The sequence below is a fragment of the Berghia stephanieae genome, chromosome 2, assembly GCF_034508935.2.
Source record: "Berghia stephanieae isolate SIO BIC M18660-M18661 chromosome 2, UCSD_Bste_1.3, whole genome shotgun sequence".
Taxonomy (NCBI): Eukaryota; Metazoa; Mollusca; class Gastropoda; order Nudibranchia; family Aeolidiidae; genus Berghia; species Berghia stephanieae.
Genome location: NC_088361.1, coordinates 7,567,141 through 7,626,571, shown reverse-complemented (window position 1 = coordinate 7,626,571; position 59,431 = coordinate 7,567,141). Strand labels below are relative to the sequence as shown.

Genomic DNA, 59,431 nt, shown 5'->3' with positions numbered 1-59,431 from the left:
TAAAAGAATATTAGACTGATAGATCTAACAGAATGCTTGACATGTCATACTATTATCAATTTCTGCTTAGGTCACCGATAGTTAAAATAAATTTTCCGGCACTTTTGGAAAAGACGATTTACAGGCCTGAATACCAAGTCCCTTGAATTTCGGTTCAACCGGCTGTTACTGTATATTCCATTCACATTGTCATCATTCTCTCTCATGATGTTTTAAAAATGTATTGGTTTGTAATAAAATATATATTGTGAACGGTACGTGTTACTCTGTATTTGTATAGATATTATTCTGTATTCCATACTCTACTAATTCCCCTGTTGGATCAGTACTAATACAGAAGATAACAGCCAAATTTTTAGTATAATTAACTCACTCAATCCCGGAGATTTTTGCTACTTTTCGAAATTGGAAAAACTGTATTAAAAAATGAGCAAGCACATTTATAGTTGTATTCAACTATCATTAACATATAACAACTAAAAAACATTAGCTTTGATACTACGCCTGTAATTTATCTCAGAAAAATGTAATAAATAGGCATGGTAAAATAAACCGGTTAAACTACGGATATATCTCTGTTTGGGTTGAGTGAGTTAAGAATGTTGAGATATAGAACCACTGTCGTGGTGGATGTTTTTCTTATTTGTGCCACCATCTTTTCATTGCATGTCTTTTTTTAAAAGGTATGCAATGGGACGAATTCCCCCTTAGGGTGGAGCACTTTTTGTCCGAGGCCTGTGGGTTCTCGGTGGGATTCCTATCTCCTATAGTAGGCAGGGAAACACAAACAGTGTCTTCTATTCCCCTATATCTGTTTTCCAACATGCTTTCTGTCTTTGTCTTGGAATACGATTACTTGGTTTTGTTCTGGTCGTGGCCGAATACCCTGGCTTAGAGGGAAACGGTCAAATGTCTAGTTAGAGTTTTTGGAGATGATATTATTTTGTCTTGTAAATCATCTCTCTGTTATGCACAATATTATTTTTTGGTTTTACATACAAATGTACATTATTATGATTTGTGAACATTTGAGTATGTTCCTCTTAGTGTGTACCTGTGCTTGTGTCAGAATGAGACATTTAGGTGATCTCAAAGTACACTGATAGTGTGCACTTGGAATCTGCACCAGTTCCTTATATAATTTGAACCAATTCCCCTTTGTCTTAATTTCTCTTGGGTGTTTTAATTGTAATTCTGGAACTTTTTACTATCTCATTTTCTTCCTTTTTACTGGCGCTGTTATGATCTCGATGTATTGAAAACGCCGTAAAACTATTAAAAACAAACATTGGCCTGTGGGTTCTTCATAAGTCCACATGATTGTTATCCCCTCTTGGTGGCCAAGTATTCTCCTTTTGGAGGTTACGGTTCGATCCCCGATATTGACATTTCCCTTTTTATTGATCATGGAATTTAGCCCCTATTGCTGCTCATGTCGTAGTACAAACTGTAATATCAGCCTTTTTCGAGATAAACTACACATTTTTTATTCAAAATAAAAATTACGCCCTTTCGCAACGATACCATCAAATACTGTCGTCTAGGCGGGCCATGAAGGAATATAGATAATCCATCAAACAAGATGTCTGATGTCAACAGGAGTCACCCATCTTATCCAATTTTTGCTCTGGGATGAATAAAGAAAATTTTTTCCCCCCAAATCATATTTCTTTTCCATGTGGCTGTTTCACAATGCCCTTGAATGAGAGACTTATGGTTTTGTCGTCTTGTGGTATCATATATGCCTTGTTACCAGTAGGACCGGTTTCAAGCTTCAAGTTTGAGTCCTTGGAAAAAGGCTCTTTACTTATATTTCCTCAACATACTCAGATATAAAATGGGTATCTGGACGACAATAACATTGGCTCTGCACACACACACACACACACACACACACACACACACACACACACAAATAATTCACCTAGCGTCGTGCCCTATCTTACAAAGAAATTCCACAAACATTTGAATATTTTACAACTTAACATTTGTGGAATCAGGAATAAAAAGACAAAGCTGAAGAAATTATTAAATGAAAAGGAAGTTCATATTGCTTTACTTCAGGAAACCCTGTATAAAAATAGCGATCCTTATATTGCTGGTTATACCTACTATACCTGCAAATGTGACGACTGTCGTGGTATTATTACTTATAAGAAATGACATCACGGGAGAAGTTACTTCTAAACCATCACAGAACTCAACCGATGTACAGAAAGTCACCTTATGGCACCTAAATAAGAAATTTACCATTTACAATATTTACAACCCTCCACGGTGTAATATAAACCTAACAGATCTAAACAGTTCCCAATACAACAACACAATAATTGCTGGTGACTTCAATGGCCACTCTCCACTATGGGGATACACAAATTTAAACAACACAGGAAAAGAACTAGAAAAGCTTTGCAATACAACCAACCTCACCATTTTACAAAATGCAGACTCAGTCCCGACCCTTCTTCACAGAGCTCATATGTCCCTCAGTCTTCCCGATCTAACCATCATCTCCTCTGACCTTCTGAATTCTTGTCATAGTAAAGTCCTTGATGAAATAGGCAGTGACCATAAACCAATTTTAACACAAATAACAGTTCAAACGCAGAAGAAAATATTTGAGCAGAAATCCAAATGGAATTTCAAGAAAGCAAACTGGGATGTTTTCACAGCAACATTAGATGACCAGCTTCCAAAAATTACAGATACATCAGGTGTAGAACATTTAAACGAAGCCCTCACCAAAGCCATTCTTGCAGCAGCAAAAGCAGGAATTCCAAGAGATAGTCGACAAAATTACAAAGCCTTCTGGAGCAAAGAAATTGAAAAAGCAGTAAATGCAAGAAAGGAAACAGGGAAAACTTAGAGGAAAACAAAACCATTAAAAACAAGATTGAGTACAATAAAGCATCTGCAATTGTCAAAAGAACTATTAACAACGCTAAAAGAAAGAAATGGGCAGACACATGCGCTAATATTGACCTCAATCAAAATGGGAAAAAAGCATGGGCCTTACTTAATAATCTTAACAATGAAACCCCGAAAACCAACCCAAAGCCCATGAAAACTACAGAAGGAACAATCGTAGATGACCAAAAAAAGCCATAATCTTCAACAAACATTTTGCTTCAGTAAACAAGGCTTCAAAAAGAAGTGAAAAGGACAAAAAATTGATTAAAACCTTAAACATCAAGAAAAGGCCCCAAAAGCTATCTCATATCTGTTCAAAGAGGGCTTTACCATGTCAGAACTTCACAGAGCTATGAAATAATTCAAGTTAAGGAAATCCCCTGGACCAGATAAGATACACAATGAAATGCTCTTGCATCTTAGCGTGAGAGGTAAACAGATGCTTCTCAAACTTATAAATCTAACATGGGAGACAGGAATAGTACCAAGGGGATGGAAAAATGCTATTATAATTCCAATCTTAAAGAAAGATAAACCACCCGACGAAACGAAAAGTTACTGACCAATATCTCTCACCTCATGTTTTGGAAAGATCGCTGAGAGAATGGTAAATAACCGATTATACTGGTGGCTGGAGACATGTGGCCTACTAAATAAATATCAGACAGGCTTTAGGATAGGGCAAAGAACAGAAGATCAATTGTTTAGATTAAGTCAAAAAATAATTGATGGCTTTCAAGATGGAAAACATACAGTCGCGGTTTTTGTTGATCTCCAACAAGCCTATGACAAAGTATGGAGGAAAGGGTTGTTATCAAAAATGATGGTCTACGGAATTGATGGAAATCTCTACTTCTGGATTAAACAATTCTCAGTAACAGAACAATCCAAACAAAAAATAATAACGGACTGTCAAACAGAGAAGTATTAGAGGAAGGTCTCCCACAAGGATCCTGCCTCAGCTGTACTCTCTTTCTTATTTTTATAAATGATCTACCAGAAGTATTACCGACAGAAAAGGCCCTAGATGCTGACGAATTAGTTGTGTGGTGTACTACGAAGCACTTACCAATAGCCTCCAATAGAATAAATGAAGATTTAGAAAGCTTAAACACCTTCTGTGATAAATGGAAGTTAAAAGTAAAATGCAATAAAAAAGTCTACTCTATAGTTACTAAGAGCCATCCTGTTTCCAAGAAAGAAATAACATTCTCCATCCAAGACCATCGACTCGCGAAAGAAGAAAACCCCACATATTTGGGCATACAGTTAGACAGACCACTATCTCTGAAAAAAACACACTCAAAATGTAAAAATCAAAGCCACAAAGAGACTCCAGTTACTAAAACGACTAGCCAGTACTAATTGGGGAGCAAACAAAAACTCGCTTCGACAACTCTATTTAGGCTATGTGCGTTCCGTCATGGACTACAATTTAGCCCTCCAAAATGTAGGTAGTAAAAACACACATAAAACCTTGGACAGAGTACTAAACCAAGCCCTTCGCTTCATCTCCGGTGCCCTGAGATCGACACCCTCAGCAGCATGTGAAATACATACTAATGTGGAACCACTTGGACTTCGCAGAGAATCAACATTGCTTGAAATGGTTGAAAGATACAAACGAAAAGAGGAAAACCATCCAAAAAGAATTCTGGTAGAGAAATGGAAACCAAGAACAAGATTAAAACAAAAATCCCTGTTACACATTGCTAACAACTTGAATGAAAGACACAGACTCCCAGAAAACAGAGAAAAATCTATTTTAATCAGTCAAAAACCTCCATACGCCGAACTAAAACTTCCAAAAATAAAGACTAACCTCATAGAAGAAACAACAAGAAATAAAAACAAATCAGATATACAAACATTAGCAATGAAGACAATACAAGAATACCCAGACAACTGGATACATGTTTACACAGATGGATCTGCCCACAAAGGAACTAAAAATGTTGGGTATGAGTTTGTACGTAATAGAATACCCAGATAAAACGTGATAAAATCCACAATTCTTGCGGAAGCTCCTGCTCAAACTACGAGGCAGAGACGGTTGCAATAGAAGCCTCACTGCGACACCTCTCTTCTGTTTTCCAGCTAAACCCTTAAAAACTTCAAAACACTGTCATCTTCACAGACTCCAAATCGGTTCTCCAAGCTCTAGATTTAGATAAACTCTCCACAACCTTCAATAGTTTAAGATCTCAACTAGATGAATTCCTTACAACACACAGAGTAGATTATCTCTCCAGTGGATACCGGGACATTCAAATATACCAGGAAATGAAAATGCAGACAGACTGGCCAGACTCGGAACAACAATTTTACAACCATCAATTCCAGTATCCTTAGACACAGCGAAACAAATAATCAAAACAAATAAGAGAGAAGAATGGATGAACAGTTGGGCAATGAGCACCATGGGTAGATGTATGTTTTCCCATATGACCACTTCTGTAAAGACTGATTGCCTAAATAAGCTCAGAAGACACCAGCAAAGCATCATCTTTCAACTAAGAACACACACATACCGATCAACAACCATTTAAGCAAAATTACAAAAGACACATCCCCTTCCTGCCCCCTATGTCAACACCCCAATGAAACAGTAACTCATCACTTGCTTGAATGTCAACCTCTTGAAGACCTGAGATGCACATTCCTCTCACCAAATCCAAGCATCAGTAACACACTTTATAGTCACCTGGAACAACTACAAAAGACGTCTAACTTCTACGTCATGGCACAAGACCGAAGGGCAAGAGCTCAGGTTGTCGCTGGTTCGGTTAAGTAAGCAAGTAAGTGTCCTATCTTACATGTCTAGCGTAGTTGTTGGCCCCTTGTAATGTGCTTTGAGCACATAATAAGTGAATATTGCCTTCTTTTTGTGTGTGTGTGTGGGGGGGGGGGGGGGTTCATTGGTCTCGCCTTGCCTTCTAGAGTCTTTTTTTAGGAGGAAAACAGTAAGGTATATTTATGATTTTATGAGAGATAAAATTGATTCCCCATTGCTTTAAAGTAGTGCCGCGCTGAGGACCGGTCCTTGTGTTTGTGTGTGTGTGTGTGTGTGTGTGTGTGTGTGTGTGTGTGTGTGTGTGTGTGTCGAACCTAGCAAGTAGCAAGTCCGATTTTTTGTTTTCTTTTGTCCATCTCTTGTCACCACTCCTTTCTATCGCATTGTTGTCATTTAAAATAATACAATAATATTAAAATTTCGTTTGGTGTTTTAACTAATCAAATAATATGAGTTTCATTAGTTTCTTCCTTCCAAAAAACCCAGTTATAACGTCTGTATTTTAAAAAAGTCCAATAGAATATTTGGGGACCCCGATAGCTCAGTTGATAGAGCACTCTCTTTGTACGCAAAGGGCCAGAGATCGATCCCGGGTGCAGTCGAGTTTTTTCTGAGTCCCTGTCAACTCAGCAGTGAATGGGTAGCTGGGTTTGTTAGATCTGGCGAAAAGTCACCATGGACACCACTTATTACTTATTAACTTATTACCTCATCCACCCCCTCTTATTATAACTTCACGTCTCTCACTTACTCTTCAATGCTCGCTGCCCTCTAATGTGTGTGTGTGTGTGTGTGTGTGTGGAGGGGGGGGGGGGGTAGGAGTTGCGTGTGTGTATCAACGCCACGAACAACTCGATCAACGCCTTGGGCGATGCCATTATCTCCGTTAATGGAGATAAATTTCAAATTTTATTAAATTATCGAAGTAACAATGAAGTAAGGTGAGCAAATAAAGAAGGCATCACCCCTCTTCTCTAATTAGGTTACAATTTGAAATGAGTGTGACTACTCCGTGTGTTTTACTCCTGTAGACCACGGTTTTCATCGTGTAGGGGTCTTTAACGGTTCAAGAATGAACGATCCCACGGTCTCAAAGGTCAAAAAGGTTCGAACTTCCGACAGTCTCTCAGGAATGTTCAATGTCGAAAAGGACCGGTCCTTGCGGTTTTCATTTCCCAGGGACCGTAGGACCGTGGTCCTTAAGCTTGCCAAGGACCGCCCCGCACTACTTTAAAGTGATATTCGTTTTATAACCATATACATTTGACTGCCCTTTTGGTGGAGATCGCATGGCATTGTGGGATTTTTAAGTGGTTTCAGACTGGGTACAAGGATAGATTGCTGTTGGATTTACTTTTAATCATTGTTGAAAACGCCTCCTTTTACTTTGATCTGAGTTCCAATTCCAAGGTAATGGATGGTTCTGAATGCGTAGACTATTATCATCCTAGCTGGGTCGGATTTTTTTTACCTCCGGTGTTTGATTGAGAGTTTCCTATTGCTGTGTCTCCTACTTCACGTATTTGTTTTCCTTTTCTAGGTTGCTTTCTTCCTTGTCTTGGAATGAGATTAGGTACTTGGTTTTTCCCTGGCTCAGGCTGGAGTCATTGGCTAAAAGGGTAAACAGTCAAATGCATTGTATTAGTTTTGAGAGGTATTCAATTCCCTGTAAATCATCTCAACGTTGTGCACTGTATTCGTTTTTGTTTTGATTATATTTTATAAACATTTGTTTGTATTTCTCTTCGTTGGCTACTGTGCCTGTGTCTGGATGAGACTGTTAGGTGATCCCAACAGAGTACCTACACTGATGGTATCCTCTTGGAATCTACATCGGTTCCCTATTTGAACCAGTCCTCTTTGTCTTACTTCTTCTAGGGTGCTTTTAATCGTAAATCTAGAATGTTTTGACAATCCCATTTTCATCCTTTTTACTGGCGCTCAAATTTCCTAGACGTGAAGCAAGCGCCGTAAAACCTTTTAAAAAATTAAAAACTTTTGTCATATTTAGGATGCTGAAATAACAACTTAAAATTCACATGCCCCTTTAAGAAAAGAAAAGAAACAACCTGCTTATTGTGTCTACACTGGGTGGGTTTGTTTTGTTTGTTTTTACCTCCCATAGTGGACAGAAAAGTCAATTGCTGTGTCTTCTATTCCCCTTTAACTTTTCTTCTTTTTAAACTTTCTAATTCGATGAAGTAATTGAAATACATTTGAAAAAAAAAAAAACAAAAAACAGAGGGCATCGGTCCAACCCAGGGCCGGTGAAGTCTTAATCGGTCCATAGCTTGCTTTCCCTTCTTTCCCCTATATCACTTGTCCCTTCCTAGCTTGTATTCGTCTAAGCCCAAATGGGGTCTCTTGCCGACAGGGAATTTGTCAGATGGATTTATCTTTTTACGAGAGATGTCATCTCACCATTACTGATTACAATCGGGGTGTATCCCTATTACGGTGTCAGTTTGAAACTGTTAGGTATTTTCAAACTAGCTCCAAATGTGATTCTGCTAGTGGATTTACTGCTGATTTATGTTGAATAATATAATAATAATAATATTAGACTCTTATAGAGCGCACGGTATCCCTAACCTTGAGGCTCTTGGCGCTTTACATCAACACAAAACAATATTAGAAAGTACACGACATCAAAAAAGAAAAGTTTTCAAGGATTTCTTGAACACAGACAATGATTTGGATTCCCGGATGCTCTGTGGAATGATGTTCCATACAGACGGACCAAAATGCGAACAGGACCCTATTCCCGCTTTAGTGCAAATGCGTGGGATACGGGTGTTGTCATTGGAGGAACGTAAAGATCGGGTTGTCGAATATTTCTTTAGGAGTTCTGTGAGGTAGGGAGGGGCAGTGTTTTCCAGACAATGATAAACTAGGACACATGCTTTGAATTAGAGAGAAACCTGAGTATGGCAACCCTCTACGTTTTACATACAAACACACACACACACACACACACACACACAAACACATAGAGAGAGAGAGTGTGTGTGTGTCAGAGAGAGAGAGAGAGAAAGAGAGAGAGAGAGAGAGAGAGAGAGAGAGAGAGAGAGAGAGAGAGAGATTGACTGTTTTTTTCTGTGAACATTTCCTCCGACAAACATTGAACTTTTAATGATGAACACGATAATATGCTAGTTAGTTAAATATCAACATAGATATTTAAAAAGGGAAATACCGTTTGGGAGTAGGAAGCTTTTGGTATGACTTGGTGTAAGTGAGTATGATATTGCTCCATGAAAAACAATGAATTTGAAAAGAAATAATTAACTTCCACTGCATTGTGGATCAAACCTCAGACCAACGTTTTACCAGTAGGACCTCAACCTTTTCCTCTTCGGGGCAAACTGAGACGATGTAAGAGGATTCTCTGGGACGGGAACTTCCAAGGATTCCAGGAAGAGAGACTGGACGTGAACCAACCAGAATAGTCGATGGAAAACAGTCTTGCAGTCTAACTGAGTGCGTTTGATGTTTAACTCTAGGGACGACGGGAGGGCATCTTCGTTGATAGTAGTCTGTAATACCAATGATATGTAATACTAATATTGAACGGCTTTTGTCGAGCTGATGGATTGACATGGTGTAGTGTAAACATCAGATGCTGTTGCTGCTGTTATTAGCACGTTAACGATTACGTTCCCAACCTACAGCGGTCGACGTGGAAAAAACGAATTATGTTTTCCTCAAGGAATTTACCCAATGGAAACCGTACGGTGCTCTTATTGGCTAACCAACCAGCGGCCTCGATGAGAAAAATATCCGCCATTGAGACATTGGCTGGGAATCGCGTTACTATAGTAAACAAGCGCTGATCGGCCGTTCATGAAATCTAAGAAAATAACTTCCTGATCGCTCGTTTAGCTCAAAATTATTCAAAACGATGTCTCTAAAATGATATAAATGTGACTTCTTAAGGTTTTCTTCACGGTCAAAACCACACAACATTCTATTAATGATACGTCCTAGGCAAAAAGGAATATTGACAGGTCGACCGAGAGTTGAACTCGTCAGACGACAAACATCAATGCGAAGTGCAGAGAGAGTCAAGCTCTTGTTTGTCTTGTCCTGTTCTATAGAGAAAATGATAAATAGTATAGCCTCGTTGTGAGTGGTTGCGTGTTATAGTCATGTTTTTAAATTGTTTCTGTTGTTTATGTGTGTAGTGATGATGTGGTGGTGGTTGTAGTTGTAGTAGTAATGGTAATGATATGGTGGAGGTGGTGGTTGTAGTAGTATGGTCGTGATGATGATGTGGTGGTGGTGGTTGTAGTAGTATTGGTAATGATGCGGCTATGTGGTCTAGTAGTATGACACTCGCTTTCGGATCGGAAGGTCCTGGGTTCGAGCCTCGCGCTCGGCGCATAGTTGAGTCCTTGGAAAAGGCTCTTTACTCACATTCTCTCACCGTGTAAAATGAGTACCTGGCCGTTAACAGAGTTGTCTTTGTCCGAAAAATTGTAAATGTTAAATGTTGACCAGGGACCCTGTGTAAAGCGCTTTGAGCACATTTAGTAGATATTTCAATGATGATGATATGGTGGTGGTGGTTGCAGTAGTAGTGGTAGTGATGATAATGTGGTGGTGGTTGTAGTTGTAGTAGTAGTGATAGTGGTGATGATGTGGTGGTGGTTGTAGTAGTAGTGGTAGTGATGATGATGTGGTGGTGGTGGTTGTAGTAGTAGTTGTAATGGTGATGATATGGTGGTGGTGGTGGCTGCAGTGGTAGTGGTAGTGATGACGATGTGGTTGTGGTGGTTGTAGTAGTGGTAATAGTAATGATATGGTGGTGGTGGTGGTGGTGGTGGTTGTAGTAGTAGTGGTCGTGATGACGATGTGGTTGTGGTGGTTGTAGTAGTAGTGCTGATGATGTGCTGGTGGTGGTGCAGTAGTGGTAGTGATAATGATGTGGTGCTGGTGGTTGTGGTAGTAGTGGTAGTGATATTGTGGTGGTGGTTGTAGTAGTTGAGGTAGTGATGATGATTTGGTGGTGGTTGTAGTAGTAGTGGTGGTGGTGGTTGTAGTAGTAGTGGTAATGATGATGATATGGTGGTGGTGGTTGCGGTAGTAGTGGTAGTGATGACGATGTGGTTGTGGTGATTGTAGTAGTAGTGGTGGTGATGATGATGTGCTGGTGGTGGTGTAGTAGTAGTGGTAGTGATAATGATGTGGTGCTGGTGTTTGTAGTAGTAGTGTTAGTGATGATATTGTGGTGGTGGTTATAGTAGTAGTGACAGTGATGATGCGGTGGTTGAAAAACACATTATAGGTTATTATAATACATGATTACACACATTCTCTAACTTCATTTTTTGACAGCTTCATTGTGCCATAAATATACGCAACAGTTCTGAACAATTCTATTGTGGATTTTGATATTGTTTGTTGTTTTTCTTGTGTCGTTAAGTTGACATAGAGACCGAATGAATGGTAGTGCTTACATTCCCAGCCCAAGATATAATGGCGCTGAATGCTTTCATTGGTGCACACTTTTTAGGCTTCGTACGTATTCTCATTCGTTTAATTCTATGGTTTTCCTTACACTCACGTCGTTCTTCGGTCGTATGTTTGCAACCGACCTAACGCTGAATGATGGCTAAATAAGATCAAAGAGAGAGGGAATGGGGATACCTCTCTCAAACTCATGAGGATGGTGCCTCCGATTCGAGCCGAAATAAGTCCCTGCAACCCGTTACGTAGCTTCCCTGACTTCGGTCTGAGCTGCATTTTATACGAGATAGAAGTCGGTTTGGACGAATTCAATCACTCGAAGGGGCGGGGACATCGACTCCTCGAAACCGGGGAAGAAGTTGCCAGGCTTTTCCACCGGCAAGAGACGACATTGGGTGGCAGCCAGTCGGCTTCGGTCGAGAACCTGTTTAACAGCACGCACACTACATCAGTGGGGACTGGCCACCTGTCCAACATGTACCCGTTGTGGTCAATAGCCCGAAACCGCAGCGCATCTAGTTGAACGGTGGTTCGTGACGAAGCTTTCGGGTGGGTTTGAGGTACAAAATTTGCATCCTGCATAGATCGTCATAACATAGTAGTGTGAGCACCATTAGATGCTGCTGCTGAATGATGATGGCAGTGACGTTATTATTATTATTATTATTATTATTATTATTATTATTATTATTATTATTATTATTATTATTATTATTATTATTATTATTATTATTATTATTTATTATTATTATTATTATTATTATTGCTTTATCTATTTGTTGATAGAAATTTTCCACTTCTTCATCATCGTGACTGGTGGTTGGGGCGTATATTTGTAAAATATCAAAATCAAAAGGTTTTGCTTGTAGTTTGATTGCCATTACTCTGTCTGATATGGGCCAGAATCCTTTGACTGCTCGCGCCGTTTTATTATCTAGTATAATTCCAACTCCCCTTTGGTGTTCTCCTCCTCCTGAGTATATAATTTTACAGTCATCATAATTAAGTTCTCCTGCTCCTTTCCATCTAACTTCTGATAATCCTAAAACATTGATATTCAATCTCTTCATTTCCATAACTACATTTGCTAATTTTCCTTTCTGATACAGACTTCTTACATTCCATGTTGCTGTTCGTAATGTTTGGTGGTGCACAGTAGCTGGATGACGGTCGAGAGTCACCTGTTCACCTGCATGACTATCTCTACCGGACGAGGCTGTAATCGAGTTGCTCGAAAAACATCCATTGACGTCGTTGACTAGATTCGCTTGGACGGACATCATGACGATCTTGGGATGATACGTCAGTGGTTTCCCGTTGCCTTCTGACGGATTTTTATCTGGTTTACTCCATAGCCTTTTGACCTCCCGGTCATAACCCACAAGGCAGTGGGAGCATTTGGCAGGTTTTAAGGCGCCTCCCATTCACCTTGGTAGTCCCTTCATAGAGTATATGAGGCATTTTGTATGTGTAGCTGTGCTGCCAGACTACCCAACCTCACTCTCCACGACTATCGCCAGTTGGTCCGCGGCTTTACAGCTAACCTATAGATCAGGATCTGTAGGCCGTTCCACGATCCGCCACCTGTGGACGCGCTGGGTTGGGGATGGTCGCCCCAGCTGTACTCAGACATAAAACTCATCATGGGCGATTTTAATGCCAAGGTGGGCCGAGAAAGAATAGAAGATATTGTGGGCCCACATGGTCTGGGAGACAAAAATGACAGAGGTGATCGTCTTATTCAATGGTGCCGTCAACATGATCTGACAATCACAAATACTTGGTCAACAAACCACAATAGAAGGAAGTGGACATGGAAAAGTCCTGGAGATGGAGTGAGAAACCAAATAGATTACATACTCATCAGCAAACGTTTCCGAAACTCGGTTTTGTATGCCAAATCTATGCCGGGGGCTGACTGTAACAGCGATCATATACCTGTGCTATGCCCCATACGAGTTAAATTGAAAATCTGCAAAAGAGCAAAGGCTAAACCTAAATACCAACTAGACATTCTCCGGGAAGAACAGAAGATACAAGAAAAATTTGAACTATCAGTAAGAAACAAGTTTGAAGTGCTTGGAGAACTAACAGATATAGAAGAGAAATATGAGCAGTTTAAAGACAGTGTTGCTGCATCATTAGAAGAAAATGTTCCAACCACACTTAAGTTGCAGAAGAAGAAATGGATTACTCCAGAGATATTAGAACTAATGAATGAGAGAAGAAAGGCCAAAAATCAGGAAGAAAAATACAAGACTCTGAACAGGCAGATAAAAAGAAAATGCAACGAAGCTAAAGAAGACTGGATAAATGAACAATGTCACTATATAATGTCCTGCAAAGAAAAAAATGGCAAATTCTTCCATCAGAAAATCAAAGAAGTGACAAACAAAACTAAATCAGGTGCTAAAAGTGGATGCATCAAAGACAAGCGTGGAAACACCATCATGGACAAAGACTGCATTCTAAACAGATGGTCAGAATATATTGAAGAACTTTTTTTTGATAATCGAGGAGAAATGCCTATGATAAAAGAACTGGAAGGGCCCTCTATAATGAAAGATGAAGTTAGGAACGTCATGAAAAGCATGAAAAATGGAAAAGCTGCAGGACCTGATGCCATAACAATTGAAGCCTTGACTGGCCTGGGTGAATGGGGGATTGAATTCATCACAAACCTTCTAAATCAAGTGTATGACACAGGAAAAATGCCAACTGATATGAAACGATCCATTTTTATAGCACTACCAAAAAAGCCAGGGGCAGTTGATTGTGAACAACACAGAACTATTAGCCTAATGAGCCACCTCACAAAAATTCTTTTGAAGATAATTTTACTAAGAATAAGAAATAAAATACGACCTGAAATTGGGGAGATGCAATTTGGTTTTGTTGAGGACAAGGGTACCAGAAATGGAATATTCACATTATCAATGCTGATGGAAAGATGTATTGAAGTAAATAAAGATCTGTATATGTGTTTCATCGACTATTCAAAAGCCTTTGATAAAGTACAACACGAAAAACTATTCAAAATTCTATCATCCTTGGACATTGATGGTAAAGATTTAAGAATATTACGGAATTTGTACTGGGAACAAGAAGCAGCAATGCGTGTTGACAACGAGCTAAGCAGTTTTACACCTATTAGAAGAGGAGTTAGGCAGGGGTGTGTTTTGTCTCCAGATTTATTCAACCTCTATAGTGAAATGATATTAAGAGATATCGAACATAAGAAGGGAGTGTGTATTGGAGGAAAGAATGTAACAAATCTGAGGTATGCAGATGATACGGTTCTACTGGCAGAATCTGAACATGAACTACAAGAATTACTGGATGTTGTAGTCAGGAGTAGTGAAAATATGGGACTGGAACTGAATATATCTAAAACAGAATGTATGACGGTATCTAAAAATAATAACCCACCAGCCTGTGTAATAACAAGCAGAGGACAAACAATACAACAAGTTGAATGTTTCAAATATTTAGGCTTCAATGTAACATCCAATGGAAAATCAGATTGTGAAATAAAGAAAAGAATAGGTATGGCGAAGAATGCATTCAACCAGCTGCATACAATTATGAAAAACAGGAATATTAGTATGAAAACAAAAATCAAAGTCCTGGATTGCTATGTACTGTCTGTGCTGCTATATGGTTGTGAGAGCTGGACCATAAACAAGACCATGGTTAAAAGACTGGAGGCAGTGGAAATGTGGTTTTACAGAAGAATGATGAGGGTGTCATGGGTGGAAAGGAAAAGAAATGAAGAAATTTTAGAAATGGCAAACAGAAAAAGATCACTGATAACAAAAATCATCAAACGCCAAATGGAATTTTTAGGACACATTATCCGCCACCCTGGTTTGGAAGTACTCGCCTTGACTGGAAAGATGAATGGAAAAAGAATAAGAGGAAGACAAAGAATAACGTATTTGAAAGGGATAAGAACTTGGACAGATGAAGCTGAGAAAGGTGGCGCTGCTTTAATAGAATTGGCAAGAGATAGATCAGCTTGGCGGAAGATGACCTCCGACGTCTGCTTCAGATATGGAACTACATGAGATGAGATTATTATTATTATTATTATTATTATTATTATTATTATTATTATTATTATTATTATTATTATTATTATTATTATTATTTCTTCAGTCGAAGCCGGTAATTGGAACGCCGCTTTATCGGAGCAGTCGCCTATTTGGTGCGATGTATATGCGACATCATTTTTTTTTCTTTCTTAAATACAATTTCTATTGACTTATTGGAATGCATGCCGATTAATTGGATCGGTTTCAGATCCTTATATCTTTTTTCTTTCAAGTAATCATGTGGAAACATCTTGCGTCCTCAAAAGAACAATAAATATGGTCCATTGGTTGATAATGGCATAGTCTATCGCCACCCATTCCCTTTTTCTATCGTAATATGTGATATTTTACGTTTTCGGCATTAATGAGGAACCTGGGATAATTAATAAAAATAAAAAATAAATAAAATTCCATTTATTATCCCATAGGGGGAACTTTGTCTCTAGGGTCCATTCCAAGGGAAGACTGGATTAACCCAGACGTCAGGCGCAATGCAGTTCCGTATAAAAAGCATAAGACACTGTAACCCATTCTCTTTCATCTGCTGCTTTGACTACACATTTGTAATGTTAAATTTTGTGAAAAGGGAAGACAAAACTTTAGACAAACAAATGTGAAAGGATGTAAAATTATAGCCACTGTAATAGATCTAGACGTTATAATATTGTATTACTTCTGTTGTTGTTTATAAATATTGTCATAAGCATGTCATCGTTAATTATTGCCACCAGTTTTTAGATATCGAATATTTTATGACTTTTCAAAATGGGCAATGTGTGAAGTCTCCAGGAAGAATAAAAAAAATAAATAGATAGCTAGCAAAGCAGAAAAACAAGCTTTCCTTTTCGATTTGAGAAAAGCAATGACATTATGAAATCGAAATCTCACGGGAAACTTCGATATCTCTTGTGGTTGGAGGAAAGAAAACAAAAATGGCGGCTGAGCAGGTGATTGAAATATAAACATTGGAAACATTTTTGTTTTTTCGAATTTTTAAAGCTGTGAAGCTAAGAAATGTTATACGTATGCGTATGATATCTGCCTTTTTTATTGTATTGCCGTAACTTTGATTTCGTCTTCCATTTATCCAGAGCTGTCTTATTATTAGAGAAACTTAGAAAATTTCATTGTCATCACGGTCAGTCATGGCTGCTGCGATCCCGAGTCCGAGTCCCAAGTGCGTCGCATACTCATTTTGTTTGGATTCGGATGATGCTGTTACGATAGTGAAAAAGCAATCCAAGTTTAGATGAGGAATGGGATGTTGGTAACAATTGGGTTCTAAATTTTGCAATGTAGTACTGTAACTGTAAAATGTTCCGTTGATGTCGAGGAGTGACAACCGGCACCGGTGACCAGCTTGCCTTACTTGGCTTACTTGCTTTGGCTTTGGCTTGGTGGCAATGTCCAGAATTCGATAGGTGGTCGGTACATTTCCAAATTGGGTGTCGTTATTGCCAGAAATATCTGTCAATAAAGAAAACGATTATTGACAGACACCCTGACAATAACCAAAGCCAAAAAAGTAAAAGCCTGGCCTTTTCGTCAATGACTGGCAGACACATTTATCACGTTGGCAGAAAGATTTAATGCAAAATACCAAACTAAGGGTGAAAAATACCAAATAATCTGAAAAAATGCCAGTGGTAATTTGTATCCCAAATCAGTTGATATTAATATCAAGTGATATTTAACTCAAGATGAAAGTAGAGGTAAATAAAATAGTGCCAAAACTCAAATGCCAAATCCAGCTTTTTTAAAAAAGCAAATGGATCAATGAAATGTAAGTTTTTGACACTTTGAACTGAAAATTGAAAACATCAAACTGACAATTCCGCCTTTTTAATCAGCAAATTTTCGGTTCATTCATAGTACACCCCTACCTGTTAACTTTATTGATCTCCTTTTGTTTCTATATGTGTTCATTCTGAACACAATTTTGGGGCTATTGATAAGGAAGCCGCTATTTTCACCGTACAGTGATAATAGCCTGACCGTGTGTAGGAGACTATTATCACCGTACGGAAATATCTTGGTGGACGGTTTTCACCGTACGGTGATGATAGTGTGGGAGACTTGTTTCACCGAACGGTAATATCTTGGTGGACGATTTTCACCGTACGGTGATAATAGTGTGGGAGACTTATCACCGTACAGTAATATCTTGGTGGACGATTTTCATCGTACGGTGATAATAGTGTGGGAGACTTTTTTCACCGTCCCGTAGCAATATTTTGGGTGGACGATTTTCAGCTACGGTGATAATAGTGTGGGAGACATTCACCGTACCGTAATATTTGGTGACGATTTTTACCTACGGTGATAATAGTGTAGGAGACTTTCACCGTACAGTAATATCTTGGTGGAACGATTTTTCAATATATGAATAATAGTGACACATATCTAGTAATAATCTTTATTGTCGATTTTGAAGCAATTTGCATAGTGAGGAAACAAGTATCAGTTTGAAATTCGTAGTAAGAACAAACCAATTTACAAATACAGACACAGCCATACACGAACATACACGCTTGCACATTGTTTCTACACGTGTATACAAAAGAAATGAGCGTACATACAAACACATATACATACATACATACATACATACATACATACATGCAGACATACATACAAACCAGCATATCATCGTATATGCATGCCTACATTCATACATACATACATACATACATACATACATACATACATACATACATACATACATACGATTTTTACCGTACGGTGATAATAGTGTAGGAGACATTTTTCACCGTACTGTAATATCTTGGTGGACGATTTTCACCATATGATGAAATAGCCTGACACACTATCTTCAGGCCTGTAAATCTTCCGTCTATTGTCGGATTTCTGACAGTACAATTTTGCTCTATAAGTGCTAAAAAAAAAAAAAAAGATAATAGTAAAAATTAAATTCGTAACGTCAAAGAACAGAACCAATAAAAAAGAAAATAAAAGACTTTTATTTCGTATCTCGAAAAAATTTGATTTTATTACGTTTCAAATGCCAACTTAAAAAAACAAAACAAAAAAAAATTTTTATTTGTCGCATCAAAGACAAAACAAAAGCTATAATATTATCATGCCACCTACACGCTCCACTAGCCGTGGATGTATTCACTGCCTGGCTACTGTGCCACAGCCAGCGAGAGAGAGAGGTCGCGAAGTTCGCGCGAGTCGTCTTCACACACACACACACCTAGTCAGTAAATATTGCACACACAGAAGTGTGTCGAACCGGGCCGGAAGGTTTCTCTCTATTTTGCTACCGACACACATGCATATCTCCGGTTCTCATATCGTTTTCTCTATATTTTATTGGTTCTGTCCCGATGTGAGACGGAAAAAAAATAATGCGAAATAATTATTTTTCTTCGAAATATATATTCTTCTTCGAAAGCTCTCGCACCACCTCCTCTTCTTCTTCTTCTTCTTCTTCTTCTTCTTCTTCTTCTTCTTCTTCTTCTTCTTCTTCTTCTTCTTCTTCTTCTTCTTCTTCTTCTTCTTCTTCTTATTCTTCTTCTTTTCGTTATCGTCTCTTCTTCTCTTCTTCTTCTTCTTCTTCTTCTTCTTCTTTCTTCTTCTTCTTCTTCTTCTTCTTCTTTCTCTTCTTCTTCTCTCTTCTTCTTCTCTTTTTTTCTTCTTCTTCTTCTTCTATAAGAATTAATCCAAATAAACGAAAGAATCAGGTAAACATTTAACACAAATAGGAGCGAAGATACACATCCTTCAAAAGGGTAGGAATTGTTCTCTTCATTTCATTTTACAACTAACTCAGACCTGGGCCTCAATAATTCGAATTTTTTTTCTTTTGGTACCATAAAATAAAGACCTCGTTATAAATAAGTAGGGGAAAGTGACAAGATTTGATTAGTCAATTGACGTGTCATGTCTGTGTTGTGTCTATATTTTTGTCCTGTTGTGTCTATTTTGCGTGTTCAAAAAGTTCCGAAAATTTTTTCACCAACCATTTACAGGCCTGTATCTTCACTGTACGGTGATAATGGTGTGGAAGGCTATATTCAGTGTATGGTGATGATAGTGCGGGAGACTATATTCATTATAATGGTGATATTCATTGTACGGTGATAATAGTGTGGGAGACGATTTTCATCGTTGACACATTATTTTCACCGTACAGTAATAATGGTGTGGAAGGCTATATTCACTCTAGGGTGATAATAGGTGGGGGGGGGGGGGGGTGTGACCATTTTCACCGTACGGTAATATCTTGCTGATAATAATATGGGAGACTTATTTTCACCGTACGATAATATCTTGGTGGACGATTTTCTCTGGACGGTGAAAATACCCTGACACACTATTTTCACTGTACGGTGATAATGGTATCTTGGTAGCTAACAAACTTCGCGGCGTTTGTCTGTGTTGAACCCATGACCTCAAGAAATCGAGTAGCGGCTCAAGATAGACATAGAAATTGAAATCACTATTTCTCGTTGTGAATAGCTCATACTCATACAGTCGAGCCACGCCCTCCCCGGCCAGGTGTTGTTGCTGTACTAGAAAGGTCGCAGGATCGAGACCCTATCTCGTCGCCACGAAATTGGAAAGCTTCATCGGTAACTGTAACCAATTCTGAATCCGCCATCTCGCCTGTATTATTATAGCTTTGGGAGGCCTTCCGAAAGCTCATCGTGCCAAATATTTGCTTCTAAGAAAAAATACAACCTAGTACTTTTATAACTACCCCTAATAGGAAAAACAAACAACCTCTAACTATCCCTAATAGAAAAAAAACAAAAAAACCCTAGGACTGTTTTGACTGCCTTTCAATACCTCACAAATCAAAATGGCGGCCGAGAATCAAAACAATGGTCAAATTAGGAAATTTTTAACTTTCACAAATCTATCAAGGTTTTTTCTATGTGATGACGAATTGAATAAATAAACGTCTGACAAAAGGTCCAAAGTGAAAATACAAATTGAAAGAAATGCTATAACGAGGAGCTTTCGTGGACGTAATTTTAAAAATTTGTTATATCTGAATCCCTCTCACTTTCGTATGCTGTTTCTGTGTAGGGTATCAACTGCAAATATTTTATTAATTATTTAATATTCTTTTATTCATACCAGGACTTGCTCCAGCTGGAGAACCTCTGCAAACAGCTGTATGAAACTGCTGATGGAAACATACGTGCTGAGGCTGAAAAAGCTTTGGTTTCATTTGGAAACTCCCCAGACTGTCTTAACAAATGTCAGATGCTCTTGGAACGAGGCAGTGTATGTACTATATTTGTCTCCCGTTATCAATAAGTTAGATAAGTGGTTTTGTGTTTTGGAAGTGATGTCTGAAGGAAATAAAAGTAAACATTTTATTTTTGGAAAGGTTGAATTTAGAAAGGAAAAATATTTTATAGAAGATATAATCAGAGTTAAATAAAGGTCATATTTTATGTTCGGTCTTTTAAAGAATATATATTTAGGATTTAAATAAAAAATATTTTTGTATTTCAGTCTGCTTATGCCCAGCTTTTAGCTGCCACAACACTGACGAAAATGATAAACCGACCAAATGTTGTCCTGCTGTTGGAGCAAAGAGTAGATATCAGTAAGTTATAATATGTAAAGAAATGCCTTCTATATAACAAAGGGAGATAGTTGTCCTACCCACCAAGGTCTCGGGTAGAATCAAACCCATATAATTAAATGATTTATGAGTGTAGGATGGGTGTTGGAATAGGGACTCCCTTGTTTTCGCTGTGGGTGGTGTATACTATGAAGGCAATGAAAGAACGGAGGGTTATCATGTTCCATCAGTGTTAAAACACCCTCATCAATCTTATGCATCAACCGAGATACCGTTAGATACCCTGTCCTATGTTTCGGCTTGGGCCGATGTTCAACTGGCAGTCTGCGATTTGAGGTCGAAGAAGGAAGACCTGTACAGCCTGTGTGTTGGCTGGAATTCTGTTTGGCTATGTTGAAGCCACAGTGAAAAGGGCCCAAAGTGGCCAGTATTTTATGTCGCACCCGAATATGGGCTCTCAGGCGATATGTGTTGGGCCTGTGTGTTGGCCAGCAATGTGTTTTAGGCTGTGTTGTAGCCGAAGTGGGCCTAATATGGCCAGCATTTTGTATATCGTACCCGGTTATGGGCTCTAAGCGATATTGTGTTTTTGTAATTTGTGCTCGGTGAGATTATATAAAATTTATAATATTGTTTTGATGTGCTGAGTAATCATCAAGTGATTAAGTGATTAATATCGTAAAATTATTTCACTTATCTTAAAGTTTAAAATAATATAAAGTTTTAATGTTTTATTGAATAATTAATTCAATGAGTTAAATTGTGTTAAAATTGAGAACGTGACCTCAGTTAAATGAATTATTTTTAAGTAAATACTAATTGATCACTTACGCTATCATTGTGTCTATGTTAATTTCATTTTTACTAATATATCTATATATATCTTCTAATATAGTGAAGAGCTGACGGGGCTAGGACATAGCGCCCGGTAAATGCGTTTGCATCTTTGAACTTTGTAATTTTGACGGGGCTAGGACATAGCGCCCGGTAAATGTGTTTTGAACCCTTTTGAACAATATAATTTTTGAGAAATATGAACAAAATACAATGTAACGTTTGTAAAGATGAGGAAGTAACACTTGATCTATGTGTTTTATTAGGAACAATTTTGGATTTGAACAGGCTGGAACACCACACCCTGTGTGAACAATTTTGTTGATTAATTTTATTCTCCTTTCGGAATATGAACAGTTTATTTTGACCCTATATGTAATTAATAATTTCATTATTAGTGGGAATTAATGGAACGGTTGGAACCTGGGTGAAGTATAGTTTATTTTGGTTAAAACTTACATGAATTTTATATTGCATTACTACTTTTTACTTGTATGTACTTTTGATTTTTCCTGTCAATATATGCAATGTTATTCTCTTTTGCTCAATAACTATGAGCTGTTCCCCTTTCTTTTACTTTAAATAAATAATAATGGCTCTCTTGTCAGATACGGTGTTCTGTTGGTGATTGTAACGTCCACGTCTACCTCTCCACACTTTAAGGTCATAAGCGGCCTTCGCATCCATTGCGAGTTGCGAACGCACCTTGTGACATAATACATAGAATTCTACATTTGGTTAAGAATCTTGTGGTTTATAGATAAAATAAAGAAGTGAGCCATTCATATATTTTTTTTTATTGGCACGTGAATTTAATGGCCAGTGTTTGCCCAAAGTGTGCTACTTGACACCATATTTCCTAAATTATCAAGAGGATACCTCCCTTCCCCCTCCCCACACTCATATGATTTTCTCCATCCCTCCGATGTTTATTAATTTTTTTTTAATATAAAGAGATATTTTCAATTTGTATTTATATTCTTATTTGATAATTGATGTAGGTTGTATTTTTCTTTTTTTTTTTTTTTTTTTCGTTGTCCTGTGAATAACATATTAAAATTCTTTTTTTAAATTCTCACTCAACTCTATCCCTAGGAAATTATGTGTTAAATTACCTTGCGACGAGGCCAAAATTAACCCACTATGTTTCACAGTCACTTGTACAGGTAAGATTTTAAAAAAAGATTATTTTAACTGAACTGATTTAAGGTAACTTATGTTTTCTCATCAGTATCATTATGATTTCTTTATCTCTCTCTCTCTCTCTCTCTCTCTCTCTCTCTCTCTCTCTCCCCCCCCCCTCTCTCTCTCTCTCTCTCTCTCTCTCTCTCTCTCTCTCCTCGTTCACCATGATTGAAAATTGAACACATTTGTTCGATTTTCTTTTCATATGAACTCGAGAGAGTTAATATGTGTTATGATTCTTTTTTACGTATGTTATCCTTGTGATTCCACTCCTTTTCTCAATCATCATCTCCATCATCCTTTGTTTTCTTCCTTTTTAAAAATTCATTCATTCATTTAAGGAAACTTAAATTATATTTTGTTAAGATGAATCTGGATGATTTTCAGAAAATTCTTAACCAAACTCCCACCATTTCAGTTATACATTTATTTCACCATAAAATACCACTCTAAATGCCTGTAAAGAGCAAATCACTTGTTAATAGTGGTTGAGTAAAGATTTTTCTTTTCTTTCTTCTGTCATAAATAATGTTTCAAATGCCTGGTGCTAAGAACGTTCTTTAAAGAATCATTGTGAATGGTGTGAAAGTGCTTTGTTTGACATCATCACATACACTTTAGCCATCACTCCTGTCATCTTTTGTCTTGCTTGCATTTTATTCTAACTTAACTCCAGCATCAATGTCGACCCTTTATCCTTGCCCTTTCCAACACTTACTGCACCCACCTCCATTTGCAACTCCCATAAGCAAACACCCCATTGAAGTTGGTGTGAAATTTGTTGAAGATGACTTTTTTTTTTACACATAAGCAATCACCTGTGTCTGCTTTCATCCATATGTTCTCACTGATCCTTAGTCCCATTTGAGTTGTGAGAATGGTCTGATCATTGATTTTTTATCAGTACAAATATTTCTCAGGCAAATTAAGGATATCACTGGGGTTGATAGTAACAAGCAACATGACTTTTAAGTTGAAAAGAAACTGTCCTTGTCCATTTCTCATTCTACTACAGGCAGTGGTTGTTTTCCTCAACCAAATTGATTTTGTTGAGCATTTTTTCTAGTACCTGTTTTTCCCTCTTAAGCCACCAAGATTTAGGCAATCAGCACTCTGTTTACTAATTTATGTTTGAGTCATATTCTTTGTTACCTTAATGCAAATGTTGTTGCTTAAACATAATATATTTCTTGTCTCGGTATATTGAATCGAAGCTTCTATTCCATTATTATTATTATTAATTGTTATCTTAATAACCCTAAACTTCATATCAACATTATCAAAACTACATCATGCATTGTCTCATTATAATTTCAAATTGAAATGTTCGCTTCTTTTAACAGACTTTAAAAGGATTGTTTTGAATTAAAGGGAAAAAATTTCATTTTTACCTTTTCATTTTTGACATTTCAGTTATTTGCCAGAATAACAAAATGTGGTTGGTTTGATAGTAATAAAGATGAGTTTGTTTTTCGGAATGTTGTCACAGATGTTGGAAAATTTATACAGGTAAGTAACAAATTATTTGTCTTTGTTTCCAATCTAATTTATGGATGTATGATATTTCTTTAAAAAGCTGTTAAATTAGTCATATAATTTTAAGATTGAATCCTTATAATACTGTTGTTTCTATTACTTATTAGTCCAAATTATTTTATAAATATTATTTTTAAATTTCAGAGTGGCTCTACACAACATGTCAACATTGGTGTTCAACTCTTGTCTCAGTTGGTTTGTGAAATGAACCAAGTAAGCGAGGTAACCTAGGTTTTTGGACTTAAATGTGGTTTTTAAGTTCAATAAAAGTAGAATTTTATCTTACAGTACAGAATTTCACCTTGTTTTTGTATGTAAATTTTCATTATTTAATTTATAAAAACTAAAATGTGGCTTCAGGGTAAGGAGTTTCAGTATTGTGCTTTATTAGTTTCTTGTAAAGTTTTCAAATCAATCAGACAATTTAATGATAACATGCTCAAATTTATTGATATGTTTTTATAAGATGCCATATTTCTAAGTATCAGCCAATGGCCTGGTGGTAATATATTTAAATGTCATGAATTCACACCAGGATTTTAAATCACTCCGCCTTGTGTTTTACTATAGATGAACTGTAAAGCACAGGACCATTTTTTCCAGTAACCTCAAATGAACTTAAAGGCCTTTCATTCAAGAGGTTGAATCTTTTCACATCAACTTCATTTTTACGTTCATTTTTTGTTTTTCAAGCATTCAATTTACATGCTTGATCACGATATAAGGAATATAAACTGTGGAAAATGGTATTAAAAGAGAGTTTCTTTAGTTTTATATTGTGTTTGACTTGAGATAACTTCCCTGTCTCTGTCTTTCTTTATTAATTACTGTCTTTCTTGATTAATTACTGAAATTGACAGTAGTATTCTTTGCTTCATGATCACATACGTGCCCATGTTGGATCTTGAGTATGCATATTTTCCTAAATCACATTTAAATTACCATCTTCAAATTTGTTTTGATTGGTTACATTGTGAGTGAAATATAATCATGCTGTTATTGGCTTGTAACCAAGAGTACCTCAATTATGACACAAAAGTTTTATTCTAGTTGATATCTTGCAAATGATTCATAATGAATTAACCTTTACATCTTTTCTTTTCTCTTTATTTTGCAGTCTGAAGCTAGCCGGTCGCTCACAAAACACAGAAAAATAGCATCATCATTTCGAGATTCACAACTCTTTGAAATTTTCCAACTGGCTTGCTCTTTATTGCGCTCTGCACAGGGAAATATCAAGACTTTAGACTTTAATGATAGTAGTCAGGTAAGTTTTGCTTTGATTACATTAAAAGTTTACGTTTGGGAATGGTCAAATTAGTGCGGTAGCAGATTGTGCACTTACCCACTTTCTTACTTGAATTTCCTTTTTTGTTTCTATGTCTTGGTATATATTTTCTTCAATACTAATCTATTCAACATCAGTAAACGGATAATTGTTTTTTCATATTTGTTTTGTCTCCTGTCCAATTATGGAATGAAACACAATCTTTCAATCTCAGAATTTTTGAGAGAGGCGTTGTCTATTTTGACTTTTTAGTATAGTATGTCGTTCGGGATTAGATTCCGAGTCTTGAAGTGCTACGTGTGGCCAATCTTGTTATACGGATGCGAAAGCTGGACTACAAATGCAGAAACACAAAAGAACATTGAAGCTTTTGAAATGTGGTGCTTGAGAAGGATGCAGAGAATATCGTATACCGCACACAAAACGAACGAAGAAGTGCTAAAACAAACATACCAACAAAGGAAACTAATGCCCTTAATAGTGGATCGACAACTATCCTTTTTCGGACACATAGTAAGGAAAGATAAGAATGAATACCTGGCAAGTTGTGGAAAAATACCTGGTAAACGCGCCCGGGGGAGACAAAGAAAAACACTCATAGACCAACTGAAGGGCTTCACCAACCTAACAATCCAAGAGCTGTTTGAAAAAGCAAGAGACAGGGAGGAATGGAGAGAGATAATTCATGCAGTATCCGAAGCCTGGACCAGGCATGGAACCTAGAAGAAGAAGTATAGTTTGAAATTGGCAAAATGGGCAGACATGCCAATTGGATTGGATTAGAAATCTGCTAATAGGACTTGTAAAGAAAATTATCTCCATCACATTATGTCTTTAACCCCAGACATGTTCCTGACCTCCCATAGTGGGCAGAGAGGTACATACTGTGTCTTCTATCCCCTTATAGCTGTTTTCCAATTTGCTTTCTGTCTTTGTCTTGGTATGAGATTGCTTGGTTTTGTCCCGACCCTGGCCGGAGTCCTTAACTGGGAGGGAAACAGTCGAATGCATAGTTATTGTTTTGGGAGATGATATTCTTTTCCTTGTAAATCATCTCTCTGTTATGTATTATTATATTTGTTATTTTCAATGTATAATATAAGCCTTTGAGTGTATTCCTCTTTGTTGGATTTTGTGCTTGTGTCCGGATGAGACTTATAGGTGATCTCAAACTATGTACATTGGTGGTATGCTCTTGGAATCTACATCTGATCCCTACTTTTTCTTGGGTGCTTTAATTGTAATTCTAGAACTTTTTACTATCCCATATTCTTCCTTTTTACTGGCTCTGATATAACCTAAATGTGTTGCAAGCGTTGTAAAACCCTTAAAAATAAAAACAAACAACCCCAGACATCAACCTACAAACGTTTTAGGACATTGTCTACCTGGTGTTAGAAATTCCTTTAATGCAGATTGGTCAAGTTACAATTATGAACATTACATTTTCCTGCAGTATGGAGAGACATGTTATCAAATTTTTATTTTTATTTTTTCTTATTTTTTAAAATCTACTGTAAATAAATAAAAAGTTCACTAATTTCATATTTCGTTGTTGTGTAAGAAAGTAATTTGCAGACTTAAACAATAAATAGGACTATAAGGTGGTCCACAAGTAAAACATCAAAATGAATTTGAATGAGAGAGAGGGCATGAAAGACTCTTGGATATAAGATAATTGTTCAAATGAAGAAAGATAAGGAAGATCTTCTAGAATGAAATGAAAATGGATTTTACTCATTGTATTTCAGCATAGCCTTGTTTCAAATTCGCTGAGACTAGCCCACAACTGTTTTACATTTGATTTTATCGGAACATCGACAGATGAATCATCAGATGATTTGTGCACAGTACAAATTCCAGCAAGTTGGCGTTCAGGTACTAGATTAATTTCTGAAGTACATTTTCAACTAAATTTTTTCCCTTTTGCTATTGAAATGCATAAGTTTTGATAATAATAATTTTTGCTTTAGTTTGGAAATTCATAGATGGGTATATTCCTCAAGTCAAAGGTTCATTTCTAAACGAAGAGCTGCCAAATCACCTTTTTTTCCCCACATGATTCTCCCCATCAAGTAAAATAAATAATCTGAAAGGTTTTGGTCAACAGTGTTATCCTGATTAACTAGCATTATGGGTTGGCTGCTGTGTAAATGGAAGTGTTAATCTAAAGTAGAAGCAGCTGAAATTGTCATGGAAATATAGCAAAGAAGTATCATTTTGTGTAACGTTTTCACATTTTTTTTAGACATATAGGTTTCCAAGTTTCATTCCCAGTTTTCCATTTTAACGATAATTTTCAATTTCCACCAATTTGATTTTCTATTTTTGCGGAATTATTTTGTAGGTTTTCTTTTTTGTCCGCTGGTTAATTTCTTAGACCAATGGAAGAAATAAATTATCTGGATTTTGTGTTAAATAGTTGGTTTGTCAAAAGAAGAATATTTATTTAATACAATTGAATTTACAACTTAAATTTTTAATTATTCCTTTAATTTCCTCAGCTTTTCTGGATGGAGGGACAGCGGAGTTGTTCTTTGATCTCTACAGTGGATTGCCATCTTCCTTATCACATATGGTGGGCTGGCATTTTTTAATATTTTTTTTTTTTTTGGTTTAAACAATTCAATTTCAAAGAAAAGTATATTATACTGCCCTTATTTATATTTATTGCAGATTAATAAATTCTCAAATAAAAACTTACTGTCAATGTTGTCAACTCATTGTTAAATCGTCAAGGGAAAAAAAAATTCATCATCCATCCAATCTCAAACAGAGAACCCAGTGTTTAATATTTGAAAATGTAATGCAAATTTCAAACTTAATTTACAGGCTATATCTTGTTTGGTGCAAATCGCTTCAGTGAGGAGATCTCTTTTCAACAACACAGAGAGAGCTAAGTTCATCAATCATCTTGTCACAGGTGTCAGAGGCATATTAGAAAATCCACAGGTCTGTAAATTATTTTTCCTATTAAATCATGTTGATATACTCTCTCTCTCTCTCTCTCTCTCTCTCTCTCTCTCTCTCTCTCTCTCTCTCTCTCTCTCTCTCCTTCCTCTCTCTCTTCCTCTCTCTCTCTCTCTCTCTCTCTCTCTCTCTCTCTCTCTCTCTCTCTCTCTCTCTCTCTCTCTCTCTCTCTCTCTCTCTCTCTCTCTCTCTCTCCCTCTCTCTCTCACACACACACACACACACAAACACAGATGACTGTTTTGTGACCTAAAGGTGCTCTAACGAGTTTTAAAATGACTACATTCACTGCACCTTTCTAATTTTTCCCCCCTCTTCTATTATTATTATTTTAATAAACATATTTACCTTTGCAGGGTCTGTCAGATCCAAGTAATTACCACGAGTTTTGTCGATTGTTGGCAAGATTGAAATCAAACTACCAGCTTGGTGAGCTTGTGAAGGTGGACAACTATCCAGAGGCCATCAAGTTGATTGCAGAATTTACCATTACAAGCTTGCGGGTAGGATGCTGTCGCATTCATTTTGAATATAAAGTTTTAAACCATGGTCAAAACCAATACATCTAGCCATGAATCGCTAGAAAGTTTCACTGCTTTGTATTTTATTTATTAAAAATTAACTTTGCTTGTCCATTTGATTTCCACACCTTTTTTTTTTCTCCCCCCTCTAAAAAAAAAATAAAAATTTAAAGATCATAAATCAATTTTAAAATTTCCATTATTCAATCTTTTACTTTAGATCTTAATGTCTTTGTTAATTGAATTGAAGCTTCCATTCCATTTGACTACTGTTATTTACTTTAGAGCTTGATATATTTAATTTATTTTTCAGATGTGGCAATTTGCACCCAACAGTGTTCATTATTTGCTTAGTTTGTGGCAGCGCATGGTTGCTTCTGTTCCTTATGTGAAAGCTACAGAGCCCCATATGCTTGAGACATATACTCCTGAAGTGACCAAAGCATACATTACATCCCGATTAGAATCAGTTCATGTTGTTGTAAGGTGTGTATTATTGTTAACACTGAGATTCTATTTGTGCATTTATTGACATGTAGAAACAGAAGATACATTTATTGTGAACAAGAAGGATCATCATCCTCATCATTATTATGTTCATATAATTTTAGTGTGTTGAAAAGGGCATATAACTGAAACATGGATAGTTTCTTTGCACTATTTTACTTTTTATTTTTATTTTGTTTTTATGTTGAAATTTGATAATAGAAAAATATAATTCTAATTCAAAACCTAAAATATTGAAGCAAAGTATGTTACCCAGTTGTAAATTTTTAGTTTTCTGATGTTTTTGCATAAAATTTTTATTTTTATCCAGAGACCAAATTGAAGATCCTTTAGACGACCATGGAATGATAGCCCAGCAATTAGAACAGGTAATTATCTAATGCTTTTGTCAGTTTCAGTTCAGTAATTCATGGAGAGGAAACTATAAAAAATAAAGAATACAATGTGAGTGACTTTGAAATCATTTTGGAGCAATAATATGACTGATTCTATGAATGAGAGAAAAATTATTGATAGACTTGTGTTGAATTGATATTTATGACAATGGTAATACCCATGTTATATATTCATTTCAGTTGTCTACAATTGGTCGTTGTGAATATGAAAAAACCTGTGCCATCCTTGTACAACTTTTTGATGAATCTGCTCAACGTTATCAAGAAATGATCTCATCACGCTCTCAGTCTGTAGAGTGTAGTATTGAGGAAGGTGAAAATTACGTTTTTATTCCTTCTCAAGACTTAGTATACCTATGGCAATATATTATTTATATATAATCTATGAATTTATGAATAATCTATAAATTTATTTCCATCAATGGCTGGATGTAGATGCCAGACTGACATGCAAATGACCAGGGTTGTGACACCTACAGCAGGATTTGTTTCCTGTCCCTCTTAACTCTGATAAAAATCTCAAAGTCTAATAAAAATCTTTCCAAAAATGGTTTTACATGATAGAACAATGTTCCATCCATTTTTTTATTGTTGCCAATGTCAGTAATTCGCTACATAGCTGGAAGAAACTTTGGTTCTATGGACCATCTGTCTCTAAAAGACCATTGTTTATTACATCACAGAATTTTTATATATATATGCGGGTGGTTGGATGGGAGCATCACCCTTGAATCATATACCTATGGTGTTCGCATGGGTGTACGATCCGATAGTGATGTCGTTTCTTCTTCTCTTTACTAGCCTATCCTGCTTCTTTGGTTTGTGATTGTATTTTTGACAGGGGATATTTTTTTTTTCTGTAAATCTTCTGCCTGTTTGTTCTTGGTTATTTATAATTTAGCTTATGATATCTTTAGGTTATGATTTTGATTTACATTTGTACTATTTTTGTTAGATTGCTTGTTTTTTTGTTTCAGCGGTCTCTCATATAACCTCAATTGTGTTGGAAGAGACCTAAAGCAACAAACAAAAAAGAATTTTTATACTGCTGTTGATGAATTTGTAAAGAAATTGTTGGGAGGAAGCTGTTTACAAATATCAGTGAAAAGAATATGTATGCTACCCTTAAATTTTTGGAAAGCCCAGTAAAGTTTGGAAAAGAAGAGGTGTAACAAATTTATATAGAAAATATATGCGCATATGTGGTTTTTATTTTTATTTATAATTGCAGTCGAAGTCCGCCACCCATGGGACTCAACAAAAGTGGCCATCTTAAATAATTGGCCAACTTATTCAAGTTTAGTATTTTAAAGAGTTAGTAGAGGTGGGAGAGACTCTAGATTTGACTCGCAAGTTGCGAGTCTTCATCCACTGGGTCTGGATTTGCAAATCTTCCACATGCAGTGGGTTGAGTCGTGGGTCTCATTGATGATGCCTTGGTGAATACGGATGAGAAATTGTCTGGGTGGGGATCCTGACCTCCCATAGTGGGCAGGGAGGTACATGCTGTGTCTTCTATCCCCCCATACCCGTTTTCCAATTGTTTCCTGTCATTGTCTTGGAATGAGATTACTTAGTTTTGTCCTGATCCTTGCCGGAGTTCCTTGGCTGGGAGGGAAACAGTCGAATGTATAGTTATAGTTTTGGGAGATGATATTTTTTCCTTTGTAAATCATCTCTCTGTTATGCATTGTATTATGTTTAGTTTACATATTATATTATATGATTGGTAAACATTTGAGTGTATTCCTCTTAGTTGGGACCTGTGCTTGTGTCTGGATGAGACTTTCAGGTGATCTCAAACTAAGTACTTTGACGGTGTGTTCTTGGAATTTACATCTGTTCTCTATTTGAACCAATTCCCCTTTGTCATACCTTTTCTTTTGTGCTTTAATTGTAATTCTAGAACTTTTTACTATCCCATTTTCTTCCTTTTTACTGGCGCTGATATGACCTTAATGTGTTGCAAGCGCAGTTAAAACCCTTAAAAACAAAAACAAAACATGAGAAATTGTAATAGGGTGCAGGGGTCAAGTTGGGTAGAAATTTTTGGTGGTGCCATACATTTATTTATTTAATTTTGTGGTTGAATATGATATCCTGTTGGAAAATTTGTCTACATAAGTCTGATGTGTTTTTTAAAATATTTTTTTCGGGGGTAACAAAATAATGACATTTTGCCACCTCCAGCACCTCCACAGCATTCTTATTACTACATCTACCACCATCATCATAACAACCACTACTTCATAATCATTTTCTCAACATCATCATCATCATCATCATCACCATTACCCTTTTCTACAATCACTATCGCACCATCATTATCAATATGAATACTGCTACAACTACCACCATCACATAATCATTACAAATACTGTCATCATCACCATCATTATAACAACTACTACAGAATATAGGCAAATCCAATATAGCAGCTGCTTATATGTGTTTCCATGACAACCGCCCATTTAAAAAAACAAAGCAAATCCATTTGTAAATAGGAAGATTGTCCAGTTATATTTAGAAATGTTACAGAATCCGACTGTCACAAATGGGTTTAGTTTTGTCAGCGAGAGTTATCATCTTGCTGCCATATATAAATCAAGTTGTTTTTTTTTTGTTCCCAAAATAAGTGGCTGTAGACTAGCCGTGTTGTGGATATTCAGTAACAAAATCCAGGGGGGAAAAAAAGACATTCAACCACGAAGGCTGGTCACCATTCAAGTAATTGCGAGCACAAGTTTGGCTGCCTCTGGTAAACATGCACATACCCAGACACGGTTTTTAACTATAGAATTAAACAATTGAAACCTATGTTTATATTATGCTTTGTATTTGATTTCAGGTCGGCTTACATGGCTTGTGTATATCATAGGGGCTGTGATAGGGGGGAGGGTTTCTTTTGCTAGCACAGATGAACATGATGCCATGGATGGGGAGCTTGTGTGCAGGTAATTAATTCTGTAGAGTTTTGGCTCTAATTGTTTTGTTTTTTAATTAAAAAAAAACAACTACTATTTGATTCTCAGAAATTATTCGAATTAAATTAAGCATACATTCATGCCACATTTGTCGTAATTGTTTATATAGGACTGATATTTTTGTGTATTGAAATTCGATAGCTAGGATAAGATTATACAATGCTGATGGTTTTCCTCGGATCTGCGGAAATCCGTGATTTTGGAGTCCAGAGGAGGAATTTCCTCCTTTTAAAAATTACATCTTCTCGAAACAATGTGCTAGCAATGAGAGAGTTGATGTGTGGTGGAACACACAGGTGCAGTTTCCCACTCTCCAGAAGTTAGCTAGAGTATCAATGATAGTCTATCATCTTAATTGCTCTAAAAGTGGGGTTTAGTGCAGTAAAAATGGGGCTTAAAGGCAGTCGTTCAACATTTTTCTACTTTTTCACTTTTGTCACCATCAGCACTGGTTATAAACACAATAATGTCATAAGGTTGAATGCCCCACTCTCCCTTATCACCTACATAAATTAGAGATTACTTATAATGTGCATTTGTGAAATTTCCTTTCTAGGGTATTGCAGTTGATGAATTTGACAGACTCAAGGTTGGCCCAAGGAGGGTGTGAAAAACTCGACTTGGCAATTCTAAGTTTCTTTGAACAATTTAGAAAAATATATGTTGGAGATCAAGTCCAGAAAACATCAAAGGTGAATTTCTGCATTTTGATTTTGATATATTTATTTTAGTTATAGTATTATTACAATGCTGTTAAAGAAAAACAAAAAAAAAGAAAAATCAAACTCCAAATAACCCCCAAAAAAGAGTGAAATTTGGTAGTGATTGCAATGCAGGTGGTTGCTTTATTAACCCTCCCTTGTTTACACGAATGGACTACAGAACAGATTTGTTTGATTTTCATTCATGTTTAATGCAATAGGGTTAATTCATAAAAATAGACATGCCACTTGCTGTTGTTTATCCAAGAAATTTTCAACTTTTCCTGTAACTGATATCTGATTCTAAACATTGCCATCAATGAACTGAACCTATTTAAAATCTTAATGTTCAGGACTGAGTTGGCAAGTCTAGAAAAAGTGTCATTGATTTTGATGTACATGTTGAAAATGCCAAATCATATTTAGTTTTCTAAAACTTTTCAGGTGTACAGAAGGTTGTCAGAGGTTTTAGGGCTTAATGATGAATCAATGGTGCTCAGTGTTTTTATTGGAAAAATGTGAGTATACTATTCATCATATATTACAATTCAATAACCTAAACAATAGCCTGGGTGGGGATCCTGACCTCCCATAGCGGGCAGGGAGGTACATACTTTGTCTTCTATCCCCTTATATCTGTTTTCCAACATGCTTTCTGTCTTTGTCTTGGAATGAGATTACTTGGTTTTGTCCTGGCCCTGGCCCGAGTCCTGGCTGGGAGGGAAACAGTCAAATGCATAGTTATTGTTTTGAGAGATGATATTTTTTTCCTTGTAAATTATCTCTCTGTTATGTATTATTATATTTATTTTTAATGTATGATGTAAGCATCTGAGTGTATTCCTCCTTGTTGGATTTTGTGCTTGTGTCCGGATGAGACTTATAGGTGATCTCAAGCTAAGTAAATTGATGGTATGCTCTTGGAATCTACATCTGATCCCTATTTGTTCCCAATTCCCCTTTGTCTTACTCTCTCTTGGGTGCTTTAATTGTAATTCTAGAACTTTCGACTATCCCATTTTCTTCCTTTTTACTGGCGCTGATATAACCTAAATGTGTTGCAAGCGCCATAAAACCCTTAAAAACAACAAAACAAAACAATAGCCATTTTACAAATACCTGATTTTTCTCAATACCCACTAATTGAGTTAAACTGAATAATGCTGTAAATTGAATATCACTCTAATTTTTTGGTGATGGCAATGTTAACAGTTTCTCTCTCTCTCTCTCTCTCTCTCTCTCTCTCTCTCTCTCTCTCTCTCTCTCTCTCTCTCTCTCTCTCTCTCTCTCTCTCTCTCTCTCTCTCTCTCTCTCTCTCTCTCTCTCTCTCTCTCTCTCCCCTTTTTTTTTTTCTTTCTCCATAATATTTCAGCTTGAACACTCAGGGAATGAAACTTTTGCAATTTATTTGTATTTCAATTAGGAGAATAAAGTAGTAATGTGCAGTGTTAAAAATTTTAAAGACCTATTCTGTGGATAGCTCAATCTGATACTTAGCAGTCGGCCAAACTTTGGATCATGAAGATATCTAAAACTCAGAATTGTTTACATTATCTTTACAATTTACTCCAAATTCATCTTCTACCACACAGACCTAAATTCACGATCTTAACCCTGTTTTTCTATTCTCTCAAAATAATGCTATCTTCATTTCTTGGCAACTATCTTATCTCATCTTACTCAAGGCTTAATAGGAAATCTCCTTTATACAATAGTTTATAATTACAGAATCTCATATAGCTTGCATTGTATCATTCACAGACAGTTTTACACAACAATCAATACGGCAATGTAAAATCGAAATGAATCATAAATGTACAAAGTTCATAGTACAATGATATATTAATGACAAAAATAATCATGAAAGCAACAACGATAATAAGCATACATATGTCTCTGAGAATTTATGACTTTACATCGTTTCAGGTGTCATGCATTTTACTGGTCAACATTTACAAACCAGTCTAAAAAAATCATGAAATTAATGGAAACAATTACATCCATATGATAATTTAAAGTTTAAAAGATAAATAAATAAATGGATAAATAACTAACAACTATCGTCATCCTTGTTTGCTGGCAGAGACGTAAAATGTATGGGCAAAATAGAAACCTACTTTATTGAAAGACTGGCTGAGTGTAATTATAATAATTGACATAATAATTTCACTGAATAAGATTTGATATGTGGTGGTAATCCCCAAAATCTTTCATCAATCAGCATCACCAATCTGAAGTACTGGGGCAGGTGCGAACAGATAATTTCCAAGACACTCCAGCTACTCAGTGATTTATCTGTCGGTTATAGTAGCGTTAGGAAGTTGGTGAAGCTAGAGGCAATTCAATTTATGCTCAATAATCACACAGTAAGTCATTTAAAAACAATGTTTTCTTTTTTTAAATCTATGCCATTAGTAATTAGAAACAGTTATTTAAAAAATTATTTCTTTTTTTAATACCACATCATTAGAAACGGAGTGGCAAAAAAATTGTGGTATATGAATACATTTTAAAAATATTTTTTCCCCCATTCACTTAACGTCTTAACATTTGATGTTAGTTTGAAAACAATTGTTTGATTACTATCTTTATTTTATAGTTAATAAAAATAATTTAAGGCAAGATTACATTACCGCTTTAAAAAAAAAAAGTTTATGAAATGCATTTTAAGCAAGTATTACATTACCGCTTTTTTAATGATTTTAATGATTTTTTAATGTTTTATCTCATATAGAATATGCAAATTATAAATTGTTTTTCCTCTCTTTTTATATGGTTTATAAATGTGCCTTAAAAATACTTCATTTGAATTAAACCCATTTCAGACTGATTTAACATTTTTATTTCTTCCAGAGTGAACATTTTCCCTTTTTAGGGATTAACTCAGGGAACTCTATGCCTAATGATATGAGGTGTAGGACAACATTCTACACTGCTTTGGGTCGTCTTTTACTTGTTGACTTGGGTGAAGATGAAGAAAAATTTTACCAGTTTATGATGCCCTTAACATGTATGTCATATTTTACTTGTGAATTTAAGTTAGTTGAAAGTATCTGAATTAGTAATAAAAATCTACCCATCAATAATATATTAAAGAAAATTGTCAATATTGTTATTAGATAAACAGTTTACAAGCGAAATGTGATTCATACCAGGAAAATGTCAGAAAATTGTGGAATTTCTGAAGAAAAAAAATCACCGCAAACTCTCTTCATCATCATTTTGCACTTTGTGTAGATATAATCATTTAAAACATAGATGCCCTACATTCTGTGAATTTTCTCGGCTGCCACTGAGGGGTTTTTTCAAAGTGAAGAAAGGCTTTCATGTCATAAACTAATCCTCATTGCAGAAGTAGCCAATAAGCGGGTGGTTGGATGGGAGCATCACCCTTGAATCATATACCTATGATGTTCGCATGGGTGTACGATCCGATAGTGATGTCGTTTCTTCTTCTCTTTCCTAGCCTATCCTGCTTCTTTGGTTTGTGATTGTATTTTGACAGGGATATTTTTTTTCCTGTAAATCCTCTGCCTGTTTGTTCTTGGTTATTTATAATTTAGCTTATGATATCTTTAGGTTATGATTTTGATTGACATTTGTACTATTTTTGTTAGATTGCTTGTTTTTTTGTTTCAGCGGTCTCTCATATAACCTCAATTGTGTTGGAAGAGACCTAAAGCAACAAACAAACAAAAAGTAGCCAATATGGTGAAAGGAATGTTTCACGAATTATGATTTGATTTTCCCTGTTTGCCAGATCTGCCAGATTGAAAAAAAAAAAGTGCTTCTTAAAGACAATTATGATTATATTATCTAATTAATGATTGATAAATTATAATTTCTGATTCTTCCCTTATCTCTGCTTATTGAATTTTGATTATCTTTCCACTATTTTTTTTTCAGCACATTTTGAAACAGTTGGAAATTTACTATCCAACCCCAACTCCCCTAGCAATATGGAAGATGCCAAGGTAAACCAATGACATATTTCAATAACTTTTTCACCTAGCTCTGGTAATAATGATGAATGATATTTATATGGGGTATTTCCACTTAGACGTTAAATAAGCTTACAATATATTTTATTTTATATATACTCTAGTCTTTGACTGTATTACTTACATTTCTCCAAAAGTTTAATGGTCATTTTCTTAATGGTGATGATTTCTTTTCATTTGACCCTGTTTTACAAGGTAAACTGAGCTGATAAGATTCATTTGAAGAGATTGAATATTTAAAAACTATTTGAAAACTGATATGGCCTTGTCATTAAATGCTTTCCACAGAGATCTTTGATAGGCTTGGCAAGAGACCTGCGTGGAATAACATTTGCCTTCAGTAACAAGACAAGCTATATGATGTTGTTCGAATGGATGTATCCTTTAAATTCAGTATTTGTTATCATAAATCTTATCCCATGATTTTGTGTGGTAAATATTCAGTGCTTCTCAGTTCCCAGGACTCGGGGGTTAAGGTTTGTTAAAACCAAGGCTTCGTTTAATGACAATAATAAGGGATATAACTTCATCAGTACTCAAAGTTGCTAAAAATTAATGGAATACTCCCCTTGTGACATAGCGGGATTGGTCAATGACTCTTCATTTTCATTGGTTGTTTGTTGTATTTATCTTGTCTCTTGCTTTTTTTTTTAATTTTTTTTTTTCTCTCGTTTATTTAATCTAGTTCATTTTCATGTCATAACAAAAGGATAAAATGACTTTGTACTGTGCACAATAATTTTGTTTCAAAATAAAGCATTTCCTTTTCATGGATATCATTATGAGAAGGTCAATTAAAATTAAGAAAAAGCAGTTGGAATTTGTCGAGTGAGTGAAAGTGCAGTGATATTGTTGATAACAGTCCAAAAATTAAAACATAATGCACACTTTGGTCATGCATCTAATTTTGTTGGCAATTGCATTTTCTTGTTTTTTGGCTTTGTTTAAAAAGCAATTGTAGGATTGACCATTAACCCCTTCTTGACTGGGTCAATGGGTTCAAGATTGATGGGTCATCTTTCCACTTTACCCCCTCTCCCTCATGCTCTCATCGTCTTTTCTCAATCCCAAGATTCCCATTCTACTTAGTTTTTTTGTCTTTTATTTTTGTCAAAGACAGTGAGAATAGTCAGTAACCTGAAAATGAAACAAAATGTCACTGGTAGATATATGTTGTTATAGTTTCTGTTAGCATTAGCACTATTGCTAGCATGATGTTATGAGGTCGAAAAATTGCTTTATTTTTTTTTTTTTCCTGAAATATAATGGAGGGATTAGTGCAGGTCAATGAAATTGGGAGGTTGAAAACATACATTAGACATGTCAGATGGCCTTAACTTTGTACTAAGATACCCAACATACACTCCTGTTCTTCAAAGAGCTGTGGAGCTATGGTACCATGAACCAGCAGTAACAACGCCTGTTCTAAAATTGTTCACTGAGTTGGCACAGAATCGGTAGGTTCCACTGAAATTCAGAAGAGTTGAAAGATGGCATTGATTTGGACATGATGTAGTATTAATCTTATTATTGGAAGGGACATCTGACCAGTGCAATGTGACCATTTGTAGTTTGATATTGCTTGGTAACAACAACTTAAAGCTGACATTTTGATTTAGAACTATTAAGGTTTCTTTAATGTACTTCTGACCATTGTCCATTGCAAATAGGACTAGGTTCCTGATCCCATCCACTTTCAAGTAAGATCAGAAGAGTGGCATTAAAATTTTATGCAGTTTGGAACCCTCCCCTCCCCAAATAAACATTTATCGACTATTTGTGTCCTACTTTTGATTAGATTCATATACTAAAACCATACCCCTTGCCTCCTTAAACCAACTCTTCTGTCTGTGGTAGTTTTGTGTTTATTTTATTACTTTCACATACACCAACGGGTTGATCAGATGATTTGCATTGATAAGTTTTATCTTTTCAAAATAAGTAGAAAGTCCAAAATTTTCATTTTTCAATTCTTATATTGTTGTCAACAGTTGAATATTCATTATTTAAGGTTTAAGAAAATTGTTTTTGAATCTTCTATGTTTAGTTATTACATTGTTGTATAATGATAATATTATGTTGATGTAGTTTGTATAATGTTTCATTTGTATAATAATGTCACTGTATTATTGTTTCGGGCATTGAGCATCACCCAGTGATGAAAATGCGCGTTATAAATGTCATGTATTATTATTATTATTATAATTTTTCTCTTTTTACAATTTATAATTCACAGATCGCAACGATTACAATTTGATGTATCATCACCTAATGGAATTCTTTTATTTCGGGAGATTAGTAAAATTATTGTGGCATATGGTAATATTTTTGAAAATTCTATTTCTTGTCTTTGAAAATATTATGTGATTGTCAATCAAAATTTGATTATTTTAATCCTGAAAAAAAAAAAAAGATAAAACTGACTGATGTGTTGATTTCCATTTTCTGATCTTTATTATAATGAATATCTATAATTATTTATTAATAATAATATAATTAATATTATTTTTATTTATTTATTTTTGTGTGAACCATATATGCTTTTTATGTACCCTTAAAAATAGCTTTCTATGAGTTATATGAATGCTTCAGCAATTTTTCTTTCACTCCAGTTTTATTGTTAATTTTTTTTTTTTCTCATTTGAAGGGTCTCGGATTTTGACAATTGGTGACATTCCCAAAGACCGCGTATACCCTATGAAATATCCTTTTCATATATCATGCTGTGAATTATCTATACAAAAGGTCTAATTAACAGCTTTACTATATTACTATGAAAATAGAGTTAATAAAAAGATACTCCTGTAAAATCCTGATTTATGCCTATTGAACATGAGAATCATTATTTTTACACCCCTCAGCTCCATTCCTGCTAGCCAATTTTTAAAAGTATATATTGAGGAGTAGGAGGACGATGAAGAAGGAGGGGGTGGTGGTGGTTTTTGTGCTTTTGAATTGTCCTTAACAATTGTTACATTGAAAGGTATCTCAGTGTGTTTTTCTATGCTGAAAGCATCTTTGTGTGGAAACTATGTCAACTTTGGTGTATTTCGTCTGTATGGAGATAGTGCCCTAGATGATGTTTTAGAGATGTTTGTCAAATTACTCCTGTCCGTCCCACAAACAAATTTACTAGTAAGTATTATACCAGAGCTTACTTCTTTCTTATCTTGATTTAAAATTGATATGATCAAAAGCTATATAATGATATAAACTGAATGAAATTAACCAGTAGATTTTTGACCAATCAAAACATGGAATTTGTGACACACCCTCACACGTGCTCAGACAAACATAGTTGATTGTTTATAAACAGTAACGTGAATGGAATCGACCCCTCTCTGATCATTGTTATTGTTTTCATATCGCCAAATGGGTGACTAGTTATCAAACAATTTTCTTGATCAGATTATAAACGTTTAGGTTTACACATAATTTTCTGTGTTTGTTCTATTGATCATGCGGTAGAACAGTGAGTATTTTACTTAAGCACAAACCATCGACAGTAAAACATGTGTAGTTTGCTGTGTCTACCAATCACTGCCATTGTTTACATTATGACGATTGTCCGAGAGGCGTGGTTATCTACCGGTCTATTCCAGGTCAGGTGTTAGGCTTGTTACAACAGAATGACATTGAATTTTTTATTTGACCATTATCAACTTTGATATATTTGAAATTCAAATGATAAAATAGAAAGTATAAAAATTAATCTTTCAGAACAGGCTGGACCAGACTGGATCCACTCCCTGTAGTTTGAAATAGTAAATGTTGATTACTAATTTTGTATATAATATTAGTATGCCCATGCATATAACATTGGTATGCCCATGCGATTTCTTATGCTCTGTATATAATTTCATATTTTGTTATTAAACGACCCTATAGCGGGTGGTTGGATGGGAGCATGTTCGCATGGGTGTACGATCCGATAGTGATGTCGTTTCTTCTTCTCTTTACTAGCCTATCCTGCTTCTTTGGTTTGTGATTGTATTTTTGACAGGGGATATTTTTTTTCCTGTAAATCCTCTGCCTGTTTGCTCTTGTTATTTATAATTTAGCTTATGATATCTTTAGGTTATGATTTTGATTGACATTTGTACTATTTTTGTTAGATTGCTTGTTTTTTTGTTTCAGCGGTCTCTCATATAACCTCAATTGTGTTGGAAGAGACCTAAAGCAACAAACAATCAATCGACCCTATAGTAGTGTCCCATTTAATAAATTAATGTTTCACTAAATTATAGCTTTTTGGATTCCTAGATCTTTAGAATTTGATGTCCTCTTGATTAATGTAGAGAAATTGGACCATGCATTTGAAGGGAATAATGTGTTTAATAAATACTAGTTCATTATAAATAAATAAAATTTCTTAGAAATTTTTTTTTTAATTCTCAAGTGAAATTTTTATTTTATGTTATTTGAAATTTGCCACACACTGTTTACCTGTCCTTGCTATCAAGGAATATTTTTTACAACACTGAATTAAAAAAAAAAAAAAATCTTTTTAGGAGGGAGAGTTGAACAAGCAATTTTAGTTTTAGACTAGAATTACACATTTTCCATATTATGTGCAATTTTTTGCAATTTGAGTGCAAAATTGTATAAATTTTTATTAAAAAAACAAAACAACAAAAACAAAACAAAACAGGGGACAGATTATATTTTTCCTCAATAATTCCTTCTTGATCGAAATTTAGACCCATTGCCCATTTCTATTTAGTGGACGAGGTGGTCATTGAAATATAATTTATTATAATGCAGGGGTTAAATCAGGTTCGTTTGGTTGTGAATTCTGCTCCACTGATTGGGTCTTCAGTTGCCCATAGTGTCTTCTATCCCCTTATATCTGTTTTCCAACATGCTTTCTGTCTTTGTCTTGGAATGAGATTACTTGGTTTTGTCCTGGTACTGGCCAGATGCCCTGGCTGAGAGGGAAACAGTCGAATGTATAGTTAGTTTTGGGAGATTATATTTATTCATTGTAAATCATCTCTCTGTTATGCACTGTATTATGCTTTCTTTATATTATATATGATTTGTAAAACATTTGAGTGTGTTCCTCTTAGCGGGGACCTGTGCTTGTGTCTGGATGAGACTTTTAGTGATCTCAAACTAAGTACTTTGATAGAGTGCTTTTGGAATCTACACCTGTTTCTTATTTGAACCAATTCCCCTTTGTCTTCCCTTTTCTTGGATGCTTTATTGTAATTCTAGAACTTTTTACTATCCCATTTTCTTCCTTTTTACTGGCGCTGATATGATCTTAATGTGTTGCAAGCGCTGTAAAACCCTTAAAAACAAGAACAAATCTCCAGTTGCATTTTTGGTTTTTACTTGATTAAGAGTTGACAAGACAAGGAACTAAAACCTTCTTTTCCCATTTTATGACCTTAATGTATTGCAAGTGCTGTAAAACCCTTAAAAACAAAAACCTTCCTAAAATACATCCCTGGGTGGGGTTCCTGACCTCCCATAGTGGGCAGGGGCTACATGCTGTGTCTTCTATCCCCTTATATCTGTTTTACAACATGCTTTCTGTCTTTGTCTTGGAATGAGATTACTTGGTTTTGTCCTGGCCCTGGCCGGAGTCCTAGCTGGGAGGGAAACAGTCAAATGCATAGTTATTGTTTTGGGAGATGATATTTTTTTCCTTGTAAATCATCTCTCTGTTATGTATTATTATATTTATTTTGAATTTATAATGTAAGCATTTGAGTGTATTTCTCTTTGTTGGATTTTGTGCTTGTGTCCGGATGAGAAAGATGTTCTCAAACTAAGTACTTTGATAGTGTGCGCTTGGAATCTACATCTGATCCCTATTTGTTCCCAGTTCCCCTTTGTCTTACTTTTTCTTGTGTGCTTTATTTGTAATTCTAGACCTTTTTACTATCCCGTTTTCTTCCTTTTTACTGGCGCTGATATAACCTAAATGTGTTGCAAGCGCCGTAAAACTCTTTAAAAAAAAAACAAAAACATAAAATACATCCAAAAAAATTTTGATTGCATTGTGTATTATTACAAAACAATGTTTATTTATTTGTTTATTTGTTGAAATAAGTTTCTAATATTATATAATTTGAAATTGAGTCGATACTTTCAGATTGCTATTAGAATTTTGATTTTGTTTTCATTTCAGGATCACCCCAAACTCAGTCAGAATTACTATGGCCTTCTGGAGTGTTTAGCACAAGACCACATGACTTTCATCAGTAACCTGGAACCACAGGTCTTCCTCTACCTTCTCTCGTCCATCAGTGAAGGTTTAACAGCTCTTGGTAAGATGATTGATTTTTAAAAATAGTATTATATCATACAATCCCTCCTTCCCCCCTTTAATTTTGTATGAAATTTTACACACATATGATGGCTTGGTTTTACAGCTTACGGTAAAGCCCAACAGTTTGCCCACAGAGACCATCAAGAAAGAGAGAGAGAGAGAGAGAGAGAGAGAGAGAGAGAGAGAGAGAGAGAGAGAGAGAGAGAGAGAGAGAGAGAGAGAGAGAGAGAGAGAGAGAGAGAGAGAGAGAGAGAGAGAGAGAGAGGAGAGAGAGAGAGAGAAGAGAGAGAGGAGAGAGAGAGAGAGGAGAGAGAGAGAGAGAGAGAGAGAGAGGAGAGAGAGAGAGAGAGAGAGAGAGAGAGAGAGAGAGAGAGAGAGAGAGAGAGAGAGAGAGAGAGAGGAGAGAGAGAGGAGAGAGAGAGAGAGAGGAGAGAGAGAGAGAGAGAGAGAGAGAGAGAGAGAGGAGAGAGAGAGAGAGAGAGAGAGGAGAGAGAGGAGAGAGAGAGAGAGGAGAGAGAGAGAGAGAGAGAGAGAGAGAGAGGAGGAGAGAGAGAGAGAGAGAGAGAGAGAGAGAGAGAGAGAGAAGAGAGAGAGAGAGAGAGAGAGAGAGAGAGAGAGAGAGAGAGAGAGAGAGAGAGAGAGAGAGAGAGAGAGAGAGAGAGAGAGAGGAGAGAGAGAGAGAGAGAGAGAGAGAGAGAGAGAGAGAGAGAGAGAGATGAGAGAGAGAGAGAGAGAGAGAGAGAGAGAGAGAGAGAGAGAGAGAGAGAGAGAGAGAGAGAAGAGAGAGAGAGAGAGAGAGAGAAGAGAGAGGAGAGAGAGGAGAGAGAGAGAGAGAGAGAGAGAGAGAGAGACACTCTCAATCGGTTATGTTCCTAACAATTATGATGGGATGTAACACAAATGAAGATAAATATGAACTTAAAATAATAAGTCTGACAACAAAAGGTCTGATGTGAATAAATTAATTTTCTTATCCCTACATTTTCTCAACCTAGCATAAACCAATATTCAATATTCTGGTCTGATTGGCATAAAGTGGAGTCCTTGGAAAAGGCTCTTAACTCCCATCAGTCTCTCAATGTATTCAGGTTTAAAATGCTTACCTGGCCTTTAACGACGTTGTCTGTTGAAAACACATTGTAATATAATCGTACAGGCATCATGTCTCATCCCACATATTAAGTGTGGCTGTGGGCTAGGGATCCCTTGTAAAGCGCTTCAAGCAGGTGTAGTGGATATTGCACAATATAATTGCTCAAGTTTTTTAAAAGGAGTCTTTGCTAATCAAGAACCACTTTTATAAGTTCTGGGTGGGGTTCCTGACCTCCCATAGTGGGCAGGGAGGTACATACTGTGTCTTCTATCCCCTTATGTCTTTTTTCCAACATGCTTTCTGTCATTGTCTTGGAATGAGATTACTTGGTTTTGTCCTGATCCTTGCCGGAGTTCCTTGGCTGGGAGGGAAACAATTAAATGTATAATTAGAGTTTTGGGAGATGATATTTTTTCCCTTGTAAATCACCTCTCTGTTATGTATTATTATATCTGTTATTGTTAATGTATAGCGCAAGCATTTGAGTGTATTCCTCTTCGTTGGATGTTGTGCTTATGTCCGGATGAGACTTATAGGTGATCTCAAACTAAGTACATTGATGGTTTGCTCTTGGAATCTACATCTGATCCCTATTTCTTCCTAGTTCCCCTTTGTCTTACTTTTTCTTGGGTGCTTTAATTGTAATTCTAGAACTTTTTACTATCCCATTTTCTTCCTTTTTACTGGCGTTGATATGACCTTAATGTGTTGCAAGCGCCGTAAAACACTTAAAAACAAATAAAACTTTTATAAGTTTAGATTAAAACGATGAAGGGTATCGAGATAGTTCAGTTGAAAGAGCACTCAACTCTTTTGCATAGAAACCAGTTTTGATCATGGATTGAATGGAGTTTTTTTGAGGGAGTTTTTTTTTTTTTTTTGATCTCTCTGTCCACCAGCAGTGATTGGATGAATGAATCTCATATTTGGTGGAAAGTACTTTGTGTTGGCTTTTGGTCCACACAAAAGGTATCTCAGGCAATTGTTTGCTGTATGTTGAACATAACAAAACTAGGATTAAGTCTGGCTCCATGGGTTTTATGAACTTTAAGGACTACTTAACGTGATACATTGGTCAATCTAACATCAGTCTTTCAATCTTGCAGACACAATGGTGTGCACAGGTTGTTGTGCAACACTAGACAACATCCTTACATATCTGTTCCGACGTTTGATCAACAAGAAGAAAAACAGTGGTCCCATTCAAGATAGTGAAGCTTTTTTATGCATCTTGGAATTACATCCTGAAATTTTACAACAGGTGATATAATTTATCATGAAAATGGGCCATAAATCAATATCTTTTTGAGATGACTTGAACTTTAAGAAGTATTGTTTACTATACCAACACTTCAAAATCTCTTTTAATTGAAGTTTTATACATAGTATTGTCTCCTTTTTTAATATTCACTATAATAGTAAAAGTTTGATAGATTGAAAAATATATATATATATATATATCAAATTACACCAGTAACCTTGAAAATATTGAAAAACTCTTTTGATAAAAATTAATAAATTCATGCACTTATTCAATTACAAAATGAAATTTCTCAATGCTCAGATGCTTTCCACTGTGTTGAATATCATCATGTTTGAAGATTGTCGGAATCAGTGGTCCATGTCACGCCCTCTCCTTGGACTCATACTTCTAAATGAAGAGGTATGACTTACAACATTTACCTCATCCATGTTCAATCAAGTAATGCCTTATTCATGGAGTGGGAAATTACTTCTCTTACTTTTGAGGATGAAATTCGCTTTTCATTTAAAGAAATCGGGAAAATATAATTCCAGAGATAAAGGCTAAGTTAGTGATAATTTTATAATACAAAAATGTTTTTTTTTTTGTGAAAAAGATATATTGGATTATTTTTGCAAAAAAATCTACCAGTTTATAGGAGAACCAAATTACCAAGAATTATTTTACAAAATCAGATTTATTAATTCCATCCTTAAAGACGCCTATCCAGACTTAGAACCATTCAGCTTTTTGATCAATCTGCAAGTTTTCAGTAATATTTATGCATTATTTTAGTATGATGTGACAGGCAAACAAAAAAAAAAGAAGATATTTCATTGTTAAGGTTTTGTTTAAATAAATGTCAATGGTATGTTTTTCTTTGATTTTACAGCATTTTAATAAATTGCGAGGGAACATAATCTCCAGTCAGCCTGTGGAAAAGCAAGAAGCCATGGCCAATTGTTTTCAAAGTTTGATGGACAGTGTGGAAAGATCATTATTGGCCAAGAATAGAGATAGGTAAATCATCTCAATATTTTGCCGAATAATGTGCATTGTAAATTATTGATAAAACGTTGATGAACATCAAACGTCTTCCTGTAGTTTGTGAAATCAGTTTTTAATATTTTAGTCGACATAATTGGTGAGTTGTAATCAAATCCTGTTAAGTAATTCCACTTTAAGATTGAGGTCCAGGCCAATGGGAGGTTTATTAAGGCACAAATTATGAAATGATTACAGTACAATAACAAGGTTTTTAAAAAATTGTAGTGCTTGTATTTTTATTTTATGTTTTATTTTAGCCCGTGCAAGAACTAGACTCCAAGCAAAAATCGTCATGTAAACATAGAAAAGTGCAATAAAGTATTTTTTTTTAATTTATGGTCCAGTTTTTCTAGTAATGCTGTCATCAGTTGTCATGGAAAGCTTAAAAGTGTTACATACATTGAATTTGAACAAGAAGTTAATACTTATTTTCTCAATTCTGATGCGATCCAAAAGTCAGTGACATGTCATCATAGTTTTTCATGCTATTGGTTTGTCTTTAATTTGAGACAAATTAGATGCCATTTAATACGAGTCGATTTCCCAAAAGCAAAATAAATGTTGGCTCCACGCTATATATATATATATATTATTTTATTTATGTATTTTTTGGAGTGGGGGCGGGTGGATGTGGGGTGAGGGAGTATTCACTTGGCTAACGTTTTCTTTTTATTGCTCTGTTCCTAGCATCTGGTCCAAATGTTTACCTTTTTTTTGACCTATCCTGTTCTGTTCCAGATTCACCCAAAACCTGTCTGTGTTCAGGAGAGACATTAACGATTCACTGAAAGCTCCCAGTAATAACAGTCCTTCCACCGATATGATGAGTTATGGATAACATCTTGGTCAGTGTTATTGTTGATCTGTTGTATAAACAAATCCAGGAAAACAAATTTAATTTCGTCCAGTGTTGCTTGACAATTTTCAAATTCTCTGTCTGTCCTCACGGTTGGATGGAATGTGTGAATATGCTACGGGACCGGAATTGAGTATGTGTTTGTGTTCTGTGCAGACCTTCACCTCTTGTCATTACTGCTGAATACACTAAGACCAGCTGAGTAATAGCAGCCTGTTGACAAGGGGTGAATAGGTATTTCAGAAAATAAGTGGAAACCACAGAAAGATGAATGCATCTCCAAGGACCAGTTCAATTTCCAGGGTATAAATTAAAACTCACCAGGCCTTGGTGACACTAACTTCACTTAATATATTATGATATTTTTTGTTATACATACATTGATTCTTCTAAGAAGTGGATGTCCTACCATTTGGATATTTGTGACTTTTAGATTTTGTTTAAAAAACTTTTTAGATATTTTTTTCTTTCCTTTTTCTTTAAACATTTTTTTTTAGTATGTGTTTGCTTTTATAAACGAAAATTTAAATATCTCTTTGAAAAAGGGTAAATCAGAATTTATTTTTAAAGGTTTTTCTAGAGTTGAATGCTGTACAAAATATTGATAAGAAATGCGCACTGAGGCTTTTATAGTGCTGACGCCTTATAAAGAAGCTCTAATAATGTGCTATTGCTATTACTTGTTGAAAGTGGTTGTAATTTGTGCCTAAAATTTTGTGAAATAGCAAAGTATTTTGTTGCTTTGCGGTAGTCCAGTTATCAAAGCTTAGATCTGACACTACATAACGTCAATCATATTGCATTTACCAATGTTTGAGGATTAAATCTCTTACCTTTCAAATTTATCGAATAAAAAGTTGGCATAGATAATTTCACCTTTTTCCCCCAAAGGATCTGTCCACTTAGTTAATTTTGATACCTATTTTCTAATTGTATATATTTACAGAAGACTGTAGCACCTTATACTTGAGGTTTGAGGCAGTTAGTGGAGTGAATGCAATTTATTTTCTAAGCACTCCTATTCCTACATGACACAATCTCTACAGGATGCTTTGTTAATCACACATCATGGTTCAGCTTTGGACTGATGAGCTTTATCATGAAGGCTTTAAAAAACTAAAACTAGTTGTAACAGTTCAGCACTGAACTCACAAGTATTGTCCCTGACACATCTGAGCAACAGATCTTATTTATAATGTACAATGAGCACAGATGATCTCTGTCCTGTTTTATTAGCAATTAACCCCATCATGAATAGTTTAGTCTTGTCAGTATTTCATGGGAAGTTGGTAGTCTTCTATTCCTTCTATATATGCCATGCCCCTATATATTGCTATCTTCCTGGCTTTCTGTAATCGTCGTGGAATAAGACAAATTGGTTTAGGTCAGATTCAGATCCTGGCTTTAGTGAAGCGGTGGGATGTGAGGGTGGTTTTTTTTCTTATCCCTGTGTTATACTTTGTACTTTTTGTGACCTGTGCACACGGTTAAACTGTTGCTTGGATCTTTTTCTTTTTTACCCTTTTATTTTCTTACTCTCCTTAAGGTGTTTGTGGCCCAGAGTTTTCCACACTCTTAGCAGTTATCAGCGATACCCTTTTTTGGACTGAATCCGGAAAACTGGATTTTTGAAATGTTCCTACTGACCATGGTCGGTTTTGGTGACTTGATTTATTAAAAGATGAAGGTATTGGTTGTTTAAAGGCAAACGTTAAGGGAAAGCTAGATGCTTTAATTTAAGGGTGATCGTATTTGACAAAGGAGAGGCTTTACACAAAATATTTTCATATATGGTCTTTATGGGAAACAATTTCAGGCTTTTTAGATTTTAGCAAAGGGCATCAATGAGTAATGTATTCATATTCTTTTTCCGAGATGATAGTGATGTGATCTTAAAAAGTCTCATCCTGTAGTAAAATATTTTTTTTTTATTTTGGCCAGAAATTTTTAACATTAAAAATTGATGAATTAAATGACCCTCAATTTTTTAATTTAAAAACAAGAAATTTTTGATGGAAGAAGAAGGGTGGGAAGGGGGGGGGGGGGGGGGGAGCTTCGTCTTAATTCAGTGATATTTAAAGTGAAAAATTTGTGGCCAAGATGATAACAATGTTGTCAGGGTAGACAAATATGAGTTTTTCATCATCATTTTCCTAGGCTCTGATATGACTTGAACATTTTTAGAGCAAAATTATTCGTTATATGTCACTTTTATTTTCATATTATTTGATCCCGCCAGAACACTTTTATGAAGGGGAAAATCCGTCATAAACAATATTCTGTTAACGTGATAAGATTGGATCATTTAAAACGATAAAACTGCATATATTTTGTTCTTGATTTGAACAGAGATTTGAACAGAATGAATTATTAATCACGCCCTTATATGGCAGGGATCCTTTGCAGGAGTTTGTGAGATGATATTATTGTTTTATATCAGAGAATGAGGCCAAGATCAAATCTGGGTCAAGTTATGTTTTTTACGGACTTCTCCAGTCAACAGTGATTGGGTGTCTTGAGCTGTTAGATCTGGCAGAAAGTATTTTGCGATAGACCAGACCAAAGGAAAGCAAGCGATTTTTGTCCATCATATGCGAACAGAAACCAATATAAACTCAGGCTATATGGGATTAATGGCTCTGCAATCTAAGAATGTAATGATTTGTTGGTCAGGGACCCCTTGTTGACTGCTTTGAGCACATTTAGTGGATATTGCTCTATATAAAAGCTTAAGTATAATGAATGTTGATTGAATCTTGATTTTACTGCACTATTCTTTTCTTCTTCAAGTCACTGTTGTGACCAAAAAATATAGTAAGTTTGAATTAAAAACAGAAGAAAAAAAAAAAAAAGAGAAAATGCCACAAATAACACACTGGGTCTTTTCAGGGTTCTTTTGTAAACTATGTTGGAAAGGATTTTGTTTTCAAGGGTCTTGAATTGTCTTAAAATTAAATGTTATATCTGTTCAATTTGTTCTGCTGGCAGCCCTATTTTTCTTTGGTGTGTGCAAATGTTTAATTATGCACAAGTGTTGGCTTTCATTGACAATAATAACTCGTTCATTCCATGTGATTGTTTCAAAGAAGTTTGGTCAAGTTGTTGCAATATTTTTTAAAAGATATTTTATGTACATGAGATGTAGATAAAACCAGACTTTCTTCATTCATTGGGCAAGATGGTCATTTTTGTTTTTCTCTTAACTTTAGACTTAAATATTGATTATTTTTCTTAATCTGTTTTGTGAAATAACACGTTAATGGTCCAAAGCTTAGATTGTCTGTTGTACATTACAATTTCTTTTATACATTTAATATTGTTGGTTAAGATTATGAATACACTGCCTGTATTTTTTTTTTTTTTAAGAAAATGATGAAATTAAAAAAATGATGAATTGAAAAAAAAAATTATTACCTGTTTATTTATTTCTGCTTCGTCACAAAATTTGGGTGGCAGCTTAGTAAAATAGCATGCCTGTGTAAAGGCAACAGTTAAGGGAAGCTAGATGTATATGCATCCTTCTCTGAAATATAATGGTGATTCCATTTGATGAACAGGCGCTTTGCACTCAATATACATCATGTGTTATGGTCTTTTTATACGCAAAAACTTTTCTAAGAAAGCAATTGGCATCCCCAGATGTCCAAAAAGAAACTGAGAAACCTCCAGACAAACATCGGCAGCCATTGTAAAGCAAGGTCGACCATTGTGGCCCACAAAGATAAATTTCTCGCTGAGACTGAGAGGCCTTCTGTCTTCTCTCTTTCCATAATATATTCCATGATAGGAAATTGTAATACATCTGATGTTTTCTATCCCCTGATATCTGTTTTCCAACATGCTTTCTGTCTTTGTCTTGGAATGAGGTTACTTGGTTTTGTCCTGGCCCTGATTGGGGTCCTGGCTGGGAGGGGAAACAGTCAAATGCATAGTTTTGGGAGATGATATTTTTTTTCCTTGTAAATCATCTCTCTGTTATGTATTATTATGTTATTTTTAATGTATAGTGTAAGCATTTGAGTGTATTCCTCTTCGTTGGATTATGTGCTTGTGTCCGGATGAGACTTATAGGTGATCTCAAACTGAGTACATTGGTGGTATGCTCTTGGAATCTACATCTGATCCCTATTTCTTCTAGTTCCCCTTTGTCTTACTTTTTCTTGGGTGCTTTAATTGTAATTCTAGAACTTTTTACTATCCCATTTTCTTCCTTTTTACTGGCGCTGATATAACCTAAATGTGTTGCAAGCGCCGTAAAACCCTTAAAAACAAACAAAACAAAACAAACATCTGATGTTCTATTTGCTTTTTGAATGTTATCATTGAGTTTTGACTGGGTGGGGTTCCTGGCCTCCCATAGTTACTGTGTCTTCTATCCCCCTATATTTGTTTTCCAACTGGCTTTCTGTCTTTGCCTTGGAATGAGATTACTTAGTTTTGTCCTGGCCCTGGCTGAGAGGGAAACAGTCAAATGTATAGTTAGTTTTGGGAGATGAAATTTTTTTCCTTGTAAATCATCTCTCTGTTATGCACTGTAGTACTATGTTTTGTTTTTGTATGATTTGTAAACATTTGAGTGTATTCCTCTTAGTGGGGACCTGTGCTTGTGTCTGAATGAGGTGATCTCAAACTACGTACTTTGATAGTGTGCTCATGGAATCTACATCTGTTTCCTATTTGAACAAATTCTCCTTTGTCTTGTCTTTTCTTGGGTGCTTTAATTGTAATTCTACAATTTTTGACTATCCCATTTTCTTTTTTACTGGCACTGATATGACCTTAATGTGTTGCAAGCGCCGTAAAACCCTTAAAAACAAACAAAAACAAAACATTGAGTTTTGAGCTCAATCCTTTTGGTTACACGGAGCGTAAACATTTGAAGTTTCTCATTCGGGGAAAAATAATAAAGTTAATAAAAAAATCCAAATTAAGCCCGTCCCATCGCTTCCATTTAACAAAAGCATTGAACAATACTGATGAAAAAAAATATTCCTGGTAGAAAAAAAAAAAGATAATATGCTTTAGCGCCTCCTCCACGTTAAAACACCAAACCAAGGAAATATTGGAAAGCATTTGAGCAGGGAATTAAAACCGTAAACGCTATGCAATAATTCCGGGTGATCAGAACCAAAAAAAAAAAAATAAACATCCGAAGATTGATGTCTTGTTACTCCATGATAACCAACATCTGGCTGAGTTTGACAAGGAAAAAAATTGAAACAATAAATAATTTGTGTAAAAAAAGCCTTATTGAAATTAATGGTTTAAGCGACAGGAACTACCCAGTGATTGTTAGATTTCAGCCGTTTGTTTCCGTCTACAAGTAATAAACTATGGGAATAATCTTAAAACGCGATGACAGAATTGTTGTCTCAGGAGAAATCTTGGTCAAATAGATTAAATAAGCGACTTGGTCTTTCTTCTTCTTCTTCTTCTTCTTCTTCTTCTTCTTCTTCTTCTTCTTCTTCTTCTTCTTCTTCTTCTTCTTCTTCTTCTTCTTCTTCTTCTTCTTCTTCTTCTTCTTCTTCTTCTTCTTCTTCTTCTTCTTCTTCTTCTTCTTCTTCTTCTTCTTCTTCTTCTTCTCTCTTCTTCTCTTCTTCTTCTTCTTCTTCTTCTTCTTCTTCTTCTTCTTCTTCTTCTTCTTCTTCTTCTTCTTCTTCTTCTTCTTCTTCTTCTTCTTCTTCTTCTTCTTCTTCTTCTTCTTCTTCTTCTTCTTCTTCTTCTTCTTCTTCTTCTTCTTCTTCTTCTTCTTCTTCTTCTTCTTCTTCTTCTTCTTCTTCTTTCTTCTTCTTCTTCTTTTCTTCTTCTTCTTCTTCTTCTTTCTTCTTCTTCTTCTCTTCTTCTTCTTCTTCTTTTCTTCTTTCTTCTTCTTTCTTCTTCTTCTTCTTCTTCTTCTTCTCTTCTTCTTCTTCTTCTTCTTCTTCTTCTTCTTCTTCTTCTTCTTCTTCTTCTTCTTCTTCTTCTTCTTCTTTCTTCTTCTTCTCTTCTTCTTCTTCTTCTTCTTCTCTTCTTCTTCTTCTTCTTCTTCTTCTTCTTCTTCTTCTTCTTCTTCTTCTTCTTCTTCTTCTTTCTTCTTCTTCTTCTTCTTCTTCTTCTTCTTCTTCTTCTTCTTCTTCTTCTTCTTCTTCTTCTTCTTCTTCTTCTTCTTCTTCTTCTTCTTCTTCTTCTCTTCTTTCTTCTTCTTCTTCTTCTTCTTCTTCTTCTTCTTCTTCTTCTTCTTCTTCTTTCTTCTTCTTCTTCTTCTTCTTCTTCTTTCTTCTTCTTCTTCTCTTCTTCTTCTTCTTCTTCTTCTTCTTCTTCTCTTTCTTCTTCTTCTTCTTCTTCTTCTTCTTCTTCTTCTTCTTCTTCTTCTTCTTCTTCTTCTTCTTCTTCTTCTTCTTCTTCTTCTTCTTCTTCTTCTTCTTCTTCTTCTTCTTCTTCTTCTTCTTCTTCTTCTTCTTCTTCTTCTTCTTCTTCTTCTTCTTCTTCTTCTTCTTCTTCTTCTTCTTCTTCTTCTTCTTCTTCTCTTCTTCTTCTTCTTCTTCTTCTTCTTCTTCTTCTTCTTCTCTTCTTCTTCTTCTTCTTCTTCTTCTTCTTCTTCTTCTTCTTCTTCTTCTTCTTCTTCTTCTTCTTCTTCTTCTTCTTCTTCTTCTTCTTCTTCTTCTTCTTCTTCTTCTTCTTCTTCTTCTTCTTCTTCTTCTTCTTCTTCTTCTTCTTCTTCTTCTTCTTCTTTCTTCTTCTTCTTTCTTCTTCTTCTTCTTCTTCTTCTTCCTTCTTCTTCTTCTCTTCTTCTTCTTCTTTCTTCTTCTTCTTCTTCTTCTTCTTCTTCTTCTTCTTCTTCTTCTTCTTCTTCTTCTTCTTCTTCTTCTTCTTCTTCTTCTTCTTCTTCTTCTTCTTCTTCTTCTTCTTCTTCTTCTTCTTCTTCTTCTTCTTCTTCTTCTTCTTCTTCTTCTTCTTCTCTTCTTCTTCTTCTTCTTCTTCTTCTCTTCTTCTTCTTCTTCTTCTTCTTCTTCTTCTTCTTCTTCTTCTTCTTCTTCTTCTTCTTCTTCTTCTTCTTCTTCTTCTTCTTCTTCTTCTTCTTCTTCTTCTTCTTCTCTTCTTCTTCCTTCTTCTTCTTCTTTCTTCTTCTTCTTCTTCTTCTTCTTCTTCTTCTTCTTCTTCTTCTTCTTCTTCTTCTTCTCTCTTCGTCTTCTCTTCTTCTTCTTCTTCCTCCTCCTCCTCCCCCCCACCCTCTTCTTCCTCCTTCGTCATGTGAACTAGCTGAATCATGGGTGGGGTTCCCTACCTCCACAGTGGGCAGGGAGGTACTTACCGTGTCTTCTATCCCCTTATATCTGTTTTCCAACTTGCTTTCTGTTTTTGTCTTGGTGTGAGATTGCTCGGTTTTGTCCCGACCTGGGCCCGAGTCCTTGACTGGGAGGGAAACAGTCAAATGCATAGTTATTGTTTTGGGAGATGATATTTTTTTCCTTGTAAATCATCTCTTTGTTATGTGTTATTATATTTGTTATTTTAATGTACAATGCAAGCATTTGAGTGTATTCCTCTTTGTTGGATTTTGTGCTTGTGTCTGGATGAGACTTATAGGTGATCTCAAACTAAGTGCATTGGTGGTATGCTCTTGGAATCTACATCTGATCCCTATTTGTTCCCAGTTCCCCTATATCTTACTATTTCTTGGGTGCTTTGATTGTAATTCTAGAACTTTTTACTATCCCATTTTTTTCCTTTTTACTGGCGCTGATATGACCTTAATGTGTTGCAAGCGCCGTAAAACCCTTAAAAACAAAAAAAAAAACTAGCTGAATCAGTGTGTAACTGTCGATATTGCATATCGAAATGTGGAAAAATTTCTTAGAGAGGTGATACGGCTATGTGGTCTAGTGGTATGACACTCGTATTCGGATCGGAAGGTCATGGGTCATCGCTCGGCGCATAGTTGAGTCATTGGAAAAGGCGCTTTACTTACATTTTCTCACCGTACTCAAGTTTAAAATGAGTACCTTGCCGTTAAAAGCGTTGCCTCTGTTGGAAAAAAAAGGCACTATTGTCTTACAGTAACAGGCGTCATATCCCGTTCTACATGTAACGTGTTGCTGTTGGTCAGGGGCCTCTTCTAAAGCTCTTTGAGGACTTTAAGTGGATATTGTGCTATATAAAAGATCTTTTTTTTTACTCTCCTGAATTTTGGTGTGCAATAGGGAGACCCAAGGAGAGCCTTCCTAAGTACCCTTATTATTAAGGAGACCCTCCTAGGTCTCCCCACCTCTCGACCTTGCCGTGGTGTGGTTGCTTGTGTGCCTATGGTGTGACTAAAGGAGACACCCCGGACAACGACACCATCTCTTAACACGAACACATCGAAGCATCCAACTGGTGATTACCTATCAAGACCACGGTGAGAGTGGTGGAGATAAGGGATAGCCCCACAAGATTTCAATAATGGTGGTGTAATCCATGCCAACTATTCGGATCCAACACGGAGAGGACGTGGACACCACCGAGTTTTTTAATTTTTTATTCAAGCCCACTGAAAGGACATGAGAAACTGACACAACCAATGACCAAAGCAACATACCGGATAGGTCGGGGCCCGGGTTAACAACGACCGCGTTCACCACTGCCAACCTCCAGGGTGGTAGCGATAAGTCGGGTACTGGCGTCAAAAAATCTATCAAACTACCAAGTACGGGAGTTACCATACGTAACTGGAACGTTAGAACCCTATACGCAACAGGAAAATTAACAGAATTAACACATGAAATTGAGAAAAATACAGATGGAACGTTATAGGTTTGTCTGAAGTGCGCTGGACGGGGATTGGCGAGACAACAGCCGCAGATGGACATAAGATATGGTTGGTACTCTGGAGACGACACACTTTACCAACATGGTGTAGCTTTCCTAGTAAAGAAAGAATAACACTAACGCGCTAATTGAATGCACACCAATATCAAGCAGATTAATATCGATCAGAATTGGATTCAGTAGTCTGATGTCACGCCGCCCGGCAACGGCGGCCATCTTGGTTCTAAACAAAGAAAATCATTTCTTTTTTTTCTTCATGCTGGCTAGAACTTTTAGTATAGTATAGTATAGTATAGTTTTCCAGCGTATTAGGCGTTTTGTGCCTTTGCTGATCTTGGCATTCAGTTCATCGAGATAAAAGTCAATAAAAAGCCCTAACAGATCTTTTGACCTGTATCTATAATATATAAACTTTTTGATAAATTGAAGGCCCTAACCCTAACAGATCTTTTGACCTGTATATACGTCTAACCCTTTGATGGGATCTTAATGGGCGGTTCAACTATGCTAAACATGTAATCTGCTAAGTGGCTATCTAAGCTATTTTTGAAGGCGTTGACACTTGGAGCATTGGTCACCGTTTCAGGGAGACTGTTCCAGCGGTCGATCACACGTTGATTAAAGTAGTGTTGCCTAAGCGATGTGTTACACCTTGGTTTATGCAGCTTGTAATTATGACCTCTGGTTCCATTGTTTGCAAACACGAAAAGTTTACTCTCGACTTGATACAAACTGTGTGTAAACTTGTATGTTTCAATCATATCACCTCGTACTCGTCTGTATGTCATGCTTGGAATTTCAATACGTTTCAGTCTATCCTCATATTGCTTATCTTTCAACCCAGGAATTACTTTAGTTGCTCTGCGAAGCACGCCTTCAAAAAGTTTCTTATCTTTCTCAAATTGTGGTGACCATACTGAGTTGCTGAACTCGAGATGGGGTCTGACTAATGCAGTAAATAGTATTTTCATAGTTGCTGCATCTAAATAGGTAAAAGATCTTCTGATGAGTCCGAGGATTCTGTTTGCCTTATTAACTTGTGTTTCTATATGCTTTGAGAATTTTAATTTAGTATCAACATGTACTCCCAAATCTTTCTCAAGTTTTGACTTATTCAGAGCTGTTCTGTCGCTACAGTGATGCTGTCTCATATCGTAGTGAAAGATTTTGTTTTTCGTTCCAAGATGTAGCACTGTGCATTTTCCAGCGTTGAACTTCAGTTGCCAATCGTCTGCCCAGTTGACTAGATTGTCAATATCTAACTGAAGACTGTCTCTATTTTCTAGATTGTTTACCTTTCTGTATACTTTAGTATCATCGGCATACATTGAACATGAGCTAGACAAAATACTTGGTAAATCATTAATGAAGATTACGAAAAGAGTTGGACCTAAGACGCTGCCTTGTGGCACTCCACTAAGAACTTCTGTCCAATTTGACACTGTGCCTTGCACGCTAACTCTCTGTTTCCTGCCTACTAGAAAATGCTTAATCCAGCTTAGAGTATTTCCTTGAACACCATGAGCTTCCAGTTTGTTTAAGAGTCTTTGATGGGGAACAGAATCAAAAGCTTTAGCAAAATCTAAGTAGATTGCGTCAACCGAAGATCCTTGGTCGAGAAACTCTGTCCAATCATTTAAAGTCTTTAGGAGGTTAGTTGAACATGACCTGCCAGAAACAAAGCCATGTTGGCATTCAGACAGTAACTTGTTGTTCTTTAGGTGAGTTATGACATAGTCTCTAATAATGCTCTCCATTATTTTGCAAACCACTGAGGTGAGGCTAACTGGTCGATAATTGCCCGGATTACTCTTGTCTCCTTTCTTGAATAACGGTGTAACTTGTGCTTCTTTCCAATCGGGTGGAAGAGTTCCTGAGTCAAGTGATTTTTGGAACAGTAACGCTAATGGTTCGGAGAGTTCTTCTGACAACTGACATAATACGCGGGGGGTGGAACATGTCAGGTCCTGGGGACTTGTTCATATTGAGTTTGTCTAGTTTCTTCTTTACAGTGTCTTTGTCGAATTCTATATCTGATAGTATGTTCATATGCCTTGTGATCAGAATGTGTAAAAGTCAAAACATGATCAAATTTATGTTTTTTTTTCCTCTGGATACGCTGTTATGCTCGCCGGAGAAATATTTCATACGGGCGTCCGCCATTGTTCCGATAGTTTAGAGCCAGTGGTACTAAGTTACCATGCGTCATTAGGAAGGAAGTGACGTTACGACTGTTGAAGAGTATTGCAGTACGCCCTCATCATAACCTAACGATCATACAGGCATACACCCCAACTTCTCTGGGTGGGGATCCTGACCTCCCATAGTGGGCAGGGAGGTACATACTGTGTCTTCTATCCCCTTATATCT

At 36.0% G+C, this 59,431-nt stretch overlaps 1 protein-coding gene across 2 annotated transcripts; it reads left to right on the top strand.

The window, feature by feature from the left end:
* The first annotated feature begins 16,149 nt into the window (after positions 1-16,149).
* On the top strand, positions 16,150-48,311 carry LOC144964248 (exportin-7-like). 2 transcript variants are annotated; one of them, XM_078898303.1, is made up of 30 exons: positions 16,150-16,214; positions 20,380-20,526; positions 20,761-20,854; positions 22,763-22,833; positions 24,266-24,361; positions 24,533-24,601; positions 25,506-25,655; positions 27,428-27,554; positions 28,181-28,254; positions 28,509-28,628; positions 29,003-29,149; positions 29,481-29,653; positions 29,985-30,042; positions 30,250-30,382; positions 32,918-33,023; positions 33,610-33,745; positions 34,199-34,272; positions 35,976-36,120; positions 36,608-36,764; positions 37,661-37,728; positions 38,044-38,132; positions 39,105-39,212; positions 39,992-40,074; positions 40,403-40,459; positions 40,733-40,890; positions 43,895-44,033; positions 46,235-46,389; positions 46,693-46,791; positions 47,264-47,391; positions 48,157-48,311. In XM_078898303.1, the coding sequence occupies exons 1-30, from the start codon at positions 16,200-16,202 to the stop codon at positions 48,254-48,256; spliced, it is 3,276 nt and encodes a 1,091-aa protein (XP_078754429.1). In that variant the 5' UTR covers positions 16,150-16,199; the 3' UTR covers positions 48,257-48,311. The 2 variants fall into 2 exon arrangements, with proteins under 2 accessions (XP_078754429.1, XP_078754428.1); XM_078898302.1 differs by having other exon boundaries at positions 24,533-24,610.
* The last annotated feature ends 11,120 nt before the right edge of the window (positions 48,312-59,431 follow it).

Bases quoted from the DNA above. Each gene is read 5' to 3' on its own strand.
- LOC144964248 (XM_078898302.1), top strand. The intron at 25,656-27,427 runs GTAAGTTTTGCT...ATTGTATTTCAG, and splicing joins ACTTTAATGATAGTAGTCAG to CATAGCCTTGTTTCAAATTC. The intron at 29,150-29,480 runs GTAGGATGCTGT...TTTATTTTTCAG, and splicing joins TTACCATTACAAGCTTGCGG to ATGTGGCAATTTGCACCCAA.